Source organism: Pseudochaenichthys georgianus, chromosome 15 (assembly GCF_902827115.2).
Source record: "Pseudochaenichthys georgianus chromosome 15, fPseGeo1.2, whole genome shotgun sequence".
Taxonomy (NCBI): Eukaryota; Metazoa; Chordata; class Actinopteri; order Perciformes; family Channichthyidae; genus Pseudochaenichthys; species Pseudochaenichthys georgianus.
The window spans coordinates 269278-331163 of record NC_047517.1 but is presented as its reverse complement, the minus strand read 5'-3'; the positions used below and the strand labels follow the sequence as shown (position 1 = coordinate 331163).

Below are 61886 nucleotides of genomic sequence, written 5' to 3'. Positions count from 1 at the left end.
ATTTTCTTTACTATCTCAGAGTCTGGAAAAATGGTCGGCGCTAGCTTGTTACCAGTCATTTGACCGGTATGAATGGGAGTGTTGCACTGTATGGTAAACACTGGTTATTTCTGCTGCTGTTACCTTTGTCTGAGTGACCATCATTTTTTGGTTTGAGTAATGTCTCCATAGAGTGGGATGTCTCTTTTGAGCGACACGTTTCTTGTGAGAATCGCATTCTCTGTGTCTTTTGACGTCATATTCACCGCCATGTGAAATTGAAAAATGACTCTTGCAAAGATTGCAAAAAACTCTCTGAGAGTCGCCCTGCACTGGCTTCACCCACGGGTGTAAGTGTCTTCCCAGTCTTTGTTGTATGTGCATCTTCTTAGCTGTAGTTTCAGTTTCCTCCATTTTCCATAACCTGCTGCGTCGCCTGCGTTCGTTGTTGGTTGTTTGGGCGGGGTGGGGGGGTGTGTGTGAGTGAGTTACTCTCATTGGTTAACACTTGACCAGCACCCCCGTGTGTTTACAGTTTGATTGACAGCAAACACAGCCCCCTGATGATAGCCTTCCCTGCTTTCTCAACAGCCATTGGGATGAATCTGATTTTAAAGAAAAGCGTTTTTAGCCAATCAAAATGAAATATGCGGGACATCGTCTCAATTTGCGGGACGCACCAAAAGTCGTGAAAATGCTGTGCAGTCCCGCGCAAAGCGGGACATCTGGTCACCCTAGCAGCAGCGGATCTGATCTCTCTCTCTCGTCCGGTTATGACTTCACTCGCGTTCGTCCAACATCTATCAGATCTAGCTAGTTCTAGCTAATTATATGACTGCCTGCGTTTCAAAGGACATAAACAATAAGCGTTGCTTGGCACGGCGTGTGGCCGCAAAGTATAGGCGCAAAATTATGCATATGTTTATATGAGGGGTCAAAATCCCATGCTCATAAAATGCTCATATATTTTTTTCTCTTCGTTCCCCACGCCCCGAAATAAATAAATAGATATACCAATTTAAGAAAATAAGGAAGTTTGAGCAGTGTGGGTTTTATATTAACAGAGTTTCGCATATTTTAAAACACTAAGTGTAATAACTGCAGTTAGCCTCCCTGTCAGAATGACAAAGGTCCTCAGTGAAGCTCAAGCCCATGTTTCACGACATTAAGTACAACTTATTAAAAAGATCAGTTCAATGCAACTAATGTCGTCTCAGTGTTATTGCATGATGTTAAAATTGGTTTGCCATGAATTTAGTGACGGATTGTAAACATTGAAATGTAGCATTTAGTGTTTCTCAGTTACTGTTGTTGTTTTAATAAATCAGACCCTGATGGTGATGGTGCTGTGCCTCTTTATAGGCTTTTTGTCCCTAACAAATTATTTCTGCACTGATCAGGGTGGACTTAGCTGCATTTTACATTCTAAGTCTGTCGGTAAAATGCTGATAGTGTAGCAGGTTGTGTAGCAGGTCGTGTAGCAGGTCTTGTAGCAGGTTTTGTAGCAGGTCGTGTAGCAGGTCGTGTAGCAGGTCGTGTAGCAGGTTGTGTAGCAGGTTGTGTAGCAGGTCGTGTAGCAGGTCGTGTAGCAGGTTTTGTAGCAGGTTGTGTAGCAGGTTGTGTAGCAGGTCGTGGAGCAGGTTGGTCGATGTGTTGTGGGAGGGCGGGATGAAGCTGATAAGAGGTTTGCTAGCCTTTAAAAACGTAAGGAAGAGCACCCAGTGTGCAGAGAGACCAGCATCAGGACTACAGGTAATACTGCACTGTTCATAATAATAATAATATTCAAATGTTCCTGTCATTTTGCTCAGAACAGCGTTTGAGCTTTACCTTTTCAGTTCTTCAGAGTAACCTGAGTTAGTGGCTGTCTTCTTTTTTTCTTTTTTATTATGGGTGTTTTGTCGTATTTTTTATCCTATGTATTACCTGCTGCCGTTTTATGCCTTTTATTCTACATTTATAGTTGTACTGTGAATTGTGTCCTGTACTGTAAAGCACTTTGTACATCCGTGTTGAGAAGGGTGCTATATAAATAAAGTTTTACTTACTTACTTACTTACTCTTTTGACATGCTGCACACAGCGGTCGCGGTACTTTATGTTACGTTAGAATGCTAACTTTTGGTGAATTTAGGAGAAATCTACAGACGCAAATAGACAAACTATAGTAAAATAAACACTTAAATGTGTATTTTGTACGTTTCCTTCCAAAAGCCTGAAAGAAATCAAAATAGCACAAAATCTCAAAATTGACCAGTACTTGAAAAACGATGTTTTTGCCTGCCGTGTCTCGCCTTAATTGGAGAAAGTTCTGACACATCCAGTCATTGATTTGTTCAATGCACTTACTCAGTGTTTGAATTGGAGCATAGTCTCCTGGTGAAATTGTTACGTAAATTTGTGTGTCATCCGCATAGCTATGGTAACTTATTTTGTTGTTCTTCATTATCTGAGCCAGTGGTAGCATGTAGATGTTAAAGAGAAGAGGCCCCAAGATGGAGCCTTGAGGTACCCCACATGTCATATTTGTCAACTCAGATGTGTATTTACCTATAGAAACAAGTTGTTTCTGTCCTTTAAGTAGGATTCAAACCAATTTAGAACTGTTTCCGAAAGTCCCACCCAGTTTTCCAGTCGGTCGAGTAATATGCTGTGGTCAACGGTGTCAAACGCAGCACTGAGATCTAATAATACTAACACTGAAGTTCTGCCACTGTCTGTGTTTAAGTGGATGTCATTAAAGACCTTTACAAGAGCAGTCTCAGTGCTGTGGTTTGGACGAAAGCCTGACTGGAACACATCAAAACAACTATTTAAATGCAAGAAGTTACTCAACTGTTGAAAAACAACTTTTTCAATGATCTTACCTAGAAATGGCAGGTTTGATATGGGCCTGTAATTGTTCATTACTGAAGCATCTAGATCAGGGGTGCCCAACCAGTCGATCGCGGGGAGATTCCCAGTCGATCGCGAGATGTGTCTTAAAATAGAACAACAATATTCTGTTTTATCGTTAATGTCCTATAACATAATCTTCCCGTGCCAGAATAATGCACTTGAATGCACCAAAGCTTGTGATTGGCCGCCGTGACCCCATGTGTCGGGGCGTGGCTGGTGGGCAGTGGGCACTATTTCGCTGACGTTGTCAATAGAGGCTTCTCAATACTCAAATTTCCCCTCCTCGACTCCCCTCCTCGACTCCCCTCCTCGAGACTTAGACCCGCCCACAGGAGATGCGAGCGGAGGACCGAGGAGGGGAACCGAGGAGAGAGGAGGGGAAGTAGCAGACGTTTAAAGAAATGAGAACTCCTCTCCTCTGAGCGGTCATATTAAAGCGACGTCCGTTCATTATGACGTGGCAACAGCTGCATCAGCTGTCGAGTGTTTTGTCATATTTTATAATCTCTGTTAGATCAGCTGAACATTGTTCCCCCACATATTTTATTTGAATTCATTGAGAGTGCGGTATAATGAGACAATAACAGGCTACAGATGCGGACACACACACACAAATATATTTATATAAATATATACAATTTAAAGTATGAGAGCACTCTCATAATAACGTAACACAGTCAGAGACTGGATATACCCCCCCCCCCCCCCTCTCTCTCTGGTCGCTGAAATGGGGAATTGAAATTACGGGCCAAAAGTTGTATTTGCAAGTATTAAAAGTAAGGACATCAAACCAACTGAGACCCGTCTGTCCGCGGCATCTGCGCACTGTACAACACACACCTACACACTGTACAACACACACACCTACACACTGTACAACACACGCACCTACACACTGTACAACACACTGTACAACACACGCACCTACACACTGTACAACACACACCTACACACTGTACAACACACACCTACACACTGTACAACACACACCTACACACTGTACAACACACACCTACATACTGTACCACACACACCTACAGCTGCTAAAGCATAATCAGGCTACAGCCGTTGTGTATTTTATTATGTGAAGCACTAAATGGTTTTAGAAAAATATGGACTCTTTGTAGATATCTACTAAACTAAAGCAAATAAAGAGAGTAGGCCTGTTATACTGAGTGATATATATTTTACACACTGCTCTGCTTTCTGCAGGACCTCACAGCTGTTCTCACTGTAAACATCGCGTTGCGATGAGAGCAGGTTCTCAAATAATATCCAGGGGATGCATGCAGAGCTGTCATTGGCTGAGATAAGTCCGGCCGTGCGTCACGCCTCCACCGTTCCCGGAAATGCATCTGCGGAGGAGCCGTGGAGGAACCATCAGTGTATCCTCGGTTATAGCTCCTCCAGAGAGCCTCCTCGATGCTCGATCCTCGGTCCTCGGTGTGCATTTAGAGAAATGAGACGTCCTTCAAAATGGCGCGCTGAAATTCATTTCCGGGTCACTACCGGAGGACCGAGGAGTCGAGGAGTCGAGGAGGGGAAATTTGAGTATTGAGAAGCCTCTCATGTCAACAGGAGTGACAGTCCGCACACAAACAAGACCGCAATTATGGCAGAAGCAGAAAAGCCCAAAATATATAATTTTCACTCCGAGTGGGAGGATGATTATTGTTGTATGTATTCCAATTCAAAGTCCATCTGTCTCATCTGCAATGCGAGCGTGGCTTTATCGAAGAAGGGTCATTTAGGAGCGGCATTTCAAAACAGTGCACAAACGCTACGAGACGGAATTCCCTCCTAATTCTGCCCTACGCTCCCAAAAGGGGAGGGGCCTGAGAGGACAGCTAAATGCACAGCAGTCCATTTTCACCAGGCCCAACAACAAGAGCAAGGCTGCTCCAGAGCATCTTATCGTGTCAGTCATGTTCTTGCGAAACACATGAAGTCTTTCAAAGACGGCGAAGTTGTGAAAGAAGCATTCCTGGAGGCTGCCGACTCGCTTTTTGGGGGACAGTAAAAATAACAGAAGCATTTCAACAGGTTTTTGATATAATAAAAACTCAAGTTAGATACCGTTATTAATCAGCTGTAAGTTTTAATTTGTTTGAACTTATTCATTATAATTATTGTACAAAATGGTATAAGAATGCAAACTTACATTTATTATAGTCTATTATCAATTCAGGTTAAGAAACTAGTGTTGCTTGCATCCTATTTTAAAGGCATTTATTGTTATACTCTACTAAAATGCAACAAAAAAGGGTTTGATTCTATTAATTTTGTCTTTTTTATTGCACTTTGGCAGCAGATTCCTGTGTAGCTTCAGATCTGAGTTGTCTTATTAGTAAGCCTCATTTATACTTTTGTAGCAACACTATTTTTATATAATGGCAAAGAAAGGGTTCAGAGTCTTTTCTTTTTTTCCTGTGTCATATGTGGCAGCACTGTTCAATGTTTCTTGAAAACATTACCCACTGTAGTGTGACGTGTGGATAAACTCCAACTCTGTATCAACAACACTGTTGTGTAACTTCAGTTAAATACTTGTATGTGTGTAGATTAGAAAGAGGTAAAATAAAGGATCTGCAGTATTTTATGGAGTATTAAAGGTCAGTTGTATACAAGTAGAAGTGTGTATTTACCTGGTAGTAGGCTGTCAGTAATGGCTACGCCTCTCTATTTGGACTGGTAGATCTCGGCAGACTGGCAACTTTAAAAGTAGCTCTCGGTTCAAAAAAGGTTGGGCACCCCTGATCTAGATTATTCTTTTTTAAGAGCGGTTTAATGACTGCAGTTTTCAGGGCCTGTGGAAAAATACCTGAGTGAAGAGATTTGTTTACTATATGAAGTAGATCTGAGGCCATGCAACGAAAAACATCTTTGAAAAATCCTGTTGGAATAATATCAAGGCAGCAGGAGGAGGATTTCAGAAGTTGTATAATGTCCTCTCGGTTTTTATCATTAATCTGATGGAATTGTGTCATGGTGTTTGAATTGATATTAGGTGGACACAGAGACAACACATTTGCTGTTCCTGATGCAGAGGCACTGACTGCTTGTCTGATTTTCTGAATGTTGTCAGTGAAGAAGGAGGCTAAATCATTGCACGCCCTGGTGGATAGAAATTCAGAGGCGACTGACACTGGGGGGTTAGTTAGTCTGTCGACGGTAGCAAACAAGGCACGTGCGTTGTTTTTGTTTTTGGTAATGATGTCAGAGAAGAACGATTGTCGTGTGTTTTTCAATTCCAAATTATAAAGGCCAAGTCTCTCTTTATAGATTTCAAAGTGAACCTGGAGATTTATTTTTCTCCACCTGCGTTCAGCTTTTCGACACTCTCTTTTTTCTGTTTTCACGGTCATGGCCTTTCTCCATGGAGATATTTTCTTGCCAGACACTTCCTTTACCTTAGTTGGAGCAATGGCATCTATAACATTTTACATTTTTGAATTAAAATGATCTACTAGCTCATTTACTGAGATGTTAGCAGGGGCAAGTGGGGAAGAAATATTCTAAGTAAACATTTCCCTAGTATTTAAAATTTAAAATTTAAATTTTTACAGTTAAATATCGCTTTGTGGTTACCTCTTTTTGAACATTTTTGTGAACAGAAATAGAGCTCTCAAAGAAAACACAGGAATGATCAGAGAGCGCAACATCAGTCACCACAACCTTAGAGATAATCAGACCCTTTGAGATAATTAAGTCCAGAGTGTGCCCCTTATTGTGCGTGGGCTCCGTCACATGCTGAGTCAGTCCATAGCTATCAAGAACACAAAACAGTTCTTTAGCCCCTCTGTCCTGGGGGTTGTCAACATGGATGTTAAAATCACCAACAATGACTAGACGGTCAAAGTCAATACACACTATAGACAGCAGTTCAGTAAGGTCATCAAAAAAGCTTGCACAGTATTTGGGTGGTCTATAGATATTTAGGAACAGAGCTCGAGAGGAGCATTTCAGCTGAAGGGCCACATATTCAAAATAAGCAAAGTTCCAATAAGATGTCTTCCTGCATTGAAGGGAATCATTGAACAAAATAGCAACTCCACCCCCTTTCTTATGCATTCTTTCCTGACTCATAAAACTAAAGTTGGGAGGGGTTGATTCGATAAGGACAGCTGCACTGTTATTTTGTTCAATCCAAGTTTCTGTTAAAAACATAAAATCGAGATTGTGCTCAGTGATAAAATCATTGATTAAAAATGTTTTTCCTGCCAAAGACCTGACATTTAATAACGCTAGTTTAAGTTCGTTAAACACACTATCAGTCAGGTTTTTTGTAACAAGCTGTGGCTGACATGGAATCACTGCTAAATTAGATAAACTCACACAAACGTTTGAGCGCTTCCTGTTTCTAAGATGATTCACCGCTCTTAATCTATTACCTATCAACACAGATATCGGCAAAGCTACAGGCAGGCAGGGCCCCGGCATGTCCTGTAAAGAGTTGGGAGTGCCATACGCCCTTGAGCCTGGACCCAGCACATATCAGTTTGCAGCGTTTTGTACACACACATCCCTATCAGGCTTTGAAGGGGAGGGAGGACCCACCACCCTGCTCCTCTCATCATAGGAGGGCAGGGTGAGGGCGACACTGTAGAAAGGAGGGTTTGGAAATCTGCTTCCATCTTCCTTGTATTGTTTTGGTTTGGATGATTGTGGTAGGCATGGTGATGAAGCCGGGCGAGATGGTGCGCATCTCTGCTTCGGTGATTTTGGTGGGCGTCGTTGAGGGGTGGGGGTAAAGGACATGCTGCCAACCCTGCGTGTCGCCTTCATGCGGTCATCGAACTCCAGGGGGGAGGGCGAGGGTGAAAGGGTGAGCGGAGAGTAGAGAGAGCTGGGGGATGAATGAAGAGTATCCTCAAAGGCGTTGACAGGGGGGGGGGTGACGGGCGGTGGAGACTCCTCCATGTGTCTCATAGGTCTCCCATAATCAGAACATTCCTCAGGCGGGTGCAGTGATAATTCTTCAGGGTTTTCTGCGCGATGTGTTGTGTCTTTCTCCTGTTTTGATTCCTCTTGCCGCTTGTCCTTGGCAGAGGGAACAGATTGATGACGCAGGCAGTTGAATATGTTAGAGATAAACAATTTCACTCCTGACAAACTCCATTTGCCTTGAAAAGATGTCTGCGGTCCCAGAAAAAGTTAAAATTGTCAATAAAATGGACAGAATGGTCAGTACAGACAGTTGAAAGCCACGTGTTCAGTGCAAACAATCTGCTGAATCTCTCCACTCCTCTTCTGACTGGCGGTAGAGGGCCACTGATGAACACATCTGCATTTAGAGAGCTGGCAGTTTCCAACAGACATTTAAAGTCTTCTTTCAGCACTTCTGACTGTTGTTTCACAACATCATTTGTTCCAATGTGCAGAACTACATTCTTCACAGTCGGATGTTCAGCCCCAATATGCAGGACCTTCTCAGCCAAGTCAGAGACCACATCCTTGGGAAAACAGAGTACTTTGGTGTTGTTCTTGCTACACAGACCTTTTACATCTCTTACAGCAGAGTCACCCACAATCAGAGTTTCAGGCCCAGTCGTTAGCTTTCCCTCTAGCCTTTTACTTTTGGAGTAGCTATTGGTCCTTACCCTGCTGTGTGAAGAGGACGGGTTATCAAGGTCATCAGAAAGAGATCTCCGGCTCTCGGTCAGCGGAGCGTATCTGTTCTGGATTGGCACACTCGGTGGTTTAGGAGGAGTTTTTGTAGTTCTCCCTTTAGCAGCTGTCCACGGCTGTTTAGGGGTTGAAGAGGCGCTCTTCCTGGGTGATAACAATGCAGGCCAGCCGGTCGCATCATAGATTTCTGAGCGCTGGGCTCTGCCTGTTATCCGTCCTCCCAAATCCCATGGAAATGATTTACTCTTAGGCTTTGCACCCAGAGAGTTCCAGGGAGGACTACCACTTGTAGATGTATTACCCAGTACACAGCCCTCCTGTTCCTTGGAATCCTTGTAGCTGCTAAGTGACATTTTTCTAACATGTTCATCTTCCACAGCTTCTGCAGCCATGGCCTCCTGTTCTCCGCTCCTGCTCTTGGTCCTGTGCGCTCTGACAGTGGCTGAAGCCCAGCTCAAGCTGTTTAACCTGCGGGCCAGCAAACTTGATTCAAGCTTTCTAGGAACTCCGGATGGCTATGTCAAGGTTTTTTATGGATCTACCACTCTGGGTGAAACATCAGTTCGCGACAACGACCGAAACCCCTGGTGGGAGGAAGAGTTCACTCACTTCAACGCCCGAGAGAATGAAGTGATGAGGCTTGAGGTTTATGACGAGGACTTCTGGTCCGATGACCTGCTTGGAGTCTGCCGGCGGCAAATTAAGCTGGGAACCCATGAGCATGAATGCGTTCTTGAAGAAGGTGGCACCCTTCATTACACCTACTCCCTCGGCTAATTCAGTCAGTAACACTTCAAAGATGTATCCGACTATAAGTCTTTACATATAAATATGTATATAACATTTTCTGTATATAAACTTGATGTCAAAACGGCTGAGTCATTGTCACCAGTCTGAAGAGAGAATGCTTAGTCACCGTCATGTGATCTCCAAAGCTCACTGATTGGAGGAGACGCGCAGTGACGCCACGACCCCCGTCTGGTATAAATACAGGAAGCGACTCAACTGCCATTTCACACTCGGGAAGAAACAGTTCTTGCTTCAACAGTGTTTGAACGGAACTTTTCTTTCATCTCTATCTGAATTCGCACTTAAATCCATTCCGGACACACAGGAAAAAACCTCTGCTTCAATTTGCACTTCCGAAGAGTCTTCGTAAGCTTTATTTTTGTACCGTTTTGTTAAGAAAACAGCGAAGAAACGCCAGTTGAGATGGATTCCCAGGTGAGACAGAACTACCACCGCGACTGCGAGGCGGCCGTTAACCGAATGCTGAACATGGAGCTGTTCGCCTCCTACTCCTACACCTCCATGGTAAGAAACACTCTTCTTACACCGTTACATGTTAATTGTGTGCCTGTATTAAATTGTTTAAGTGTATTATGAGTAAACAAGCGAACGTCACAGGGGAACCACGTAGTCTCTGGTGGGCAAAACACAAGTGCCTAGAGAGCCAAGGACACACACAAACTAAAAACTGTTTAACTGTTTGGTACCCAATCAAATACAACATTATCTCCATAACCGTGGAGTAATCTGGTGATGCAGGGTGTACAAATACAAGATAGCGGACTATTGTTTTACAGATGTCCTCATACAATCACAGAATCCCTGTTTTAAGCTAACATGCATTAGCATAACCTAAAGGCTACAGACTACATTATTCTCACTTCTGTTAAACTGTCTTTAGATTACAGACCCTCCTCTGTTTCTACCTCAGACTGAACGGGTATTACTGACTTTATCTAATCAGACACTTTAGTATTTTAAGATGATAGTACTTCTACTTAAGTTATGGATCTAAATACTGCTTCCATTTCTGACTGTTCTCGTCCCTGTCCACAATTCAGTACACATAATGCTGTGTCATGCTTACGCTGGTTGTTATCCCCACCCTGAAATCATGACTCATGTTTCTGTCTGCCCTCGGCTCATAACGACCGTTTGTCTCGACCTGTTCTGTGTGTAACGACCGGTCTGTTCTCTGTCTGCAGGCCTTTTATTTCTCCCGTGACGACGTGGCCCTGCCCGGCTTCGCTCACTTCTTCAAGGAGAACAGCGAGGAGGAGCGGGAGCACGCCGACAAGCTGCTCACCTTCCAGAACAGTCGAGGAGGACGCATCTTCCTGCAGGACATCAAGGTAAATATCTGTCAGGACGTCATGTCTGCAGAACGTCTACAATACGATAATACTTTAATGGTCAGATCAAGTCTGAAATGCTCCTTGCATCACAGCAGCTCCATGTGTAACACCACCAGACACACATCAAGACACACGAGCAACGAACCACAAACATGTAACATCACAGCAGGGTCAGTGAGAGAGAACCTGCTCAAAGAGCTTTTAGTCAAGGTGAGCGCCTGTTGGAACAAAATGTCTGCCCGACGCACCCTGAGATAGTCTACCAGATAAACTGCTGAGTCACTCAATCCACCCACATCCTGTTTATGCAACGCTCTGTAAACAAACAAGAAGCAGAGGCTGTTGAACTCAGTACACCGTGAACAACTTGAACTGCAGTATTAAGACTTTAAATACTCTTATTTTGGTAAAACATGTTTACCCTAAATCTCAACATCCTAGTGCCGTTAAAGCCACAGATTTCATTGGCTCTCGGCTCAGGTGACTTGGCAGCGCCGTGAGAAAGCTTATTTAGGGTGGGGGTCATTTATCCAACTATATGTACCATAATGCAACAGGGCGTTGACTTTAACGGATGCATTAAAGGCTTGGCTTGGAAAAATACAGAATATTTCCATTTGCACCTCGTCCTGTTTTATTGTACAGGACTAATCTTAGTATGTATATTGACATGTCGTCTAATAGATTAAATGTACTTTAAAGGGTTTTTATTCTTGTTCCAGCGGCTTGTGAATAAGGCTTTGGGCTCGAGTACAAAATATAATTAAATGCATATAAAAAAAAAGTACATGAACAAATATTTTTAAATGTCTTTTTATGTAAACATGAGAAACTAGTGTGCTTAAATGAAGAGAAGTGATGTAGACTGCAAGTGCATACGGGTTATTATAAAGGGACAAACTTAGTGGTGGCGTTCCTAAGTCTGTCTTAAAATAAACATGTTTCTCACTTATTTAAGACTAAGACTGAGGCTCTTTGCTTTATGTACCCTCCCCTCTAACTGGTGGTGCTCCCTCGTTACAGAAGCCAGAGCGAGACGAGTGGGGCTCGGGTCTGGAGGCCATGCAGGCCGCTCTGCAGCTGGAGAAGAACGTGAACCAGGCTCTGCTGGATCTGCACAAACTGGCCTCAGACCACGCCGACCCTCATGTGAGGAACACCTGCTGAACATGAGGAACTACACACTGATGATCTCTGGGGTTCAACGTCTCTGAAGCTTTAGTTGTTAACGTCTGCTCTCTCCTCCTCCTCAGATGTGTGACTTCCTGGAGACTCACTACCTGAACGAGCAGGTCGAGTCCATCAAGAAGCTCGGAGACTTCATCGCTAATCTGAGCAGAATGGACTCCAACACCAACAAGATGGCCGAGTACCTGTTCGACAAGCACACCATGGGGGGGAAGAACTGAACTCACCTGACAGATCAGCTGATCCTCAGAGTTCACCTGATCTGATCATATGTAGATGATCATGTTTGACTACATTACCCATAATCCTCCTCTCCTGTTACACTTTTAACATGGAAGTTTCTGATGACTGAATAAACGTTTTGAGCTGGATTCTGTCTCGAGACTTTTTCTCATTTTAAAAGGAGAAGGTATCTTTTAAACCTTGTAAGCTTTTAGGTTTGAATGGTACATTTAAGCAATGGCTCACTTCAGGCCGTGGTATATGCTCATTATATCACAGCTAGGGGGCGTGGTTCAACCCCCTTAGCTGTGATGCAATGAGGATATATCACGGCCTGAAGTGAGCTATTGCTTTTATAAAACGGTTACCAAGTGTGGCAATATGAAAGAAAACTACACTCTAATTTGTTTCTATTAGTAAATAATGATGATCAAAATAAAATGTTCCCTCCGTTGCCTTCTGCACGAAACATAGTGCGAGGTGGTTGCTATGCAACAACACTAACAGCTATCGAACATATTAGACAGAGCGTTGATCCATTATTTGGCTATTTATTTACATGAATGTGTTTGTTGCTGTTTATTGTGCAGCCACTGAGAACCTGTCCAGCATCAGTAGCTTGGCTTACGAGGTTACTTATAGGTTGAGGTTGTTCTCGGCTGTTGCTTGGCGTGGCGAGAATATTTCTCCGGTCCCCGAGATTGGGCTTCCAGCAGCTCTGGAGAGAGCTTTCGCACCTGTGGCCACTAAGGAAGCGAGAGGGAATGCTGTCTGAGATGTTTTTGAATCCGTTGGAACAAGTGTTTTATTGCTTGTAAACACCTCTTAGCTCAGGATGTGTCCCAGCTGCCTTCAAACATGCCGTGGTTAAGCCACTACTTAAAAAGAAAAATCTCTATCCCTCCATTCTCGCAAATTTCAGGCCCATCTCCCAGCTACCCTTTTTATCTAAAGCCCTGAAGCGAGTAGTCTACGCCCAGCTGCAGGTCGTTTTTAACCACGCATGGCATCCACGAAAAATGTCAGTCTGGCTTTAAACCTATGCACAGCACTGAAACAGCCCTTTGAAGAGTTTTCATGATCTGCCCCTAGCCGCCGACTCAGGTAGCCCAGCTGTTTTGGCGCTGTTAGATTTAACTGCTGCCTTTGACACTGTGGATCATAGTATCCTGTTTTCACGGCTTGAACAGTCCGCAGGTATTACAGGCTCTGCCCTTGCATGGTTCAGGTCCTACCTGACGGACCGTAGCTTCTCAGTGCAGTTAGGTGCCTTCTCCCCTGCCAAAGCCCCTCTTATCTGTGGGGTTCCCCAAGGCTCGATTCTGGGCCCCATCCTTTTCCTATTGTAGATACTGCCCCTAGGTTCAATTCTCACAAAACATAATAAACCCTTCCATTGTTATGCTGATGATGTACAGATTTATCTGCCTCTCAATCAAAATGCCAACTCACTACAGCAGTTGAAGGACTGCTTAATGGAGATAAAATCCTGGCTGAGCCAAAACTTCCTCACCCTCAATGAGAGCAAGACCGAGGTCATCTTTTTTGGATCCCAACCAACAGTCTCCCCGGTTGATATTCTGGGCTCCCTCAATAAAAGTATCCTCCCCTCTGTCATGAACCTTGGAGTGACCTTCAACAGTGCCTTTAAATTTGATAAGCAGGTTAGCACTGTAGTCAAGACCTGCTTTTTCAAAATACGACTATTGGCTAAGACCAAGTCGTTTTTATCTTCTAATGACCTAGAAAGGGTTATTAACGCCTTTATTACCTCGAGACTGGATTACTGCAACGCTCTGTATGTGGGTATAGACCAGGCCTCAATTAGACGCCTGCAGCTAGTGCAGAACGCAGCTGCACGTCTTCTCACTGGCCATTAAAAGCGTGACCACATCACCCCAATTCACTCCTCCATCGCTACACCCCAGGCAGAGCCTTAAGGTCGGCTGATCAGCTGCTGTTGATAGTGCCTAAGACCAGGCTCAAACCCCGAAGGCATCGAGCTTTCGCAGCGGTGGGCCCCAGGCTCTGGAACACTCTGCCCCTCCATGTGAGGTCGGCCCAGACCCTGTTTTTTTTTTTTAAATCAACACTTAAAACTCACCTTTTCTCTCTGGCTTTTGTTTAATTATTTATTTATTTAGTTATCCACAGAATTGATACTATTTTTAATATTATTAAGTGTTATTAATATTATTGGGGTTTTATGGGGTTTCAGTTTTTTTATGATTAGTAGGTTGGGGGCGGGGAGACCTCAGAGAAGGTTCTGACTGGACTGACTGGTTGCTACGTCTGGTTGCTGGAGCTGAGTTGGTATAACCCTGAATTAGATTAGAACATTTTAGAAATATGAGAAATAACCTCTTGGTTTTATAAAACCGTTTGTAATTACTTTTTCATCCATTTTGGATCTCTGCTGGGTTTTCTTTTAAAACCCTAAACCGAGACTTTCGGTGGGGCAAGATGGAGTAGGCAGTGTCGAATCTAGCTCCCGTAACTTTTATTCATTGACTATTTTAAATCCCCATAGTTTTGCCTTTGGCCATCTCCAGGTGGATAATTATTCCTCTCTGAACACTCTGGTGCTGGATTATGGCTGCCAAGCAACAGAGATCGGGCAAGAAGGAGCAGTCTTCCGTGCCGGCGGCAAATGGCGGTGACTTCAACATGGCGGCCTTGGCTAACCAACTGGAACAACACCGGAATGCTATCTCTGCGGATTTCAAGGCTACTATATCTACGCTCGAAGCCAAGCTAGACTGCATTCAAACCACAGTCTCCGATCATACCCACTCAATTAATTCGCTTGAATCCAACGCTAACGAACAAGACGGACGCATACAACGTTTGGAATCGATGTGTGCTAAACTAGCTGAGAATAATACTAAGCTACAAGCTAAATTGACGGACCTCGAGTCTCGCAGCCGCCGTAACAATATCAGGATCATTGGTCTACCTGAGTCCATCGAAGGGCCTCACCCCTCTTCCTTCTTTTCTAAACTTCTGGCTGAAGTCCTTGGTGACAGCGTTTTTGAGTCTCCACCGGAGTGCGACAGAGCGCACCGTACACTCTCCATCAAGCCAGGACCGGGTCAGAGACCGAGACCCGTGGTCATCAGGCTCCACAGATTCCAGCAGAAAGATAAGATCATCCGTGAGGCCAGAGCTAAGAGAGGCAAGCTGCAGTACCGTGGGACCCCCATTGCAATCTACGAGGATTATCCTTCTGAGATAGTGGAACAGCGCAGGGAATACCAAGAGGTGATGTCTGAACTTTACCAACGGGGCTTCAAGCCCGCACTACTTTTCCCGGCGAGGCTTAACATCACACTGAAGGACGGGGCCAGGAAGAGACTTTCCTCCGTTTCTGAGGCCAAGAACTTTATTGCAGCTAACCGATCTGGTATCGGCTCTCATGCCTCCTCCTCCGCCTGACTGCTGCGGTTTGGTAACGTTAGCCCATTTTACTAGCCTTACTGGCTACCTAAGTAACTTGTCTGACCTGTTAGTTCACATGGGTTCCAATTATGCCGTTAACACGCAGACAGACATGTGTGTTTTCCCACGGCTAGACTTCTTATATTTTCTTTTTTTGTGTGTGTTCCTTGCCGTTATGAATGCCTGTTGATAGGTCACACCAGAGCCATTTAATAGAAGAGTTACGACATCTCCGTTCACTCCAATGGACCACTTTTTTACAGCAATGGCGGATCGTGGAGCCTCTCAATCGTTCCCCGGAAGTTAGCGCCAAGGCTGGCAGAGCTGTGGAGTTGCAGCATAATACACCGTTCGTGACGGACTTTTAAAGGTAAGAAGAAGTTTAAAGATGTATATTGCGGATATTATCAGTACATCTGATTCAAATGAACATGTGTATTAAAGGATGTCAGTGGATTATCCCTAAATTAGTAGATTTAGGGAACGTTTACAGATAACAGATTAAGCTAGCATACCGAAGCAAGTTAGCAACACACGTGAACAGCCTTTTAATTGTAAATTCCGTTCTCTTAATGTCATTTCGTCCAACATGTTGAATTAGAGAAGAGGGGCTTCTAAACGGGATTGTATGCGGGGGTGGAGGGAGTTAAATATTAGATAAATATAACTTTGGTGCGTGTAAGAGTGAGTGTTTTTAGCAGAGCCATATTGTGTCCTTGTGATTCTGTTGATTATTACCTGTCTGTATAATGTTGCAGCCCAGCTGATTCTGGATTGATGGCAAAGGGAGAGGGACTTAAGTGAGAGTGAAAACACAAGGTACGTTTAATACTACTGTTTTATATAAATAAACACGTTATCTCCCCAAGGCAATAGGTGTGCTATATAGGTGTGTATAACCCTTTCTCCTGTCTGTTACTCCCTCTCTCAGCACAAGAACCAGAGGGGGATTCAATGGAGCTTGAATACCTGCACTGAGACCCTCATCCTGCACCCTGAGTCTCAACTCTCAGTGTTTTTCAAGCCTTTCCCTGTTTTTTTGTATTAAACAAAACATTAAGCTCTCCCAATGGTGTGGTTTCGTTTTGTGAAAAAGTGCAAATGCAGTGTTTGTATATAAATCACATATTTTGTTGCTGTTGGTCGTGAAATTGCTCCTGCTGACTTGAGCCAGCCATTTTTTCCTCCGCTCTGTGTCAGTGGGGAAGCCGTACATTCGTACTCCTTTCTCTGAGCGATTTGAGCATCCCCAGGCAGCACATCAAACCATGGTGGCGACTAGGAGGCAGCACAGCAAACCATGGTGGCGACTAGGAGGCAGCACAGCAAACCAGGACAACACGGAGGAAAAGGCACCGACAAACTGCATGATATGCTCTTCTATGTTTATTGAATTCCATGTATTTGCAATGGATGTTCCTAAAGCAACACATTTAACATCATCATCATCATCATCATCATCATCATATCCTGTCGGTCTCCTGTCCTTTCTGAAAGCCATAAAGACAACATTAGTCATTTAGATAACTTGTGTCCTCAATTACCAGGGGATTACTGAAACTACCATGAATTTAAGAAAATGGTAGAAATGAATCCAATCTGAATTTTAAAGCATTACTTTAGATCCCCTCCCTCTAAATGTATCAATAAACATTATAAAGTGATGCTCCTGACTACCATACAAGTTTAAGAAGATAATATTGGTTTGAAAGAATCAAAGCTATAAATAACAGCAACAGGCTCTTTAACCAAGGCACTGTTAGTAACATGTAAACTAGTTGTTCACACTAATCCTAATATATCACTTAATATTAGCAATTCGATTTATTTTTGAAAACATATTGATGTAAATACATACACATATCGATTTGTTGTATAAATATTGCAAATCAAAACCTTTATTCACTAATAATTACCAAAAATCGTAGTTCTATCTCCTGTTATCAATGCATTCACATTGCCCGCCATGAACTTCCGGGGAACGTCCCTCGTCTACATGAACCACGTGACGATAACCGTTTTTGGACTTCCGGTGGTCGTAACTCTTCTATTAAATAGCTCTGGGTCACACGACACGTTATCCGGAGCTGTTGCACTTGCTTATTTTCTTGTCCCACCTGTGCCTTTACCATTCAGGGATTTCTTTGCACTTTTTTATTTCCTATTATGTCTCATTTAGGGTATCTGTATGGATAAAATACATTGTATTCACTTGTTGGACCGGCTATTCATGCTGATTTTTACTGCACTAAATTGTATGTGTGTTCTCTTCTCTGTTCTCTGTGGTTTGGTATTGGCATAGATTTATCTGCATAATATTTGACAATTTCCTATTCACTTACCCATCCACTTGTTCTGTGTGGGATATTTTGGGGATGGTTTACTGTTTAGATAGGGACTAGGTCCCCGGAAGACTAGTGTTAGTGTAATTACAAGCGTTAGTGTAATTACATAGATCTAAGCTAGAGTGCTTGATTATGCTGTGCATTTTGGGTTTAGCTATAGGTATGGCCACATGTTTTTTTTTTTGTTTGTTTTGTTTTTGTTATTATCATTACTATTATTATTTTCGTCGTCCTCTCTTCTCTTTCTCCTGTGTATGCAAGATAGTGTTTGTCCAGGTAAACTTGTCTTTGAGGAACTTCCTAGATGGTGTCTGCCATGACAACGACAGGTAGAGGAGTGCGCCTGATTTCCTGGAATACTAAGGGCATGAACAACGCTACTAAGATGGTAAGGTAATGACACGGTTGCACACTCTGAATGGAGATGTCATATTCCTGCAGGAAACTCATCTTAAATCTCTGATACCCTTCGTATTAAAAGGGCATGGATGAGTCACTTGTTCCACTCAAAATTCTCCCACAAAGCCAGAGGGGCAGCTATTATTATTCACAAGAATGTCAGATTTGAATTGACAAATTCGATATCAGATCCCAATGGTCGTTATGTCATAGTTTCGGCATACTACAGAAACACACCAGTGATACTAGCTTCTATCTACGCTCCAATTGGGATGGATGGTAATTTTTTTGTGAACCTCTTTTGCTCAAATTCCCAAATGCCGAACAACCATCGTATTATTATGGCTGGTGACTGGAATTTGTCCAGGACGTGAGTCTCGACAGGTCATCGCTCACACAAAGCCACTCTCTCCAATTCAGCCAAGGTAGTAATGCACAATGCATTACGATTAGGACTCTTAGACCCCTGGAGATTTATTAACCCGCAAAGTATAGCATTTTCCTTCTTCTCGCACAGGCACCACACTTTTTCACGAATTGATTTCTTTTTACTCGATAACAATTTGATTCATCTAGTCAATTCATGCGAATACCATCCGATAGCCATCTCAGATCATTCTCCCACTTCGGTTGACATTAATTTCCCTCTTGGTATGTCCCCCCCTCCATTATGGAAATTCAATTCTCCCCTGCTGTCAGACAGTGAATTTAGAGACTATCTTTCCACTCAGATTTCTTCCTACATTGAAATTAATGACACTTCCGACGTTAGTAGCGGTATTCTTTGGGAGGCTCTTAAGGCCACTGTGCGGAGACAGGTCATTTCGTACACTTCACGTAAGAGAAAAGATGAAAAGGCTTTCAGAAATCTGTGTTGAGCTTCACTTACTCGATGAAACATACTCCTCCTCTCCCTCTCCTTCTCTCTATAAAAAACGCCTCCTGCTACATTCAGAACACGACCTTCTGATGACAGGCATTGTTGAGAGACAACTGAGACAGTGTAGGCAGCGTTACTTTGAGCAGGGCGACAAAGCTGGTAGACTCCTAGCTCAACAAGCTCGTGCGGTCAGTGCGTCCAGATTGATTCCCCAAATCCGATTGTCCGATGGCAACCTTACTTCTAATCCAGCTGATATTAACAGGTCTTTCTCGGAATTTTACACCAATCTCTACACTTCGGATTGTCCCCCGATCCCTGCCACGACCCCCAATCCTCTTGACTCCTTAATTTACCCCAAAATGAACGAGAACATCGCTAGTGAATTGGGCGGCCCCATCTCCACCCTTGAGATACATGATGCAATACAATCTATGCAAAGTGGGAAGTCTCCTGGGCCCGACGGCTATACAGTTGAATTCTATAAGGCATATTCTTCCAAGTTAGCTCAGATTTTGGCTAGGATGTACAATGACTCTCGCCAGTCAGGCCGATTGCCAGAAACTTTGTCCACTGCGTCTATCGCCTTGCTTCTCAAGAAAGACAAAGATCCTACTTCGTGTGGCAGTTACAGACCAATCTCACTGTTAAATGTGGACTGCAAGATACTGGCCAAAATACAGGCTATCCGTCTCCAACGTGTACTGCCAGATATCATTTCGCTGGACCAAACAGGCTTTATGGTGGGGAGACACTCTTTTTTTAACACAAGGAGGTTGCTCAATATAATTTTCTCTCCTTCCTCTAACACCCCCGAAGTCATAGTGACACTTGACGCAGAGAAGGCCTTCGATAGGGTTGAGTGGGGTTTCCTATTTTCTAGTCTTGATAAATTTGGTTTCGATTCCTAATTTATTTCCTGGATTAAACTCCTATATACCTCTCCATCTGCCTCTGTACACACTAATGGCATTAGATCTCCCCCTTTCTCTCTCCAACGTGGTACTCGCCAGGGGTGTCCTCTTTCGCCGCTGTTGTTCAATATAGCCATTGAACCTCTCGCTATCTGGCTCAGAAGCCATGATAGGTTTGAGGGCATTACGCGTCATGGCATGGTTCATAAACTGTCTCTATATGCTGATGACCTTCTTCTTATGATCTCGAACCCCTTATCCTCTCTCCCCCCCATACTGTCGATTTTAGATCAATTTGGCCGTGTATCAGGTTACAAACTAAACATTCAAAAGAGCGAAGTATTTTTTGTAAATAAAATGGCTGAGGCACTTCCCCAATCCCTATTCCCCTTTAAAAGGGCTGTGGAGGGGTTCAAATACTTGGGGGTGTTTGTTGCAAACTCTTTTAAAGACCTGTTCCCTAAAAACTTTCAGCCTCTACTAGATAAATGCAAAGCCGATATGTCTAGGTGGGCCTCCCTTCTTCGTCTCTTGCGGGTCACGTAAACCTTATAAAGATGGTCATCCTGCCAAAGTTTCTTTACCTTTTCCAACACATCCCAGTGCGCATCAATAAATCTTTTTTCACTGATCTTGATAAGCAGTTGAATGCGTTCATCTGGAACAACAAGCCTGCGCGTATTAGAAGGTTGTGTCTCCAACTCCCTAAATCAGAAGGGGGCCTGGCGCTCCCCAACTTTCGCCACTATTACTGGGCCTCTAATATTAACAAACTCCTCTATTGGGCTAAATATAAACTTTCAGACCCCTGCCCACCTTGGGTACATATCGAGCTGTCATCTTCTGCTCCTTTGCACTCTATAATCTGCTCTCAGCTCCCTGTAGCTTCCCATACACATTTGAGTAACCCAATTGTTACTAGCACCTTAAGCATTTGGCTCCAATTCAGGAAACAGCACGGGTTACATAGAGCTTCGGTTCACGCCCCAATTTCAAACAATCACCTATTCTCCCCATCGTGTACTGACCCAGCCTTCCGCGTTTGGTCGAACAATGGTCTCGCAACGCTTAATGACCTTTACGAGGATGGAGTCTTTGCATCCTTTGAGTCCCTTTCAGTCAAATTCAACCTGCCCAACAGTCATCTCTTCCGGTTTTTCCAAATCAGGCACTTCATCCAAAAGCAATTTCCCCATTTTCCTAACCGCCCCCCCGAATCGCCGATTGATACATTTCTCACACTCGACCCTGATCAAAAGCGCTTGGTTTCAGTTCTCTATGGTCAGTTTGGTTCCCTGAGTCCGGACCCTATGGTACCTCTTAAGGAGCTCTGGGAGCGTGATCTAGGTAGCAACATTTCCGAGGATCAATGGAGTGACATTCTCAACCTAGTCCATACATCTTCTATCTGTGCTAGACATGGCCTACTTCAGTGCAAGGTGCTCCACAGAGCTCACTTTACTAATGCTAAGCTGGTTAAAATATTCCCAGATCGTAGTGATGCCTGTAACAGATGCAATCAATCCCCAGCTGACCATCTGCACATGTTCTGGACTTGCCCGAGGTTGGACACATTTTGGTCTGACATATTTGGAACCATTGAGCGGGCCTTTAACACAAAGATAGACCCTAATCCTATGACTGCACTGTTCGGCCTTCCTCCATCTGAGAATATGCCCATTACTATACGCCGTGTCATTGCCTTCACCACTCTATTACCTAGACGCTCTATTCTCTTAAAATGGATACATGCTTCCCCACCAACACATGATCAGTGGATACGTGATGTCTTGCAATGCCTTCAGTTGGAGAAGTTAAGATTCTCATTAAAAGGATCTCTGAAATCCTTCCATACTACCTGGGACCCACTATTAGGCCTTATCAAAGAACTCCCTATCACTTCTGACGCTGAGTCCCAGGTAGCTCTCTGAAAGGAAATAAATAAAATAAATGTGACCATTCATATGAATGGTCACATTTAAGGGGTCATGGGTCATGGCGGAAGAGCAGTAATATTACTGCTCTTCCGCCATGACCCTTTGTCTTTTGCCCTAGACTACTATACTTCTATATTTCCTTTTCCCTCTTAATGAAACCCTTTTTTCTCACCAAGACGACAATGTTTACTATTATTTTCTTCCCTTATACCGGATTCTTACAGACTGTTTTCGCTCTCGACTTTCTTTTTATTTATTTGTATTTGTATTAGTATGATTATTATTGTTATTATTATTTATGTTTTACTTACTAATTCAGTTATTTTACTATTTGGGGCCAACCATACCTGTGGGTGGGGGGTGGGGGGGTTAAATGAAAAAAAAAAACTGTAAACAAGGACTCTTTACGAACCTTGAAGTGAATATGGAGCAATACTTTATTTTATTTTCAAGGAGGTCCTTTGTAATGATCCCCATTGTCTACATTTGCTAACTGTAACATCTGTACTGTTTTGTATTGACTACTACTGTGCTTACTTCTTGTCATTTGCTGGATTATGACTTGTTTGCAATAAAAAGATTTGTAAAAAAAAAAAAACCTAAACCCCCCCTTGGGCTTGGTCCCTCCCCTCTCCCTCTGGATCTAAGGTCCGGTAGAGGGGGATGGGGCACAGAGTCGCTTATCCAGGCGGGGGAGTGCATCTGACGAAGAGATAGGTCTTTGTGCTCTCTATCTCCGTTTCTTATCCTACATGTTCACCCTGGACTAGAGGGGAAGCGTTCTTGGACGCCTTTTCAGCTCTGTTCAATTCAATATGCTTTATTGGCATGAATGTCAGGTGAACAATATTGCCAAAGCGTCAAGGATATATGATAAGAAAAACATACAAATACAATTCATTCATTAAACAATTTACAACAATATATTACAAAACCTCAAGTATCAAATATAAAAAAGAAGAAAAGAAAGACACATGAAGTAGAGGAGCAATCAGAGTGAGCTGAGAGGAACAGCTGTTATGTGTTGTTGTTGTTGTTGTTGTTGTTGTTGTTGTTGTTGTCTCTTAGGCTGTGACATGCGCTCACATATTTCGCTGCTTCTATGCTGCTGGCACTATTTTCTCCAAGTACATGTTGCATTTTATTCTGGTTAGACAGTGATTCAAAATCTTGGAGTTCACATGTTATCTTTGTAAAGAACTTTGTTCTAATGTCTTGGTATGTTTGACAGTGCAGCAGGAAGTGTTGCTCTATCTCCACCTGTCTCTGAGGACAGAGCTGACACAGCCTCTCTTCTCTCTGTCTCTGAGGACAGAGCTGACACAGCCTCTCTCCTCTCTGTCTCCACCTGTCTCTGAGGACAGAGCTGACACAGCCTCTCTTCTCTCTGTCTCCACCTGTCTCTGAGGACAGAGCTGACACAGCCTCTCTTCTCTCTGTCTCCACCTGTCTCTGAGGACAGAGCTGACACAGCCTCTCTTCTCTGGGCAGCCAGGTCTGCCTGTGTGGACCAGTCTCTAGGGCCAGGCTGTGGTCACTGAGTCTGTACATTGTTAATGTCTTCCTCAGTTTGGGATCAGTCACGGCGCTCAGATAGTTTGCCACCGTGTACTGTCTGTTTAGAGACAAATAGCATTGAAGTTTGTTTTGGGCTCTCGTGGTACATGTCCAATAGTTGATGTAATTTTCTTTTTCTTTAGCTATGATTTGGTTGGGCCAGATTGTGTGAGGGCTGTCCTGAGGCCTTGTCCTGTTAGAGGAGGTGAGCCTCAGGACCAGCTGGTTGAGGGGACTCCTCTCAATGGAGGGCTTTGTAATGGTAGGAGTTGGGATCGCTGGTTTTTAGGTGGTTGTAGAATTTGACTGCTCTTTGTTGTATCCTAATGAAAAGGGGGAATTGGCCTAGCTCAGCTCGGCATCCATTGTTGGGGGTGTTCCTGTGGACTCTCAGGATGCTCTTGCATATCTCCGCATGTAGGGTTTCTATTGGGTGTTTGTCCCATTGATCAAAGTCTTGATTTCCAAGAGGACCCCACACTTCACTACCATACAGTATGATTGGTTCTATTATTGAATTGAATATTTTGAGCCAGATTCTAACAGGTATATCTATATTTGAAGACTTTTTGATAGCATAGAAAGCCTTTCTTCCTTTGTCTCTGAGATCATTAATGGCCAGATTGAAATTTCCTGTTGAAGTAATTTTGAGTCCCAAATATGTGTAGCTGTGTGTGTGTTCTATGCCAGTGGAGCCCAGTAAGAACCGGTGTGGGTTTCCCTGACCCCTAGGTCGTTTCTGGAAGACCATAATCCTGGTCTTTTCCAGATTAACTGTCAGGGCCCAGGTCTGACAGAAGGGTTCCAGATGAACTGTCCGGGCCCAGGTCTGACAGAAGTGTTCCAGATGAACTGTCAGGGCCCAGGTCTGACAGAAGGGTTCCAGGAGGGCTGTCAGGGCCCAGGTCTGACAGAAGCTTTTCAGATGATCCATTTGCTGTTGTAATGCCTCCTTAGATGGAGCTAGCAATATTAGATCATCTGCAAACAGGAGGCATTTAATTTGTGTGTCAGAGAGGGTGAGTCCAGGGATATCGGATTGTTCTAATGATTTTGCAAATTGATCAATATAAATGTTAAACAGGGTGGGGCTGAGACTGCAGCCCTGTTTCACCCCTCTACTTTGGGGGAAGAAATCTGTTTCCATATTGACCATTTTCACCGCACATTTATTATTGGTATACATTGTTTTAATGATATCATATGTTTTCCCCCCTACACCGTTTTCAATCAACTTCAGGAACAGACCGTTATGCCAAATTGAGTCGAATGCTTTTTTGAAATCTTCAAAACAAGAGAAAATCTTCTTATTTTGGTGAACATGTTTATTAATGAGGGTGTGGAGGGTATATATATGGTCTGTGGTCCGATGTTGTGGTGTAAATCCAATCTGACTCTTGCTCAGGACATTATGTTCACTGAGGAAGTCTTGCAGTCGGCTGTTAAGGATGCTGCAGAATAACTTCCCCAGGTTGCTGCTGACACATATGCCTCGGTAATTGTTTGGGTCAAATTTATTTCCATTTTTAAATATTGGTGTGATGATTCCTTTGCTCCAGATGTCAGGGAAATGACCAATGCCCAGAACGAGGTTGAATAGTTTCAACATGGCAGTGTTGAACTTATGGTTGCTAAATGTGAGCATTTCATTTAAAATGCCATCAGGACCGTTGGCCTTCCTTGGTTGTAGGGCCTGGAGTCTAGCCAGGAGCTCTTCCTCAGTAATGTCATAGTCTAAAGGGTTCTGATTGTCTTTAACGACTGATTCTAGAATGTGTAATTTGTTGAGGAGATCATTTTGGGCCGAATTCAGTGTAACGGTACTATACAGGTTTTCAAAGTGTGTTTTCCAAATGTCCCCATTTTGAATAGCCAGTTCTTCCTTGTGTGCTTTGCTGAAAGAGTGCCATTTCTTCCAGACATGATTTGAATCAATGGACTCTTCAATGATTTCAAGTTGGTGCTGCACATGTTGCTCCCTTTTAGTTCTGAGTGTTCTTCTACACACTACGGCACGTAACAGTATACTTTCAGTGTTTCCCAATATTGGAGGCGGAGCTCAGGATTGTCAGGTTGTCTGTGTTTTTGATTTGATAAACTTCTGAGGGTTTTTCTCAGATGTCTGCAGTCTGTATCAAACCACTTTTCATTGGTTGACTTTTTTGTAGGGCTGTGCGATTATGGCAAAAATCATAATCACGATTATTTGGGTCAATAATTGATATCACGATTATTTTGACGATTATTCATTGACCATTTATTGAACTTTAAAACAAATAATATTTTACCAATAAACAAGATCAACAAATATGTTGGAGCGCACTTCCAAAACCATACTAAACATATATTATTAATATGATAAATAAAAATAAATTAGACCAAAATAAATTAAATCAAATATGATGCAGTGCACTGTCACAACCTGAAAACTCCTTAACATATAGCCAACATTTTTGTAAAACATATTCAACATATTCCACTCAGTCAAACGTTGAAGGCTGGCCAACCGTCATGGTCCAGAAGTAACAGGAAATAAATGTTGAACTACGATTTAAGACCAAATAAAAATGTTTAGGCCACCATGGCAAATGCTGGTAGGGCTGCTCATGTCATCTCTTAAAGATTTTTTGCAAGAAACACCAGCCTGTTTACATGGTCTGGTTTCAGAGATGAGCGCAGGCAGGAGACAATATTGCCACCTGTACTGAAGACCCTCAGCCACGCCCCGACACATGGGGTGACGCCGGCCAATCACAAAGCTTTGATGCGTTCAAGTGCATTATTCTGGCACAGGAAGATTATGTTACAGGACATTAACGATAGTGTTCTATTTTTAGACACATCTCGCGATCGACTGGTTGGGCACCCCTCGGCTAGACCATAGGTCTGTTCTGAAGCCACATCTCTCTCAACTTCCCCACGGCATTTGTCATATAGTGCAGGCAGCGCAGACCTGCTGAAATAATACCGAGACGCCCAGGGGCGGATCTAGACAAATATTCATGGGGTGGCAAGAGGGTGGCAGGAAATTTTGAGGGGTGGCATCCCCTGACAGAAGTATATGCTGATTTAAATCGCAATCATATCAATCAATTAGGGGTGTACCGGTACACGTACCCGTACTGAAATTATTCGGTACGGGCCCTTCGGTTCGGTACACGTGTGTACCGAACGAATATAGCATTAAACGTAAAAAATTGAGAACATGAACAACTTTCTGGAAGTAATCTCAGGTATATATCATAGAGCGACCAAGTCATTTCATTGGACGAGAGGCATACTAAGAGAGCTGGTCACAGGGATGCGTTCAAATGTAGTCAGTTTTTTCATTTTTCATTTCAAACCTTTATTTAACCAGATTGGTCCCATTGAGATCATAGATCTCTTTTTCAAGGGAGACCTGCACAATTTCAGTAATTTGAGGAACTGTCGAAATGGCGAACGCAGATAAAGTTGAGCTGAAAATCCTCCAGCATCATTGAAGTCTCCGGTTTGGGAACATTTTGGTTTCGCAGTTACGTACAAGGATGACGGACAAAGACAGGTGGACCGAACCAAAGCTGTTTGTCGGCATTGTTCAACTAACATTGGTTACGCGGCTGGCAATACATCACACTCATTTGAAAAGGCATCACCCGAATGTGAATATCACCGGTACCAAAAGAAAAAAGACTGAAGTGAAAACCCAACTCCTGCTAGCATGTAAGCCTCCACCACTCGCAGAAAGTTCAGACCGAGCCAAAGCTATTACAAACGCCAAATATGCTTATGTTGCCATGTTAGCAAAGCGCTACCTGGCTGTATCTGCTGCCACTGTCCCTAGCGAGAGGGTGTTCTCCACAGCAGGAGACATTGTTAGTGCCAGCAGATCTGCCATTTCAGCAAGCAATGTGGACAAGTTCATCTTTCTTTAAACAACATGAAAATACAATGACAAGCAAGTCCTAATGTCAAGCTGGCTGCTTAGGTACTACAGTTCAAATACAGATTATTTCAGTTCATCGAAATGCTGCACCTTAATGTTTAATTTACTATATTTTGTATTTATTTGAATACATTAGTCACGGTTTAATAATAATTAAAAAAATTTCTTTTAATGTTTTGTGATAATTTTTTCTGCTGTACCGAAAACGTACCGAACCGACCCGTGACCTAAATACGAGGTACATACCGTACCGAAATGTTGTGAACTGTTACACCCCTACAATCAATGTTAACTTGGAAAGCCACAATATTAATATTTTAACTCAATCACATAGGTGATATTATTGTGGGACATCAGTAAAGCCTCAGTGGCAGACGTAATTTAATGAATTTTAACTGAACAATAACTGAATGAGTTTGTCTCACTCTTAGACCAGCAGGGGAACAAAATGTATGCAGACTGCTGCAATAAGTACATTAATTAACTGTCTCATCGATGTTTGTCTGAATGAATATGATACTATTAACAATCATATTATTCCTATCAGCTGTCAATCACTGTTAATAAATAATAATAATAGATTTAATTTGTTAGCGTTTTTACAGGTGCTCGAAGACGCTTTACAGATATAGTGAAGAACTGTTATGATTCACATATTCATTTATTATAGAATAAACTATATTTTTTGGAGGAGTTAATGATGAATGTTCATCAAGATGCTTGCTCACCCTCCTTCAAATTTGAAAAACAATTATATCATTATTGATATACAGTTACAACCTTGACTTTACATCAGAAAGAACAAACATTAAAGAAGTGACTAACTGCATCAGTTGGGGTTAAAAAACGTGTATTCAGCTAAAACATGTACATCGCTGCAGTTATTATCCAGTGGAAGGTCCTTACCTACTGGCCTAGTTAAATCAAAGTGGTTACTTTCTGTTGGCTGGGCAGTGTAGTTTTACACACCGTCTTATTTTACTTTCTCAGGATTTAAAACTGTTTTTTGGGGGCAGACCCCCTCAAAGAAAAAAATATATACACGCATACAAGGTCATCATCTTAACAGTTTGTTATTCTCATCGAGTCATCCGTGAGCAGAGCATCAAGTTGGCATGTCTATTACAGCTGAATGCGGCGATTACTATTTTGTTCAGCAAAACGCCTCACAAACTTATCAAGATCAATAGCTGTAGTGCGTTTTGATTCAATGCTGAGTACAGCCAAACTTGACATTCTCTTCTCTGTCATTGTAGACCGCAACTACCTCATTCCTTCAGTGTTTGGGTCCGAAAGGTTCTCGTTTTGCGCCGTCCCCCCGTTCAAGTGAATTTGCCACCAATCATATTTCCACTCTCGCGCCAGGACCGGGGGAGGGGTTACATGACGTGCATCTTGTGCTGCATTCACTTGCACTCGGACATTAGAGACTTTCTCTCATAAATGTCCGATGAGCCACAACTTTTCTTTCAAAACAAAGATGCCAACTGGGGTGGCAGCTGGGGTGGCAAGGCTATTTTTTAGGGTGGCAGTTGCCACCCCATGCCACCCCGGTAGATCCGCCCCTGCGAGACGGCATCGCGTAACGCTTGTCCAACGTGTTGACAAGTTGCTTAAAGCCCTGGTTGCTAACAGTGCTAACTGGGCACATATCTTTAGCGATGTGAAATGTAATGGCAAAGTACTTGCAAATAGTGGAAATAGTTTTACCCTTCTTTTTAACGAGTTGCTGCTCTTGTTCTGACATCTTCACTCGTGCTGAACACTCACAACACATGTCACTCCCACGTGGCCGAGTGGGCTTTTAGGGAGGGGCAAAATAATCGTATTTTGTCAATTATGCTGTTTTCATAATCGTCGGAAGCCATAATCGTAATCGCGATTAAAATACGATTAATTGCACAGCCCTACTTTTTTGATTTATGATATTGTGGTTTTTTCAGATTGGATAAATCTGCCACATTGTCAAAGATGCTGTTAATGTCCCACACAGCCTGATTCAGGCCATCGTTACTGTGGGGATACGGGGTGGGCTGTTAATGTCCCACACAGCCTGATTCAGGCCATCGTTACTGTGGGGATACGGGGTGGGCTGTTAAGGTCCCACACAGCCTGATTCAGGCCATCGTTACTGTGGGGATACGGGGTGGATAGAAAATTGTCTAATTGAGATTGAATTGTTTGATGTCTGATTGCTTTCTGGTACTCGTCCTTGCTATTGTTTGTCCATCTATAAGGTTGTTTGGAATAGTTCAGTTTACTGGGTTCTGTTGTGTGAGGGTCTGTTGCTGTCTTCTTAATGTAGAGTGTAATTTTACTATGATCAGATAAGGGTGTTAGGGGGCTGACTGTGAACGCCCTCAGACAGAAGGGGTCGAGGTCTGTGATGCTATAATCTACTGAGCTATTGCCAAGAGGAGAGCTGTGTGTGTAGTGACCAAAGGAGTCCCCTCGAAGCCGACCATTAACAATGTACAGGCCCTGCGTTCAGCACAGCTGCAGTTGTTGCCGCCCACTTTTGTTGACAGTTTTGTCAAAGTTGTTCCTGTGGGGATGTGAAGGGAGGGGAATGCTGATTTGGCCAGGTATATGTTTGTCTCCCTGTGGGCTAATAGAATCTGGTTCTATACCTGTCCTGGCATTAAGGTCCCCACAGATCAGTACACTTCCCTGGGCCTGGTACTGATTGATCTCATCTTCAAGAATGGAGAAACTATTTTCACTATAATAAGGTGATTCTGATGGAGGGATATATGCTGTACACATGAAAATATCTTTATCCATGGCTTTTTATTTTGAGCCAAATTGAAAATGTGCCTTTTTTGATGAGTTCTATTGAGTGTACAAGTTTCTCCTTGTACCAAATGAGCATCCTCCTGAATCCCTGCCCTGGGTCACTCCTTTGAGTTTGGTGGATGGGAACACTATCTCTCTATAGCCTAAGGGACAACCAGTGGACATGTCTCCTCTACTCCAGGTCTCCTGTAAAACCATCACATCTGCATCTCCTAACTCTTTGGTGAAGTCTGGGGTCCTGCTCTTAAGGCCAAAAGCAGAGGACCTCAGACCCCGGACATCTCCTGACTCTTTGGTGAAGTCTGGGGTCCTGCTCTTAAGGCCAAAAGCAGAGGACCTCAGACCCTGGACATTCCAACATGAAATAATAAATGATCTGGATTGCATTAATGGGTGGTGGTGGTAAGGGTTGGGCCTGCTGTTCTCTTCACTGCCTGAGCATAACTCAGTGGGTCAGGGTGTAGCTTCCGTCGCTGTGGTTGGGGTAGGACCCCTGGGGACAGGAGTGGTTCTGGCCTTGTTTGAGGGTAATCATAGTTGCCCTGGTGGGATCTTAGTGGGTCATGGTGTAGAAGAAGATGAGGATGATCTTGTCTCCATGGGTGTTGTCTGGGTGGTGGTCCGGTGGGGTGCCTTTCTGGTCTAAGGGGGTTTTGGGCCGGGCTGCTCCTTCTGCGGGGTGTGGATTGGTCTCTATTGAGAGCGACGTCTTTCAGTGTCCGGGCGAAGATGGGGACTGTATTTTTATACAGATGGACTTGGTCGTATAGACAGTTGATATCCGTGGTGGGCCAGGTGGACGTTGGGCCTCAGGATACAGTCTCTGGACATGTTGCTGTTGATCCTGTGGATGGTGTCGGGGTGGAGGTCTTTCCTTGGTAGCAGGGTTGACATGACCACTCTGCTGTTGGGGAAGGTGGTGGAGGCTTTCTCCATCACTCCTCTGAGTGACTCTGACACTCTCTCCTGCTGGCTCCTCAGGTCGTTGGAGCCAGTGTGGATGATGATGTGGCTTGGGGATCCCAGCTGCTCCTCTGACAGCAGGTCCATGGCATGTTGGGTGTTTGGACACCAGATTTTAGCCACTGTGTGGGTGGGGAAAAGTTTCTTTTCATCAATGAATTTGCCATTGGAGTCGATGAGGATGACAATGTCTGGCTTCCCTCTCTGCTGTGCTGGTCTGGAAGGATGAGGGGTGGTGTTAGTCTGTGGGCTAGGGGTGGTGTTCATCTGTGTGATGGGGGAGATCTGGGAGTTGGGTTAGCCTGTGGGCTAGAGATGGAGCTGGGGGTAGAGGGTGGCTGCTGAGTTGGAGGGTTCTGGCTGCTCTCAATGGGGGCCACAGGGTTCTGGTTGTGGTCTGGGTGTGAGTCCAGCTGCTCTTTCAGGGCCTGTGCAACTCTCTCTGTCTCCTGAAGTTCCTCAGATAGAGCAGTCAGTTCTCTCCTGTAGCTCTGTCCCTCCTCTCTCAGCTCCCTCGCCTCCTCTGTCAGAGCGGCCAGCCGTGCCATGTGACTCTCTCTGTCCTGCTGCAGCTCTCGCACCTCAGTCCTCACGGTGGACAGCTCTCTCCTGTGGCTGTCTCTGTCCTGCCTCAGCTTGGTGAGCTCTGTGCTGATGGCAGACGAGTCCCCCTGGACCGTGGTGTCCTGGGTTGGCTGTTGGCTGATCAGCTCTCGCAACTGTACGAGCTCTCTCTCCAACTCTGTGAACTTCACCTTCAGGTCAGTGATGGTGTGGTTCAGCTGGGGGTCCTGGGCCTGTTCTGTGCCGGCGCGTTGTCCCTCCTCAGGTTCAGCAGTGGGGCAGCCAGAAGTGGGGGTGGTGTCCGTCTCTGGCATGGTGTGGTTGTTCTCAGTGGGGGCAGATTTCTCCTGTTGGGCCCGTTCCTTTATAAGGAGAAAGTCCAGCCCAAATTGTGTGAAGTTCCCCTGCACTCTTATATATGTTGACTGTTGTCATGACAGTGTCTGGGTCTTCTACCTCTTTAATTTTGAGTTTCCAGCCATTGCAGATCCCCTCTTTCTTCACAGAAGGGTAGTGGGCACTTATGGCGGCGTGCCATGCTAATGGCTGGTCTGTGAGGAAGATCAGATTGCTGACTTCTCCACTCTTGTACAGGTCAGCAAAGAGCGTCTCTGGTCTATTCTTCAACAGTTTGAGTTTGTATGCCTTCCTGGCACTGTCATTGTTGACCTCTTGTGGGTATACAAGAGGAACATCCTCTGTACAGGCTGTGGTTGAAGCCATGGGGCTCTGCTGCTGCTGAGCTGCTGCTGCTGTTACTCCTGAATTCCTCTTCTTAGCTTAGTGTTAGTTAGCTAGCAGGACAGTTAACTAACCGTCAGTTTGGCAGTTGGTTGGCAGTTGGTTAGCAGTTGGTTACATTCTCTGCTGGGTTCTTCAGTTGAACCGTATTTTACCCAAGTTTCTTGCCGTATCTCTTTCTTTTTTTGTTTCCAGGTAGGTAAATCCGTTCCACAGGTGTTTCTTCTTATAATTTTGTCAGAAAAGTTTAAGTTTATCTCATTTTAAAAACAGAAAAGTTGAAATCTTCAAGAGCTCATGATGATGCTGCTGTTCTCATCAAAATTCTCTCTCTCTCTGTTTCTTACTATATTCTTCCTACCCCGTTTACCTTGAACTATTCCAGGAGAGTGTGTTGACGTTGACTCATTGGGCCTTTCCTCCTGTACTTGTTTGTTCCCCAGTTCTTTCCTTTAACTGAATCTAGGAGAGGGCATTTAGGCCTCTCTACTTCCTGCTTTTGATTAGTTTAGTTTTTCACCCCCTTTCCCTTGAACTCATTTATACGGGAGAGTGCATTTACGTAGTCACGTTGTGCCTCTCGGCATATACTTTGACTTTCTGTCTCTTTGGAGAGTGCTAGTACGTTGGACACGTTGGGCCTTTTCACTGTTGTCCCTCTTCATAATTTGGGTCTTCATAATTTCCACCCTATTCTAAGGGGAAGCATGATGGCTTTGTGTTTCTTCACCTCTTACTCGTTTCATATTTAGGAGAGTGCATCACGTAGTCACGTTCTGCCTCTCTTCCTCTGTTTCTGGCTGTTCTTTCATACCCTTGTTTCTCAGAGAAGAGAATAAATACTATTCTAAAAAGGAGCTGACACATGGTGTCTCTTCACTTGTACACTTGAGGGGTCAGAGTTCATATGGTGAGGGATTCCATGAGCGGTATGCGCCGGCCTGTACCTTTATAAATCAATCAATCAATCAATGTTTATTTATATAGCCCAATATCACAAATGTTACATTTGTCTCAGTGGTCTTCACAGTGTGTACAGAATATCAGTATGACAATACGACACCCTCTGTCCTTAGACCCTCACATCGTACAAGGAAAAACTTCCGAAGAAAACCCAGTTTAAAGGGAAAAATGGGAGAAACCTCAGGGAGAGCAACAGAGGAGGGATCCCTCTCCCAGGACGGACAGACGTGCAATAGATGCCGTGTGTAAATTGAAAAGATAATACATTTGCAACATAGGTAGTCCAAATGTTTGGAAATGCATGTGTGTATAATAGGAAGATGAGTCCACGAAGATATCCATCCAGGACCGATGATCCAGGACCACAGCCACGACTCAAGATCCAGCGCTCGCGATCGCAGGATCATCCATGACTCCGGATCCCAGCGTATATAGACACCAAAAAGAAAGACATTTGGGGAAGCTGGGTTAATCGGAACATGAGAGTACACAGGTATAGACAGAGAGAAGGAAGAAGTAAGATGTCCCCTGACAAACTAAGCCTATATCAGCAAAACTAGGGGCTGAATCTAATCAGCCCTAACTATAAGCTTTATCAAAAAGGAAGGTCTTAAGCGTACTCTTAAAAACGGATAGGGTGTCTGCCGCCAGAACATAAACTGGAAGCTGATTCCACAAATGTGGAGCTTGATAAGAAAAGGCTCTGGCTCCCATTGTACTTTTAGAGATTCTAGGAACAACCAACAACCCTGCATTCTTGGAACGCAATGCCCTAGTAGGACAGTAGGGTATAATGAGTTATTTAAGGTAAGATGGCGCCTGCCCATTAAGGGCTTTGTAGGCGAGAAGAAGAATTTTAAATTCTATCCTGTGTTCTATAGGGCAGAGGTTCTCAATTGTTTTTCAGCCAAGGACCCCTTACAAGATAGAGAATACACCAAAGACCCCCTCATTCTGATTTGTGATTTTGGGCTATAGAAATAAAAATTGACTTGATTTGACATGTATGTCCCTTGGAATAATCTGACGTAGCCTATTTTTTACACTTCTATAGTCTTAGTTATGTGAAACTCTGTGAGTTGGGGGAACATGTCTGTAATGCCATTTTGCACCTGCCTTCTCCAGATCGCTGTTTTGGCACGGAATGCCTGGATTTTGTCGCTTACCTCCAGAATAGAGGCATATCTGCCTTGAACGGACAAACTGAGATCGTTCAATAAGTTGAACACATCTGCGAGGTAGGCGAGCTGTGCGATCCATTCGGGGTCCGAGAAGAGTGCTGCAGTGGTTGGCTTGTCATTCTGGATGAACTCACACAGCTCTGAGCGCAGTTCGTACACCCGCTGTAGCACTTTTCCACGGGAGACCCAACGCACCTCTGAATGGAACAGCAGGGTGTCCTGTCCTGCGCCCATCTCCCTGCAGAGCTGGCAGAATAAACGGGACTGTGGCTTACACTTGATGTGGTTGACCACAGATACCACCGTGCTGAGAACGGACTGTAGCTCAGGACTCAACGATTTTGACGCCAGAGCCTGCCTGTGCAGCATGCAGTGGGTAGCTATCATCATTGGATTGCGCTCCTTGGCACGAGCAACCACCCCACTATTGCGTGCAGTCATGGCAGCTTCCCCATCCGTGCAAATCGCAATGCAATTCTCCCAACTCACATTGCCAGTCTCCATGAACATATCTATAACATTGAAAATCTCTTCACCTGTTGCTCGCCCCGTCAACTCTTGACAAAATAAAAAATCTTCCTGAATCCTTCCTTCCCACGGGTAGCGAACCAGCGCGATGAGCTGCGCAGAGCCAGACACATCAGTGGACTCATCCAATTGAACCGCCAATTTAGACCCTCTCAGTCTTTCCAGCAGTTGTGATTTGATATCATCAGAAATGTCCTCAATTCGTCGTCTGATGGTGTCATTTGACAGAGGTACACTTCTCATTTTGGCAGCCGCATCTTTCCCCACCATCACCTCACACAGATCCACCGCAGCAGGGAGCAGTAGTTCCTCCGCTATTGTGTGGGGCTTTCGCGCCTTATGTTACGTCCACACAGCAGCTTTTCAAAAATCTTGAAAATCTTGGAGCTGGGCGTGTCTGAAAGCTTGGGAATTTTTTGTGAGCAACGCGACCAACAACCAATCACATGAATCCGTCGCCCCCGACATACAAAACAAAAAAACCCGGGGATTTTATGCGAGCAATATATATATATATATATAAACTCCCCAAACAGGCGAAAACCTACCAGTTTCACCCACTGTCTCTGCCACCTCCCTCCATGCCTGGTTCCTCCGGTTTGTATCCCGTTAATAGTTCTGGTCGTAAAGAACCGGGTGATTTGCTACCGTAATTTCTCGTTTGGAATATGAGGAAATGAACTGCGGTCTGGTTCTCCCTGCTTACACGCGGTTTGATTGGCTAGCGCTTCTACTGTCAGATTTGCATAAACGTGATTTGATTGGCTGACGCTTCAAGCTCAGCTTCAAAAGTTGAACATTGCTCAACTTTGGAATCCTGGAAATCCTGGAAATCTTTGCTTCGCTCCCCCACAATGCAGTGCGGCGAAAAGCGAGGCAAAGTGACGTCATCCCCATTCAAAGTCAATGGGCAGAGAAGCGTTGGAAGCGGTGGAAGATTAGTCTGAAGCTGCTGTGTGGACGTACCGTAAAGCTGCTGTGTGGACGTACCGTTAGCAATCCTCTGCGCTACCAGGTAGGAGGCCCGCTGCGCTTTAGCAGAAACAGACGTAACATTAACCATCCGTTGTTGTTGCTGGCGTTAGTCCTCACCCTTCCTCTCAAAAAAAGCCCGGTCTTTTTTTACATAATCTGGATGCTTGGTCTCGAGGTGCCTCTTCAATTTGGCAGGCTTCATCGCCTCATTGGCAAGACACCGCAGGCATATCAGACATTTCGGTTTCCCTTCCACTTCAATACATCCATATTGGAGATACTCCTCATCGTATTTCCTTACTTTTGTTTTTTGTTTTTCATTTGTAGCCGTAACCGGTCGTTTGAAAAATCTGTCCATCTTCCTAGTATGCTAGCCGTGTTATATCTCTATGATGCTTGCAGCGGCGCTCTCTGACTGACGTAACAGTTATTGTTGTTTCCACGGTAATGGGTGACGCGCTTGATTTTTAAATTTATCTATTTGTTAGATTAGAACGTAATCTATGAACTATTTTAGATGAAAAAATATATATATTATTTGTTAAAAAAAATAAATAAAAAATGATATGATATGATAATTTAAATTAATGAATCTGAAAACTTTTCACGGACCCCCTGGCAGAGTGCCACGGACCCCCGGGGGGTCGCGGACCCCACTTTGAGAACCACTGCTATAGGAAGCCAGTGTAAGGCAGCCAGAACAGGAGTAATGTGGTCCCTTTTCCTAACTCTGGTTAGTACACGAGCCGCAGCATTTTGAATCAGCTGAAGCGACTTGACTGACTTCTTGGTACTCCCTGATAATAAAGAGTTACAATAATCCAGCCTAGAAGTAACAAATGCATGGACTAGTTTCTCTGCATCGTTTTGAGGCAAGATATGCCTGATTTTGGCAATGTTACGTAGATGGAAGTAGGCGGTCCTTGAAATTGATTTTATGTGGGCGTTAAAGGATAAATCCTGATCAAATATAACACCAAGAGTCCTTACAGTCTCATTGGAGGCCAAATTAATGCCATCCATAGTTAGTATATCTTTAGATAATTTGTTTTTCGTAGATTCTTCGGGCCAAGTACAATAACTTCAGTTTTGGTCGTGTTTAACATCAAAAGGTTTAAGGTCATCCACGTTTTTAAGTCCTTAAGGCAGTCTTGAATTTTATTTAGATGATTCATTTCATCAGGCTTGATTGATAAATATAGTTGAGTATCATCCGCATAACAATGAAAGTTTACAGAATGATTCCTTATAATATTGCCTAACGGAAGCATATATAATGTGAACAAAATAGGTCCGAGCACTGAGCCCTGTGGCACTCCATGGCTAACTTTGGTTTGCGTGGAAGATTCATCGTTAACACGTACAAACTGAGAGCGTTCAGATAGATAGGACCTAAACCAGCCTAAAGCAGTTCCCTGTATGCCAACTTTTCTTTTTTAATGCTTAATGTCTTTAATTTTTTGTAAAGCACTTTGAATTGCCTTGCGTTGAAAAGTGCTATATAAATAAACTTGCCTTGTCTTGCCTAAGGACAGAGGGTCTGAGGACAGAGGGTATAAGGACAGAGGGTCTGAGGACAGAGGGTCTAAGGACAGAGGGTCTAAGGACAGAGGGTCTGAGGACAGAGGGTATAAGGACAGAGGGTCTGAGGACAGAGGGTCTGAGGACAGAGGGTATAAGGACAGAGGGTATGAGGACAGAGGGTCTGAGGACAGAGGGTCTAAGGACAGAGGGTCTAAGGACAGAGGGTGTCGTTTTTCTCATACTGATATTCTGAACAATCTGTGCTGTTGTATTTGCTGTAAAGTGTCTCTACTGTAGGCTAATTTTATTATATGTACAGCACTTTAGCTCCACCAAACATCGTTTATAAATGTGCTATAAATAAAACTTGATTTGAAACATTCCTCACTGAATTGTTTCTACAAAAATAAAGGGTTTCGATATCAAAGCAGGTTTGCCGTTTTGGACAATATTTGTGTTTTTGTATTCAATATAACTCACCTTAACGTCTTTCAGTTTGCTGAATTCTGCCTTCACGTCTATCTTGGCTTGCTCGTTTTGTTTTAGTATCAGAGCACGAACATCAGCTGCTGACCTATATGAAAAGATTTGTATTTGAAGAATGACATGAACTGCATTTACATTGCAGGATATTATATCACTACGCATCTCCATCTTGCTTTCAATGACCAATGATCACATGGAGTAGCTTCATGCAGCATCACAAAGTGTTTGTGATGCAACAACATTAGGACAGAAAGAAATGGCTGAGATGTTGAGGAATCAAGACACACATGCAGACATGTTAGAAACACGGATACTGTTGTGATCGTGAATACCCTGGTTTCTCCCTGAATACCATCCAAACCAGGATACTGATGTGCCTGTAAGCGTAATCAATGTTTCCATGGTTTCTCCTCTTGGCCATCTCCGTCTCAAGCGTCAGTGTCTAAATTGGATGGTACATTTAACTGTACTTTTGGCATCTGAAACCACTTACTGATCATCTGAACCTCCAAGACTATCAGACTTGGTGCAGATCAAATGAATCTGCTGACACTCGCCACCATTTCCCATGAGGCTGCAGGATTCTTCCAGGACCGCCCAGGACTCTTTTTCAGAAGCTGCTCGATTGGTCTCAGCCACAATCCACACAGTAGAACAACTTCCAACAACCTGGAGGGGAATACAGCAAATAATAATGGTTAGATTGTCAGTGTTCCACAATGATCCGCATTGCGTGTGGATAAATCACCTTTTTCCACATCGGGTCTCTGCTCTTGTTACGATCCCGGTTTCCAGGAAGATCCACAAGTGTGACGTGCCGGAGAAGACCCTTCTTCGGCACCCTGACAGTCACACACTTCACCAGTGGCCAATAGCACTTCTTCCCGCCTCTAGTCCTCTTCCTCTTTTGACTCACTTCCAGTGTATTTGACCAATTCTGCAGACAAGTCTTCAGCCTAAAATAAATAATAAAACAAGAGGCAATGCAAGGCCATTTATTTTACATGAACAAACTTTCACTTTAAATTGCTTTAAAATAACATTAAAAGTACATTTGAAACCCTATCACTGAAACAACAACATCTGAATTCAATCAAAACGTAGCAAACCGTACGTTTATATTTGAGTAATGGGGAACAATTAGGTTTAACATTTTTAACATGATTTCAAAAGTAAAGCTGGTAGTGCCTTAAATATCTAGGTTGTTGCAAGCAAGTTAGTTCCTGGTAGACATGTTCCTTCCTATGATGCATAACGTAGAAAGGTTTTGTAGTTATTGTTAGTAGAGCCCAGATAGATCAAGCCCATTCTTCTGAGTACATACCGGATTTACGTTGGCATTTGGTGTCTATCGTGAAACTACACCAACCAAGAGTTAGTTTTATGAAATGATATAAGTTGTAGTCTTACTTACTGTATCCCTTGTAAAAGTCTTACTCTTGGAATTGAGACATTCAGGAGTTTCTCTGAAGTATTCTTTATCCATGAGGTTATCAGGAGAGTTGTTTTTCTCCATACAGCGCTGACAGCGTTTCCACCTTTATATATACAGTCTATGGTTTCAACACTGTCTTGATCATCTTCCTCTTTTTCCTGATCTTCATCATCACCAAGGAAATGAGACAAGGTCACAACTCCTCTTCCCACTCCTAAACAAAATAATTGTTATTATATGATATTATTATGGCATATATTAAGTATACACTTATCTTGACTTTTATCATACTACTCTCCCGCTGCACACTTTTTTTTACTTTAAAATGATCAGTTACCTCATGCTATTTGTGTTATTATGTGTCATACATACCCTATATGTGATGCATCTGAATACTTATATGAGCATGTCAAATCATATAGGATAAAACAATATGCGGAACTTCAAATCAAGGTTACCTTTAAATGATCCATCATGACAGGAAAAGCACAAATCTGGCCACCATTTACATTGCCAAGGTATCAATTTGTATAAATTAAACCTACGTGAGTACCACGCAGACATTATGATAACGTTTAGTTCATTCTTTCACTTCATTTGTATTCTGTTCTAGAATAAAGTTGAATTGTATCAAACAGAGAATGAGGAGGTCAAATATAATAATAATAATAATAGATTTAATTTGTTAGCGCTTTTACAGGTGCTCAAAGACGCTTTACAGATATAGTGAAGGGAAAAGAAAAGGAAGGAATAACAAATAAATATATAGTTAAAGTTAAATAATACAAAAACAATCACACATTAAAAGCCAGATTGAAGAGGTGAGTTTTTGTGAGTTTTTTGAAGGTGGTGACGCACTAAGGTCCCGGCCACACGAGGACGAAAACGGTCGTTTGCGTTACTGTTTAGTGTCATATAGACCGTTCGGCCATACGAGGACGACCGAATACGGCACTAAACGACTGCGGAAACGATAACAGGTCCCAAGGTGGATAGAACGGCACACGCAACGCTCTGGGGGGTTCAACGGCTCCGTGTGTACGCCCTATACGATAATTTTCTGATAATGATGAGGCAATAGCCCGCCTCTCCCCACCTCTGCTGCTCTCCCCTGCGTCAAAGTAAACTGCACACTGAATTCAGATTATTTATCTTTCTCTCGATATGGACATAAACGTGAGTGAAGTCTAATCTGACAGGACAGAGACACCTCTCAAACTACCTAAACTAGTTATAAATATGTTTATTTTTACTGTCTTTACAGACACTATCCGGATGACTATTGCGTGTGGACGGAAGCTTTTTTGCGATTGCGTTTGCGTTAATCCTATGCGTTTAGCCGTTTTAGTCCTCGTGTGGACGGGGCCTAAGTTACATACCATTAACATACTCAACAAAAGCACAAGGAGGCTATTTCTAAGTTGCTTGCATCCTATTTTAAAGGCATTTCTTTTTATACTGCAACATTTTGATTCTATTAATTTTGTCTTTTTTATTGCACTTTGGCAGCAGATTCCTGTGTAGCTTCAGATCTGAGTTGTCTTATTAGTAAGCCTAATTTATACTTTTGTAGCAACACTATTTTTATATAATGGCAAAGAAAGGGTTCAGAGTCTTTTCTTTTTTCCCTGTGTCATATGTGGCAGCACTGTTCAATGTTTCTTGAAAACATCACCCACTGTAGTATGTGACGTGTGAATAAACTCCAACTCTGTATCAACAACACTGTTGTGTAACTTCAGTTAGATATTTGTATGTGTGTAGATTAGAAAGAGGTAAGATAAAGGATCTGCAGTATTTTATGAAGTATTAATCGTACAAAGGTCAGTTTTATACAAGTAGAAGTGTGTATTTACCTGGTAGTAGGCTGTCAGTAATGGCTACGCCTCTCTATTTGGACTGGTAGATCTCGGCAGACTGGCAACTTTAAAAGTAGCTCTCGGTTCAAAAAAGGTTGGGCACCCCTGTTCTATTTCGTATATGGCTTCGCCCTCTAAGGCTATCGCTATTGGGTTATCCCTCTGCGCCCCCGCGCAGCACTGAAACACTTGTAGTCCACGCCCACCCGCCAGGTGGGCCCCACCCTCGGGCCTCCTTCCGGTATAAATAGGAAGGTGGCCCGACAATCTGCTCCCTCTTTTCTTCAGCAACCAGCAGTACTGAAGCACGAGAAAAATCATGAGCAGCAATGATCGTATCCGCATGTGTCCTTCGTGCAATACAGGATATATCATGAGCTATGATTTACACCCGATATGCGCATCCTGCCTGGGGCCAGAGCACGCGGACGCGGCTCTCAGCCAGCAGATCGCATGTTCTCACTGTGTGCTTCTCCCATCATCCGACAGGAAGCAAAGGGCGGGCGCTCTAGCTGCTGCGGGTGAGGAGGACGACTGGCCCATCCAGAACAGGGACGACAACCTGTTTCTGGAGGCGAGTGGGGGGCAGGAGTCGGACGACTCCTACCCCGTCTCCCTCCATGGCTCGCCATGCGGCTCTCCCCTTCCCCCTCAGCGAGAGTCAGAGGTGGCGGCCGAGCACGTGGTCCCCTTCTCCGTGTCCACGGCGCTACCGGCGTTGGGTGGCATTATGCTGGAGCTGCCTATGACCTATCGGTTAATAGCCAGCAGAGTTCGTTACAAAAGCCTGCACTATTTAATCTATCGATTAATAAGCTGCGGAGCACAGTAACTACACCAGCTGCCTCCAATCTGTTGATTAGTAGGCAGCAGGAGTCGCTGCAGAGGTCTGATGGTTATGACTTTTCGGTTATTAAACCACAGACTTCGCGGCATTCCTCTGTCCGAGATATGCCACCTACACACGGTCACAATAAGCCCATGAGCGCCGTGGTAACGCCTCATGTGGATATCACTGCACACACACCCATCCATCCTCTGAGCGTGTACGCGCGTCATGATGAGAGGCGGAGTGAAATGCAGCGTGTGGAGGTTTCCTCACAGCCCTTTCGCTCTAGGCCCACCTTGGGTTGCCTCACGGGCAGCGGCGGCGAGGGCTTTGGCGTGGCTCGTCGTCATGACAACCACAACACATCTCGAGCATGTGCGCCCGCTCTCAGAGTGTTTCTCGGAGTGGCAGCGCGTGTGTCTGATGGACAGATGGATTAGCAGGCTGATCAGCAGAGGGTACACCCTGCAGTTCGCCTCTCCCCCCCCCCACAGTTCAACGGGATACTGGGGTACAAGATGTTGTACGCACCATTCAGGGAGCCAGGGCCGCGTCTACCAGAGCGTCCTACACAGCCAAGTGGGCAGCGTTCCAGCGTTGGTGTGTAGAAAGAAGCCTGGACCCCATCACGTGCCCCCTGCCTCACGTGCTGTCATTCCTCCAGCTGTTGTTGGACAGGAATTTGGCGTTCAGCACAATCAAGGTATATGCGGCTGCCATATCATCTTGTCACGTGGGTTTCGGAGCAGGGACGGTGTTCAGTCACCCACTGACGAAACGGTTTCTGCAAGGGGTACGAAGACTCAGACCAGTGTCACGTGCACTGGCGCCTCAGTGGGATTTGGCTTTGGTGTTAAGAGCACTAAGCAAAGCCCCATTTGAACCTTTAGAGCAGGTTCCCCTCAACATGTTATCAGCTAAAGTAGTACTGCTTTTGGCTCTAACATCGGCGAAAAGGGTGAGTGATTTATCGGCTCTCTTTGTGGCCCCGTCATGCCTCCGGATCCAAGGGGATGGCAGTTCGGCTGTGTTATGCCCTAACCCAGCCTTTATGCCAAAGGTCATCACAAGCTCTTTTAGGTCAAGAGTGATCACCCTGGACGGGTTTTTTCCGCCTCCTCATAAAACGGATGAAGAAGCCACATCTCATCTCCTCTGTCCTGTGCGCGCACTGGCCTGCTATGTGGCGCGCACGGCGGCATGGTGCCGTTCTCAGCGCCTGTTTGTGCATTATAGAGAGCGCTCGATCGGGCAACCTCTGTCTGCACAACGGCTGTCACACTGGCTGTGTGAGGCGGTGGCACAGGCATATGTCTCCTCGGGGGTGGATCCCCCGGAAAATATCAAAGCGCACTCCACCAGAGGAATTTCCACGGCGTTGCACGGAGGAATGTCAGTGGAAGATATTTGCACGGCTGCATCTTGGTCTTCCCCCTGTTCATTTATTCAATGTTATTTGAGGGATGTCTCCCTTTCCTCTATGACGCACCCTGTACTGGGTGTCCTGTCAGAGTGAGTGACGTCAGGGAGCCAGCGGTGCGCCTCTCTCCTGGCTCTCGGCACGCGGAGAGCGGCCCTTTTTTCCCCTCGTATGAGAGGGATGTTCCTTTTACTCTGACACACTTCGTACGTACGGAGTGCCTGATCAGAGTGAGTGACGTCAGGGATCCAGCTGAGCGCTCTCCTACCTGTCTGACACGCAGAGAGCAGCTGTTCCCCCTCTATGATCGCAGGATAAGGTGGGACCTTCGTCTCTACTTTCTCACAGCGGCCGGTATGTATTGTTCCCAGCCTTCACCCCGTCGGGAAGATAGGCATGTTTTGCTATGTTCCAGGGACGGTGATGCGCCATTACGCATGGCACAACAGGCAGGGGGTGTTATTGAGCAGGTGTGTCTGTGCTTCTAGTGCCGGGCGGACCCAGTGGGGCGCAGACTACATCATGCTTCGCCCTTAACCCAATAGCGATAGCCTTAGAGGGCGAAGCCATATACGAAATAGGCTGGGGTTAGCTACTGTAACCCAGCTTCTATGAGTAATGGCGCAGCCCTCTAAGCGCTGGGCCCCACTGGCTCTACGAATAGCTGAAGATAAGTTATATTGTATGGGAGTAGATTGTCGGGCCACCTTTCTATTTATACCGGAAGGAGGCCCGAGGGTGGGGCCCACCTGGCGGGTGGGCATGGACTACAAGTGTTTCAGTGCTGCGCGGGGGCGCAGAGGGATAACCCAATAGCGATAGCCTTAGAGGGCTGCGCCATTACTCATAGAAGCTGGGTTACAGTTAGGTAACCCCAGTTTTAATGCCTTTTCGTTGTTTTTACGAACGCCCAAAACACACTTATATATTTATAACTCACCTTTTGTTCTTCCATTTGCAATATGGTTTCCTCTTGGACCCCTCTGGCGCGCAGAAATTCACTCACGTCCTCCATTGTTGCCTACTGCAATGTGTAAGTCTCTCACTGAAGCTGGTTCTACAGTTACCGGTATTTCTGACTTTTTTCTCCCAAAAAAGTTTTTTTGATCTGAAAAAAAACCACGTTTTTTTTATCTGAAAAGAAAACACGTTTTTTTTTCAAATCCTCCCAAAAAATGATTCATGTGGCCCTAATCCTCTTCCGTAAAAATGTGCAAAAAAAAGATTAATAAAATGAAATTAATTATAATAAAAAATATGTATATAACATTTTCTGTATATAAACTTGATGTCAAAACGGCTGAGTCAATGTCACCAGTCTGAAGAGAGAATGCTTAGTCACCGTCACGTGATCTCCAAAGCTCACTGATTGGAGGAGACGCGCAGTGACGCCACGACCCCCGTCTGGTATAAATACAGGAAGCGACTCAACTGCCATTTCACACTCGGGAAGAAACAGTTCTTGCTTCAACAGTGTTTGAACGGAACTTTTCTTTCATCTCTATCTGAATTCGCACTTAAATCCATTCCGGACACACAGGAAAAAACCTCTGCTTCAATTTGCACTTCCGAAGAGTTTTCGTAAGCTTTATTTTTGTACCGTTTTGTTAAGAAAAACAGCGAAGAAACGCCAGTTGAAATGGATTCCCAGGTGAGACAGAGCTACCACCGCGACTGCGAGGCGGCCGTTAACCGAATGCTGAACATGGAGCTGTTCGCCTCCTACTCCTACACCTCCATGGTAAGAAACACTCTTCTTACACCGTTACATGTTAATTGTGTGCCTGTATTAAATTGTTTAAGTGTATTATGAGTAAACAAGCGAACGTCACAGGGGAACCACGTAGTCTCTGGTGGGCAAAACACAAGTGCCTAGAGAGCCAAGGACACACACAAACTAAAAACTGTGTAACTGTTTGGTACCCAATCAAATACAACATGATCTCCATAACCGTGGAGTAATCTGGTGATGCAGGGTGTACACATACAAGATAGCGGACTATTGTTTTACAGATGTCCTCATACAATCACAGAATCCCTGTTTTAAGCTAACATGCATTAGCATAACCTAAAGGCTACAGACTACATTATTCTCACTTCTGTTAAACTGTCTTTAGATTACAGACCCTCCTCTGTTTCTACCTCAGACTGAACGAGTATTACTGACTTTATCTAATCAGACACTTTAGTATTTTAAGATGATAGTACTTCTACTTAAGTTATGGATCTAAATACTGCTTCCATTTCTGACTGTTCCCGTCCCTGTCCACAATGCAGTACACATAATGCTGTGTCATGCTGACGCTGGTTGTTATCCGCACCCTGAAATCATGACTCATGTTTCTGTCTGCCCTCGGCTCATAACGACCTTTTGTCTCGACCTGTTCTGTGTGTAACGACCGGTCTGTTCTCTGTCTGCAGGCCTTTTATTTCTCCCGTGACGACGTGGCCCTGCCCGGCTTCGCTCACTTCTTCAAAGAGAACAGCGAGGAGGAGCGGGAGCACGCCGACAAGCTGCTCACCTTCCAGAACAGTCGAGGAGGACGCATCTTCCTGCAGGACATCAAGGTAAATATCTGTCAGGACGTCATGTCTGCAGAACGTCTACGATACGATAATACTTTAATGGTCAGATCAAGTCTGAAATGCTCCTTGCATCACAGCAGCTCCATGTGTAACACCACCAGACACACATCAAGACACACGAGCAACGAACCACAAACATGTAACATCACAGCAGGGTCAGTGAGAGAGAACCTGCTCAAAGAGCTTTTAGTCAAGGTGAGCGCCTGTTGGAACAAAATGTCTGCCCGACGCACCCAGAGATAGTCTACCAGATAAACTGCTGAGTCACTCAATCCACCCACATCCTGTTTATGCAACGCTCTGTAAACAAACAAGAAGCAGAGGCTGTTGAACTCAGTACACCGTGAACAACTTAAACTGCAGTATTAAGACTTTAAATACTCTTATTTTGGTAAAAAATGTTTACCCTAAATCTCAACATCCTAGTGCCGTTAAAGCCACAGATTTCATTGGCTCTCGGCTCAGGTGACTTGGCAGCGCCGTGAGAAAGCTTATTTAGGGTGGGAGTCATTTATCCAACTATATGTACCATAATGCAACAGGGCGTTGACTTTAACGGATGCATTAAAGGCTTAGCTTGGAAAAATACAGAATATTTCCATTTGCACCTCGTCCTGTTTTATTGTACAGGACTAATCTTAGTATGTATATTGACATGTCGTCTAATAGATTAAATGTACTTTAAAGGGTTTTTATTCTTGTTACAGCGGCTTGTGAATAAGGCTTTGGGCTCGAGTACAAAATATAATTAAATGCATATATAAAAAAAAGTACATAAACAAATATTTTTAAATGTCTTTTTATGTAAACATGAGAAACTAGTGTGCTTAAATGAAGAGAAGTGTTGTAGACTGCAAGTGCATACGGGTTATTATAAAGGGACAAACTTAGTGGTGGCGTTCCTAAGTCTGTCTTAAAATAAACATGTTTCTCACTTATTTAAGACTAAGACTGAGGCTCTTTGCTTTATGTACCCTCCCCTCTAACTGGTGGTGCTCCCTCGTTACAGAAGCCAGAGCGAGACGAGTGGGGCTCGGGTCTGGAGGCCATGCAGGCCGCTCTGCAGCTGGAGAAGAACGTGAACCAGGCTCTGCTGGATCTGCACAAACTGGCCTCAGACCACGCCGACCCTCATGTGAGGAACACCTGCTGAACATGAGGAACTACACACTGATGATCTCTGGGGTTCAACGTCTCTGAAGCTTTAGTTGTTAACGTCTGCTCTCTTCTCCTCCTCCTCCTCAGATGTGTGACTTCCTGGAGACTCACTACCTGAACGAGCAGGTCGAGTCCATCAAGAAGCTCGGAGACTTCATCGCTAATCTGAGCAGAATGGACTCCAACACCAACAAGATGGCCGAGTACCTGTTCGACAAGCACACCATGGGGGGGAAGAACTGAACTCACCTGACGGATCAGCTGATCCTCAGAGTTCACCTGATCTGATCATATGTAGATGATCATGTTTGACTACATTACCCATAATCCTCCTCTCCTGTGACACTTTTAACATGGAAGTCTCTGATGACTGAATAAACGTTTTGAGCTGGATTCTGTCTCAAGACTTTTTCTCATTTTAAAAGGAGAAGGTATCTTTTAAACCTTGTAAGCTTTTAGGTTTGAATGGTACATTTAAGCAATGGCTCACTTCAGGCCGTGGTATATGCTCATTATATCACAGCTAGGGGGCGTGGTTCAACCCCCTTAGCTGTGATGCAATGAGGATATATCACGGCCTGAAGTGAGCTATTGCTTTTATAAAACGGTTACCAAGTGTGGCAATATGAAAGAAAACTACACTCTAATTTGTTTCTATTAGTAAATAATGATGATCAAAATAAAATGGTCCCTCCGTTGCCTTCTGCACGAAACATAGTGCGAGGTGGTTGCTATGCAACAACACTAACAGCTAGCGAACATATTAGACAGCGTTGATCCACTATTTGGCTATTTATTTACATGAATGTGTTTGTTGCTGTTTATTGTGCAGCCACTGAGAACCTGTCCAGCATCAGTAGCTTGGCTTACGAGGTTACTTATAGGTTGAGGTTGTTCTCGGCTGTTGCTTGGCGTGGCGAGAATATTTCTCCGGTCCCCGAGATTGGGCTTCCAGCAGCTCTGGAGAGAGCTTTCGCACCTGTGGCCACTAAGGAAGCGAGAGGGAATGCTGTCTGAGATGTTTTTGAATCCATTGGAACAAGTGTTTTATTGCTTGTAAACACCTCTCTTAGCTCAGGATGTGTCCCAGCTGCCTTCAAACATGCCGTGGTTAAGCCACTACTTAAAAAGACAAATCTCTGTTCCTCCATTCTCGCAAATTTCAGGCCCATCTCTCAGCTACCCTTTTTATCTAAAGCCCTGAAGCAAGTAGTCTACGCCCAGCTGCAGGTTGTTTTTAACCACGCATGGCATCCACGAAAAATGTCAGTCTGGCTTTAAACCTATGCACAGCACTGAAACAGCCCTTTGAAGAGTTTTTCATGATCTGCCCCTAGCCGCCGACTCAGGTAGCCCAGCTGTTTTGGCGCTGTTAGATTTAACTGCTGCCTTTGACACTGTGGATCATAGTATCCTGTTGTCACGGCTTGAACAGTCCGCAGGTATTACAGGCTCTGCCCTTGCATGGTTCAGGTCCTACCTGACGGACCGTAGCTTCTCAGTGCAGCTAGGTGCCTTCTCCTCTGCCAAAGCCCCTCTTATCTGTGGGGTTCCCCAAGGCTCGATTCTGGGCCCCATCCTTTTCCTATTGTAGATGCTCCCCCTAGGTTCAATTCTCACAAAACATAATAAACCCTTCCATTGTTACGCTGATGATGTACAGATTTATCTGCCTCTCAATCAAAATGCCAACTCACTACAGCAGTTGAAGGACTGCTTAATGGAGATAAAATCCTGGCTGAGCCAAAACTTCCTCACCCTCAATGAGAGCAAGACCGAGGTAATCTTTTTTGGATCCCAACCAACAGTCTCCCTGGTTGATATTCTGGGTTCCCTCAATACAAATATCCTCCCCTCTGTCATGAACCTTGGAGTGACCTTCAACAGCCCCTTTAAATTTGATAAGCAGGTTAGCACTGTAGTCAAGACCTGCTTTTTCAAAATACGACTATTGGCTAAGACCAAGTCGTTTTTATCTTCTAATGACCTAGAAAGGGTTATTAACGCCTTTATTACCTCGAGACTGGATTACTGCAACGCTCTGTATGTGGGTATAGACCAGGCCTCAATTAGACGCCTGCAGCTAGTGCAGAACGCAGCTGCACGTCTTCTCACTGGCCATAAAAAGCGTGACCACATCACCCCAATTCTGGCCTCACTGCACTGGCTTCCAGTTCGGTTCAGAATAGATTTTAAACTCCTTTTTGTTTTCAAAGTCCTAAATGGGCTGGCTCCTGCCTATATAGCCGAACTCCTCCATCGCTACACCCCAGGCAGAGCCTTAAGGGCGGCTGATCAGCTGCTGTTGATAGTGCCTAAGACCAGGCTCAAACCCCGAGGGCATCGAGCTTTCGCAGCGGGCCCCAGGCTCTGGAACACTCTGCCCCTCCATGTGAGGTCGGCCCAGACCCTGTTTTTTTTTTTTTTTTAAATCAACACTTAAAACTCACTTTTTCTCTCTGGCTTTTGTTTAATTATTTATTTATTTAGTTATCCACAGAATTGATACTATTTTTAATATTATTAAGTGTTATTAATATTATTGGGATTTTATGGGGTTTCAGTTTTTTTATGATTAGTAGGTTGGGGGCGGGGAGACCTCAGAGAAGGTTCTGACTGGACTGACTGGTTGCTACGTCTGGTTGCTTGGAGCTGAGTTGGTATAACCCTGAATTAGATTAGAACATTTTAGAAATATGAGAAATAACCTCTTGGTTTTATAAACCGTTTTGTAATTACTTTTTCATCCATTTTTGGATCTCTGCTGGGTTTTCTTTTAAAACCCTAAACCCCCCCTTGGGCTTGGTCCCTCCCCTCTCCCTCTGGATCTAAGGTCCGGTAGAGGGGGATGGGGCACAGAGTCGCTTATCCAGGCGGGGGAGTGCATCTGACGAAGAGATAGGTCGTTGTGCTCTCTATCTCTGTTTCTTATCCTACATGTTCACCCTGGACTAGAGGGGAAGCGTTCTTGGACGCCTTTTCAGCTCTGTTCAATTCAATTCAATATGCTTTATTGGCATGAATGTCAGGTGAACAATATTGCCAAAGCGTCAAGGATATATGATAAGAAAAACATACAAATACAATTCATTCATTAAACAATTTACAACAATATATTACAAAACCTCAAGTATCAAATGTAAAAAGGAAGAAAAGAAAGACACATGAAGTAGAGGAGCAATCAGAGTGAGCTGAGAGGAACAGCTGTTATGTGTTGTTGTTGTTGTTGTTGTCTCTTAGGCTGTGACATGCGCTCACATATTTCGCTGCTTCTATGCTGCTGGCACTATTTTCTCCAAGTACATGTTGCATTTTATTCTGGTCAGACAGTGATTCAAAATCTTGGAGTTCACATGTTATCTTTGTAAAGAACTTTGTTCTAATGTCTTGGTATGTTTGACAGTGCAGCAGGAAGTGTTGCTCTGTCTCCACCTGTCTCTGAGGACAGAGCTGAGACAGCCTCTCTTCTCTCTGTCTCTGAGGACAGAGCTGACACAGCCTCTCTCCTCTCTGTCTCCACCTGTCTCTGAGGACAGAGCTGACACAGCCTCTCTTCTCTCTGTCTCTGAGGACAGAGCTGACACAGCCTCTCTCCTCTCTGTCTCCACCTGTCTCTGAGGACAGAGCTGACACAGCCTCTCTCCTCTCTGTCTCCACCTGTCTCTGAGGACAGAGCTGACACAGCCTCTCTCCTCTCTGTCTCCACCTGTCTCTGAGGACAGAGCTGACACAGCCTCTCTTCTCTCTGTCTCCACCTGTCTCTGAGGACAGAGCTGACACAGCCTCTCTTCCCTCTGTCTCCACCTGTCTCTGAGGACAGAGCTGACACAGCCTCTCTTCTCTGGGCAGCCAGGTCTGCCTGTGTGGACCAGTCTCTAGGGCCAGGCTGTGGTCACTGAGTCTGTACATTGTTAATGTCTTCCTCAGTTTGGGATCAGTCACGGCGCTCAGATAGTTTGCCACCGTGTACTGTCTGTTTAGAGACAAATAGCATTGAAGTTTGTTTTGGGCTCTCGTGGTACATGTCCAATAGTTGATGTAATTTTCTTTTTCTTTAGCTATGATTTGGTTGGGCCAGATTGTGTGAGGGCTGTCCTGAGGCCTTGTCCTGTTAGAGGAGGTGAGCCTCAGGACCAGCTGGTTGAGGGGACTCCTCTCAATGGAGGGCTTTGTAATGGTAGGAGTTGGGATCGCTGGTTTTTAGGTGGTTGTAGAATTTGACTGCTCTTTTTTGTATCCTAATTAAAAGGGGGAATTGGCCTAGCTCAGCTCGGCATCCATTGTTGGGGGTGTTCCTGTGGACTCTCAGGATGCTCTTGCATATCTCCGCATGTAGGGTTTCTATTGGGTGTTTGTCCCATTGATCAAAGTCTTGATTTCCAAGAGGACCCCACACTTCACTACCATACAGTATGATTGGTTCTATTATTGAATTGAATATTTTGAGCCAGATTCTAACAGGTATATCTATATTTGAAGACTTTTTGATAGCATAGAAAGCCTTTCTTCCTTTGTCTCTGAGATCATTAATGGCCAGATTGAAATTTCCTGTTGAAGTAATTTTGAGTCCCAAATATGTGTAGCTGTGTGTGTGTTCTATGCCAGTGGAGCCCAGTAAGAACCGGTGTGGGTTTCCCTGACCCCTGGGTCGTTTCTGGAAGACCATAATCCTGGTCTTTTCCAGATGAACTGTCAGGGCCCAGGTCTGACAGAAGGGTTCCAGATGAACTGTCAGGGCCCAGGTCTGACAGAAGGGTTCCAGATGAACTGTCAGGGCCCAGGTCTGACAGAAGGGTTCCAGGTGAGCTGTCAGGGCCCAGGTCTGACAGAAGCTTTTCAGATGATCCATTTGCTGTTGTAATGCCTCCTTAGATGGAGCTAGCAATATTAGATCATCTGCAAACAGGAGGCATTTAATTTGTGTGTCAGAGAGGGTGAGTCCAGGGATATCGGATTGTTCTAATGATTTTGCAAATTGATCAATATAAATGTTAAACAGGGTGGGGCTGAGACTGCAGCCCTGTTTCACCCCTCTACTTTGGGGGAAGCAATCTGTTTCCATATTGACCATTTTCACCGCACATTTATTATTGGTATACATTGTTTTAATGATATCATATGTTTTCCCCCCTACACCGTTTTCAATCAACTTCAGGAACAGACCGTTATGCCAAATTGAGTCGAATGCTTTTTTGAAATCTTCAAAACAAGAGAAAATCTTCTTATTTTGGTGAACATGTTTATTAATGAGGGTGTGGAGGGTATATATATGGTCTGTGGTCCGATGTTGTGGTGTAAATCCAATCTGACTCTTGCTCAGGACATTATGTTCACTGAGGAAGTCTTGCAGTCGGCTGTTAAGGATGCTGCAGAATAACTTCCCTAGGTTGCTGCTGACTGGACTGACTGGTTGCTACGGGCATTGGTCATTTCCCTGACATCTGGAGCAAAGGAATCATCACACCAATATTTAAAAATGGAAATAAATTTGACCCAAACAATTACCGAGGCATATGTAAAACATATTCAACATATTCCACTCAGTCAAACGTTGAAGGCTGGCCAACCGTCATGGTCCAGAAGTAACAGGAAATAAATGTTGAACTACGATTTAAGACCAAATAAAAATGTTTAGGCCACCATGGCAAATGCTGGTAGGGCTGCTCATGTCATCTCTTAAAGATTTTTTGCAAGAAACACCAGCCTGTTTACATGGTCTGGTTTCAGAGATGAGCGCAGGCAGGAGACAATATTGCCACCTGTACTGAAGACCCTCAGCCACGCCCCGACACATGGGGTGACGCCGGCCAATCACGCGATCGACTGGTTGGGCACCCCTCGGCTAGACCATAGGTCTGTTCTGAAGCCACATCTATGAAGGTAGATATGGTGCAAAATGCGAGAGCGTGAAAACCTGATGTGAGCACTTGCAGAAAAAAAATCTGTGCTTGTGTGCATACATTTACACTTGTATAAAATATCCACATAACTGTGAACCAAATGTACACTTGTATAAAATATCCACGTAACTGTGAATCAAATGTACACTTGTAAAAAATATCCACGTAACTGTGAACAAAATTTGAAGTCACAGAAGAAAAAAAAATGTTTTGTAGCTTGTAGGAAAAAAATGAACTTAGAGATGAAATGTTCACTTGCAGAAAAATACACATTTTTTAAATATATTTTCCATTACAACTGCAACTTTATTTATTACAACCTCTCAAATCAGTCATTACAACTTGACGAATCTGCTCTGTGGCAGTATAAATCGACGAATCTGCGGTCTTGACTTTTGCTACACTTCTTGCGATAAATGTGTCGCAAAAGTAATTTTCACCTGTAGATGTGGGGGGAGGGAGGGGGGTTGGAGCGAAGGGGCGGAGCTATCAGAAGGACGAGGCTCGGGTGACTGGAGACTGCGGGGCTAACGGTTCGTGTCGCTACCAGTCCGCTGACATGGCGCATCAATGAACGGTACATTTTGGCCCATTACTTGCCCAGTATTACTTTGAATATTATTATTGTGATTGAGGATTAAATCCGCTTTGAAGACCACCGTTTTATATCGTGCAGTTTAGCGGCAAAATAACGTCAGTTAGCCAGCTAACGATAGCTTTGTTGAGTTTATTCTAGCTAAACAAGTAGTGGTTGTCGTCTATACAGCAGTAATTCATATATTATAGCCTACTGCTTTGGCACTAACGGTTGATAACCGTTTATGAAAATAAAACCAATTGAACTGTACTGAAATAATGACAAGTTTTATAATTGTCTTGGGCTCCTGCTGTGTTAAAAACACAGCCTTTGTAAATTATCCATGCTATTTTCTATTTAGAACGAAGACTTCAGAATCTTAAAATCCCTTAACGTTTGTATGCAATTGTGCTAAATTCAACTCTGGAATCAAGCAAATATTAATATGTTTGCATGACATTAGTTATTTATATTTTGCCATCACTGAACTATACGTTTAATACATTTAAGTCAAGCTAAGGTACATGTGTTACATGTGTACAGCTAGTTAGTGCTCTTACCGATGCCTCCTCCAAACAGCATAATAACCAGACTGTATCATTACAACTAAGTACCAGTTCTAGATCCTTGACTTTAGACAAACAATTCAAAAGACAACATGTATTTAAAGACCAATCTTTATTTGAATGTGCCTCTTAACCTGAGATATTAGTTATACAGTAATAGTATTGACAATCTAAAAAAACTGAGCAACTCAACAGTCAACTTTATGTTTCTTAATGTCTCTAAAGCATTTATTATTTTCATTTTTCCCCTCTCATATTCAGTGTGGACGGATTGAGACAGCGTGGTGTCCAGAGGGCTGCAGAGACTTCAGGGAGAAACCTCCGTGTGATGGACGTCCTGTCTGTTGGTGTGGAGAGGACTGAGGGTCTTTCCTCAGCGAGGAAGATCAGGCCTGATGGAGGAGCCCATGCTGGGCAAAGCTGATACCAACTGCACAGGCCTAGTCTGTCACGTTATTTGACTAAATGTGTTTACTTATACATTTAATAGGTTTACACCTTCTGTCCATATGTGCTTTTTATTTAAAACATTTGATTAACTTTTGGTTCACATTTCAATAAATTGTATTTGCACTCCTTTCGTCCATTATTCTTACTGAACATGTTAGATTACACATTCACATCTGACTGAAGATTGGCCCCATTTATTTGTGATGTTGCAAACTCTGCGGTACAAGGCACAAGTGATGTGAAGCTCATAAAGTGAGGCAAATAGAAATAATCAGCTGATGGAGTGTAGATGTGGAAATAGGTGCATTCGATCAGCTGACTGTTTTTTGCCACACTTTATAAGCCGTCAGGCTTATAAAGGGGTGGTTATAGTCATATAACCACCCCTTCTCTGAGGTGCAGGCAGCGTCACAAACAAATGATGGTCCTGATAGACTACAAAAATATTCGGTGTGCAGATCTTTGTTTTCACAATAAAAGTAGTTTCTTAGTGAATGTCCTGTACTGGTCTTAAAATCTCATAACATCAGCTTTTAATGTTCCTCTTGGATGTTCTTCTTGACCCCCAGAGAAGGAGAAGATGTCGTGTCTTTCGGGCATGTCCTTTCCTAACAAATTACAGGAAACATAAAACATTATTGCAGAACAAGTGTGTTATTTATGAAAGAGGTGTGTTTGTGTGTTATGGGGCTGTTGATATAATTATTTTTTAATTGTAATCAGATTATGAATGAACAGTATGAAATTCATCAACATTGAAATATATGTTATTATCAAAATAATATTTAACTGTTATCAAAATGTAGTGCAACTGTAGAAGCTTGCTCTGTTGTCTCACTGAAAGAATAACTTTTACCACGTTTTTTACAGACAATATTGAATGATAAATAGTAGGAGTTCTCACTATGTGTTAAATATCTTTGCCTTCAATACATTAAATTAGAAAACTGACAAAGTCATATTGCTTGTTAACATCTAAATGTGACTTTTTGCATGGAAAAACCCCTCAACTTAACTGATGTGTAGGTGATCTAGTATTTAGTATTGTTTAATGGAATGTATATCAGTGTATTCAAGTCAATACTTCATTCATTTAAACCAATATCTTTCTTGATTCTTTGTACAGTATGAAAAAAGAGTCTTAGTACCTGAGCTGAAGTTCACTGCTGTGAGGAGTCCAGTTCTGTCTCTCACTCTCTGGTCCAGCCTGTCTGCATCACCTGGACACCTTAAGCTTAAACAAACAGATATATATGTAAAGTACCATGTGTACAAACAATATAACTGATTCTCTTCTGTTGAACATGTTGGATTGTGTAGAGTCAGGGTCCTTTTTATTTTACTGTAACTTTGGAAGTTGTGTTACCAATGCTTACTGTTTATTTGATATCAATTTGTAATACAATTAATAAAAACAACAAGGTTTGGGTTCGTTATTCAGATGACTGTGACGTTAACTTGTAAGCTCAATAATGAACTCCAGCTCAACCAACCATATTGTAATATCTAAGTAATCATCTTGAAATATGACATTAATAATTGTAATATACACACATCTTATTGTGAGGTTGATTTCACATACACTACTTCGACATTAGCTAAATAGAAAATAGCATGGATAATTTACAAAGGCTTTAAAAACACAGCAGGAGCCCAAGACAATTATAAAACTTGTCATTATTTCAGTACAGTTCAATTGGTTTTATTTTCATAAACGCGTATCAACCGTTAGTGCCAAAGCAGTAGGCTATAATATATGAATTACTGCTGTATAGACTACAACCACTACTTGTTTAGCTAGCATACACTCAACAAAGCTAGCGTTAGCTGGCTGACTGACGTTATTTCGCCGATAAACTGCACGATATAAAACGGTGGTCTTCAAAGCGGATTTAATCCTCAATCACAATAATAATATTCAAAGTAATACTGGGCAAGTAATGGGCGAAATTTACCGTTGATTGACGCGCCATGTCAGCGGACTGGTAGCGACACGAACAGTAGCCCCGCTGTCATCCAGTTCGAACTGACTGTGACTGTGACTGACCCAAGCCTCGTTGTTCTGATAGCTCCGCCCCTTCGCTCCAACCCCCCTCCCTCCCCCCACATCTACAGGTGAAAATTACTTTTGCGACACATTTATCGCAAGAAGTGTAGCAAAAGCCAAGCCCGCAGATTCGTCGATTTATACTGCCACAGAGCAGATTCGTCAAGTTGTAATGACTGATTTGAGAGGTTGTAATAAATAAAGTTGCAGTTGTAATGGAAAATATATTTAAAAAATGTGTATTTTTCTGCAAGTGAACATTTCATCTCTAAGTTCATTTTTTTCCTACAAGCTACAAAACATTTTTTTTTCTTCTGTGACTTCAAATTTGGTTCACAGTTACGTGGATATTTTTTACAAGTGTACATTTGATTCACAGTTACGTGGATATTTTATACAAGTGTACATCTGGTTCACAGTTATGTGGATATTGTATACAAGTGTAAATGTAAGCACACAAACTCAGATTTTTTTTCTGCAAGTGCTCACATCAGGTTTTCACGCTCTCGCATTTTGCACCATATCTACCTTCATACACATCTCTCTCAACTTCCCCACGGCATTTGTCATATAGTGCAGGCAGCGCAGACCTGCTGAAATAATACCGAGACGGCAGGGGCGGATCTAGACAAATATTCATGGGGTGGCAAGAGGGTGGCAGGAGATTTTGAGGGGTGGCATCCCCTGACAGAAGTATATGCTGATTTAAATCGCAATCATATCAATCAATTAGGGGTGTACCGGTACACGTACCCGTACTGAAATTATTCGGTACGGGCCCTTCGGTTCGGTACACGTGTGTACCGAACGAATATAGCATTAAACGTAAAAAATTGAGAACATGAACAACTTTCTGGAAGTAATCTCAGGTATATATCATAGAGCGACCAAGTCATTTCATTGGACGAGAGGCATACTAAGAGAGCTGGTCACAGGGATGCGTTCAAATGTAGTCAGTTTTTTCATTTTTCATTTCAAACCAGAAATTTAAAATTTAACCAGATTGGTCCCATTGAGATCATAGATCTCTTTTTCAAGGGAGACCTGCACAATTTCAGTAATTTGAGGAACTGTCGAAATGGCGAACGCAGATAAAGTTGAGCTGAAAATCCTCCAGCATCATTGAAGTCTCCGGTTTGGGAACATTTTGGTTTCGCAGTTACGTACAAGGATGACGGACAAAGACAGGTGGACCGAACCAAAGCTGTTTGTCGGCATTGTTCAACTAACATTGGTTACGCGGCTGGCAATACATCACACTCATTTGAAAAGGCATCACCCGAATGTGAATATCACCGGTACCAAAAGAAAAAAGACTGAAGTGAAAACCCAACTCCTGCTAGCATGTAAGCCTCCACCACTCGCAGAAAGTTCAGACCGAGCCAAAGCTATTACAAACGCCAAATATGCTTATGTTGCCATGTTAGCAAAGCGCTACCTGGCTGTATCTGCTGCCACTGTCCCTAGCGAGAGGGTGTTCTCCACAGCAGGAGACATTGTTAGTGCCAGCAGATCTGCCATTTCAGCAAGCAATGTGGACAAGTTCATCTTTCTTTAAACAACATGAAAATACAATGACAAGCAAGTCCTAATGTCAAGCTGGCTGCTTAGGTACTACAGTTCAAATACAGATTATTTCAGTTCATCGAAATGCTGCACCTTAATGTTTAATTTACTATATTTTGTATTTATTTGAATACATTAGTCACGGTTTAATAATAATTTAAAAAAAAATATTTAATGTTTTGTGATAATTTTTTCTGCTGTACCGAAAACGTACCGAACCGACCCGTGACCTAAATACGAGGTACGTACCGTACCGAAATGTTGTGAACTGTTACACCCCTACAATCAATGTTAACTTGGAAAGCCACAATATTAATATTTTAACTCAATCACATAGGTGATATTATTGTGGCACATCAGTAAAGCCTTACATATAAGGTGGCAGACGTAATTTAATGAATTTTAACTGAACAATAACTGAATGAGTTTGTCTCACTCTTAGACCAGCAGGGGAACAAAATGTATGCAGACTGCTGCAATAAGTACATTAATTAACTGTCTCATCGATGTTTGTCTGAATGAATATGATACTATTAACAATCATATTATTCCTATCAGCTGTCAATCACTGTTAATAAATAATAATAATAATAATAGATTTAATTTGTTAGCGTTTTTACAGGTGCTCGAAGACGCTTTACAGATATAGTGAAGAACTGTTATGATTCACATATTCATTTATTATAGAATAAACTATATTTTTTGGAGGAGTTAATGATGAATGTTCATCAAGATGCTTGCTCACCCTCCTTCAAATTTGAAAAACAATTATATCATTATTGATATACAGTTACAACCTTGACTTTACATCAGAAAGAACAAACATTAAAGAAGTGACTAACTGCATCAGTTGGGGTTAAAAAACGTGTATTCAGCTAAAACATGTACATCGCTGCAGTTATTATCCAGTGGAAGGTCCTTACCTACTGGCCTAGTTAAATCAAAGTGGTTACTTTCTGTTGGCTGGGCAGTGTAGTTTTACACACCGTCTTATTTTACTTTCTCAGGATTTAAAACTGTTTTTTGGGGGCAGACCCCCTCAAAGAAAAAAATATATACACGCATACAAGGTCATCATCTTAACAGTTTGTTATTCTCATCTAGTCATCCGTGAGCAGAGCATCAAGTTGGCATGTCTATTACAGCTGAATGCGGCGATTACTATTTTGTTCAGCAAAACGCCTCACAAACTTATTAAGATCAACAGCTGTAGTGCGTTTTGATTCAATGCTGAGTACAGCCAAACTTGACATTCTCTTCTCTGTCATTGTAGACCGCAACTACCTCATTCCTTCAGTGTTTGGGTCCGAAAGGTTCTCGTTTTGCGCCGTCCCCCCGTTCAAGTGAATTCGCCACCAATCATATTTCCACTCTCGCGCCAGGACCGGGGGAGGGGTTACATGACGTGCATCTTGTGCTGCATTCACTTGCACTCGGACATTAGAGACTTTCTCTCATAAATGTCCGATGAGCCACAACTTTTCTTTCAAAACAAAGATGCCAACTGGGGTGGCAGCTGGGGTGGCAAGGCTATTGTTTAGGGTGGCAGTTGCCACCCCATGCCACCCCGGTAGATCCGCCCCTGCGAGACGGCATCGCGTAACGCTTGTCCAACGTGTTGACAAGTTGCTTAAAGCCCTGGTTGCTAACAGTGCTAACTGGGCACATATCTTTAGCGATGTGAAATGTAATGGCAAAGTACTTGCAAATAGTGGAAATAGTTTTACCCTTCTTTTTAACGAGTTGCTGCTCTTGTTCTGACATCTTCACTCGTGCTGAACACTCACAACACATGTCACTCCCACGTGGCCGAGTGGGCTTTTAGGGAGGGGCGAATGCGCACCCATCAAAATAATCGTATTGTGTCAATTATGCTGTTTTCATAATCGTCGGAAGCCATGATCGTAATCGCGATTAAAATACGATTAATTGCACAGCCCTACTTTTTGATTTATGATATTGTGGTTTTTTCAGATTGGATAAATCTGCCACATTGTCAAAGATGCTGTTAATGTCCCACACAGCCTGATTCAGGCCATCGTTACTGTGGGGATACGGGGTGGGCTGTTAATGTCCCACACAGCCTGATTCAGGCCATCGTTACTGTGGGGATACGGGGTGGGCTGTTAAGGTCCCACACAGCCTGATTCAGGCCATCTTTACTGTGGGGATACAGGGTGGGCTGTTAATGTCCCACACAGCCTGATTCAGGCCATCGTTACTGTGGGGATACGGGGTGGGCTGTTAATGTCCCACACGGCCTGATTCAGGCCATCGTTACTGTGGGGATACGGGGTGGGCTGTTAAGGTCCCACACGGCCTGATTCAGGCCATCTTTACTGTGGGGATACAGGGTGGGCTGTTAATGTCCCACACAGCCTGATTCAGGCCATCGTTACTGTGGGGATACGGGGTGGATAGAAAATTGTCTAATTGAGATTGAATTGTTTGATGTCTGATTGCTTTCTGGTACTCGTCCTTGCTATTGTTTGTCCATCTATAAGGTTGTTTGGAATAGTTCAGTTTACTGGGTTCTGTTGTGTGAGGGTCTGTTACTGTCTTCTTAATGTAGAGTGTAATTTTACTATGATCAGATAAGGGTGTTAGGGGGCTGACTGTGAACGCCCTCAGACAGAAGGGGTCGAGGTCTGTGATGCTATAATCTACTGAGCTATTGCCAAGAGGAGAGCTGTGTGTGTAGTGACCAAAGGAGTCCCCTCGAAGCCGACCGTTAACAATGTACAGGCCCTGCGTTCGGCACAGCTGCAGTTGTTGCCGCCAACTTTTGTTGACAGTTTTGTCAAAGTTGTTCCTGTGGGGATGTGAAGGGAGGGGAATGCTGATTTGGCCAGGTATATGTTTGTCTCCCTGTGGGCTAATAGAATCTGGTTCTATAACTGTCCTGGCATTAAGGTCCCCACAGATCAGTACACTTCCCTGGGCCTGGTACTGATTGATCTCATCTTCAAGAATGGAGAAACTATTTTCACTATAATAAGGTGATTCTGATGGAGGGATATATGCTGTACACATGAAAATATCTTTATCCATGGCGACCACCTCTCTTTTTATTTTGAGCCAAATTGAAAATGTGCCTTTTTTGATGAGTTCTATTGAGTGTACAAGTTTTTCCTTGTACCAAATGAGCATCCTCCTGAATCCCTGCCCTGGGTCACTCCTTTGAGTTTGGTGGATGGGAACACTATCTCTCTATAGCCTAAGGGACAACCAGTGGACATGTCTCCTCTACTCCAGGTCTCCTGTAAAACCATCACATCTGCATCTCCTAACTCTTTGGTGAAGTCTGGGGTCCTGCTCT

General features: G+C 43.6%; 3 protein-coding genes and 2 long non-coding RNA genes across 5 annotated transcripts; 3 read left to right on the top strand and 2 right to left on the bottom strand.

Annotated features, from left to right (window-relative positions):
* The first annotated feature begins 1719 nt into the window (after nt 1-1719).
* On the top strand, nt 1720-9281 carry LOC117459995 (perforin-1-like). Its single transcript, XM_034101192.2, has 2 exons — nt 1720-1731; nt 8884-9281. Exon 2 carries the CDS (start codon nt 8895-8897, stop codon nt 9279-9281), a length of 387 nt encoding a protein of 128 aa, XP_033957083.1. The 5' UTR covers nt 1720-1731; nt 8884-8894.
* A 220-nt stretch (nt 9282-9501) lies between these two features.
* On the top strand, nt 9502-12207 carry LOC117459994 (ferritin, middle subunit). Its single transcript, XM_034101191.2, has 4 exons — nt 9502-9818; nt 10499-10645; nt 11672-11797; nt 11902-12207. The coding sequence occupies exons 1-4, from the start codon at nt 9717-9719 to the stop codon at nt 12055-12057; spliced, it is 531 nt and encodes a 176-aa protein (XP_033957082.1). The 5' UTR covers nt 9502-9716; the 3' UTR covers nt 12058-12207.
* Nucleotides 12208-38110: 25903 nt separating this feature from the next.
* LOC117459940 (uncharacterized) lies at nt 38111-39753 on the bottom strand. The gene is made up of 4 exons (XR_011644564.1): nt 39589-39753; nt 38923-39130; nt 38668-38843; nt 38111-38262 (listed from the first exon to the last, which is right to left on the bottom strand). It is a non-coding gene; the product is annotated as an uncharacterized lncRNA (long non-coding RNA).
* Nucleotides 39754-45139: 5386 nt separating this feature from the next.
* LOC117460056 (ferritin, middle subunit-like) lies at nt 45140-47854 on the top strand. Its single transcript, XM_034101276.2, has 4 exons — nt 45140-45458; nt 46139-46285; nt 47313-47438; nt 47549-47854. The coding sequence occupies exons 1-4, from the start codon at nt 45357-45359 to the stop codon at nt 47702-47704; spliced, it is 531 nt and encodes a 176-aa protein (XP_033957167.1). The 5' UTR covers nt 45140-45356; the 3' UTR covers nt 47705-47854.
* Nucleotides 47855-55341: 7487 nt separating this feature from the next.
* Nucleotides 55342-57001, bottom strand: LOC139435222 (uncharacterized). The gene is made up of 3 exons (XR_011644502.1): nt 56910-57001; nt 56103-56188; nt 55342-55562 (listed from the first exon to the last, which is right to left on the bottom strand). It is a non-coding gene; the product is annotated as an uncharacterized lncRNA (long non-coding RNA).
* Between the last annotated feature and the right edge of the window lie 4885 nt (nt 57002-61886).

Coding starts and splice junctions, on each gene's coding strand:
- LOC117459994 (XM_034101191.2), top strand. CDS start 9,717: ATGGATTCCCAGGTGAGACAGAACTACCACCGCGACTGCGAGGCGGCC. Junction 9,819..10,498: donor CCTACTCCTACACCTCCATG/GTAAGAAACACT, acceptor CTCTGTCTGCAG/GCCTTTTATTTCTCCCGTGA. Junction 10,646..11,671: donor TCTTCCTGCAGGACATCAAG/GTAAATATCTGT, acceptor CCCTCGTTACAG/AAGCCAGAGCGAGACGAGTG.
- LOC117460056 (XM_034101276.2), top strand. CDS start 45,357: ATGGATTCCCAGGTGAGACAGAGCTACCACCGCGACTGCGAGGCGGCC. Junction 45,459..46,138: donor CCTACTCCTACACCTCCATG/GTAAGAAACACT, acceptor CTCTGTCTGCAG/GCCTTTTATTTCTCCCGTGA. Junction 47,439..47,548: donor CAGACCACGCCGACCCTCAT/GTGAGGAACACC, acceptor CCTCCTCCTCAG/ATGTGTGACTTCCTGGAGAC.
- LOC117459995 (XM_034101192.2), top strand. CDS start 8,895: ATGGCCTCCTGTTCTCCGCTCCTGCTCTTGGTCCTGTGCGCTCTGACA.